Here is a 72,089-nt window from a genome sequence, read left to right on the forward strand (position 1 = left end):
AATATTGCTTTATTTGTTATTCTACTGCAAATTCTTTCCGTGTGATGAGAAGGAGGAAGTTGGTGAACAGCTAAGAATTAAAGATTAATTTACTTCTTGTTGTGAAGAGTCAGGCATTTGTTTTATTTTGTTCCTCACAACTAATCAAGGCCATAGATTACATATGCAACTGTTATCTTGCTATCGCTCACGCAGTATTTCAGTAGAAATTAATGATAAAGAAAGAGTTATGTTACGAGTTGCTTTAAAAACGTTTACTTTTAGAGATATACACTGAAGCTCTGGTTCTTTTAAAGATACTCTAACCTTTTACTACTTGATTATTCTTCAGAAATATTACAATCTGTCGAGTAAACGACGCTGAAAATATGTTCTAAGCAACGCATTATAATCAGAGTATTGTCTGGTTATAGGCTGTGCCCGAGCACAACTCAAATTGTTCGAGTATTTGATGACACATCTCGAGAAATCTCGGGCTTTGTTCGAGCTTTCGATTGCCGCACTACTTCTGTTGGTCCTACCTTCATGACGTGTCATAGCGTCAATACACTACCTAACACATGAACTGCAGCACCCAGAAGACAATGTCAATGTAACTTCGTAAACGTACACACCATCCGTCGATATGTAAATGATTACTACCGCAAAACGCTGCGACGGGTAGGATGACCAATAGACTACATTAGCGTTTTTCGTGTTTAGTGTTATTACCACGCCTTGTAGGATATATACAGGGCGTCGACGGCGTCAGATGTTAATTGATCACTGTGAAGGACACTCGTGTGAGAGAGGCGTCACTGTCAGATTTCTTTTGGCCAGCTAGTGAAATAGTGCACTATTCAGATTTGTGAAGCATTTGGTTGTCACCTTGGTTCGATATTGGACAGCATAGAAATATGAGGGCTGGCATGCTCCTCTTCAAGGTTCCAGTCGACAACATATGATCACCACAAGAGAGGCTCGCCGTATCGTGCATCAAGCACATCGTAACCGCCTAACATCTGCGCCGACTATCCGAGAACAAGTAATGGACGCAGCGGAACATTCTGTGTCATCCCAGCACCATTCATCGGAAACTGCGATCAATGCACAATGTATTCTCATACTAAATTTGCGACGATCTTTGGTCTATTACACAACATGGAGCTCCGAGACAGCAGACTGATAATGTGCGGCTGCGTTTCCACTAATGCAATACAAACGTAGTACTGTTAAACGGCCTTTATCTCACGATGATACATCGGTTTTAACATGCCTACTGTAGTCCAGCATTGGTCTCCCTCTGTAATTTTTACCTCCCCCCCCCCCCCAACCTACGCACATGGGCGCATATAATACACACACACACACACACACACACACACACACACACACACACACACACACACGAACTTCCGTGCATTATCAAACTGAGCATTCCTTTACGCTTCAGGATGTGTCTTATCAAGCGTGAGAGATTACACCATGAACGCCTGCGTTTGCGTTTCAACGGATGTATAATTACTCTGTGGAAAACGAGGTTGTGGGTGCGTTAGACAAATGTTTCAAGCCATGCAAACGGCCATTGTGGAACTCCTCATTGTGAGTTACAGTGTGTTACAAAATTCCGTCGAGGAACGGTAAACTTAGAGCAATTCGAGTAACGAATTTTAAGCTGTGAACTTGCAGCCCAGCTTAGAAAAGCGTTGATCGAAACAGGGTGGTAGCTGGCAAACTGGACCCTGGGTGTGGAATTCGTTGAAATTCAGTACTCAGAGCCATGGATACTTGTTTGGTGCCCTAGGGCGTCTTAAGAGAAAAAATGAACGGCCATAAACATCGATCGGCGTCCAAGATATCGCAATGCTACAGGTAAAGCAACGGCTATTCGAGACAACGCATCGTTGCAGTCATCACTTCGGCGGTACGAGGCCATGCTTCGCTGCAACTAGCACTCCAAGACTCTGTCCTTTCCAGTCTACACCGTCAGTTAGAGATGTGTCGCCTCGTCGGGACAGCGCCGTGACCACACCACCAAGCGAGTTCGGAGTTTCGCGCCGGCACACATCACAGACGACTTGGAGAACGTCTAGACAAATTAGCGCATTTCTGGGTGTTTTGAGTTATGTTGTCAGCCATGGCATAGCAGATGAAGCAGTTATCAAGTGACTGTGGTTCGGACGAGAAAGCTAGTGAGCCAGTAAGACTAGGTCAGGAGTGGATGTTCCGGCAGAGGCTAAACTGTGACACCTCAGTTTCGAAAAACTAAGCGATCCTAAATCATTATTTGAAAACAGATTGAAAAATTTACATTCACAGGTTGGGTATATGATTCAAAGTTTGACAATAAATTCGGGAATATGGGATTGAAGTTCGAAAATGAGTGTGGGTGGTTAAATGATAAATTCAATAGAACTGAAAGCAGCGAAAACTTATTGTTAAAGTCATCACTTTAACTGCCAATGAGAACGACAAACATTTGATACTGCCGACAGAGAAGGAGACTAAAGCAGCAAGCAGTTGTTGACAAGCAAAAGTTAGGTAAGTCAATGGTGTGCCAATTGCGGAACTCAGTACACGATGACGAGTCAAGAACGATTCGAGTATCTTCCCCAAAGCAGAATAAGTAAAATGTGCACAATAAATGTTTCAGTGACGATATAAATAACTCCGTTATTGGACAGCTTTTTTTGCAGTATTATTAACAATACAGGGTGATTCAAAAAGAATACCACAACTTTAAAAATGTGTATTTAATGAAAGAAACATAATATAACCTTCTGTTATACATCATTACAAAGAGTATTTAAAAAGGTTTTTTTTCACTCAAAAACAAGTTCAGAGATGTTCAATATGGCCCCCTCCAGACGCACGAGCAATATCAACCCGATACTCCAACTCGTTCCACACTCTTTGTAGCATATCAGGCGTAACAGTTTGGATAGCTCCTGTTATTTCTCGTTTCAAATCATCAATGGTGGCTGGGAGAGGTGGCCGAAACACCATATCCTTAACATACCCCCATAAGAAAAAATCGCAGGGGATAAGATCAGGGCTTCTTGGAGGCCAGTGATGAAGTGCTCTGTCACGGGCTGCCTGGCGGCCGATCCATCGCCTCGGGTAGTTGACGTTCAGGTTTCATAACTAACCTTTTTCGTAGGACTCTCCATACAGTTGATTGTGGAATTTGCAGCTCTCTGCTAGCTCTGCGAGTCGATTTTCCTGGGCTGCGAACAAATGCTTGCTGGATGCGTGCTACATTTTCATCACTCGTTCTCGGCCGTCCAGAACTTTTCCCTTTGCACAAACACCCGTTCTCTGTAAACTGTTTATACCAACGTTTAATACACCACCCATCAGGAGGTTTAACATCATACTTCGTTCGAAATGCACGCTGAACAACTGTCGTCGATTCACTTCTGCCGTACTCAATAACACAAAAAGCTTTCTGTTGAGCGGTCACCATCTTAGCATCAACTGACGCTGACGCCTAGTCAACAGCGCCTCAAGCGAACAAATGTACAACTAAATGAAACTTTATAGCTCCCTTAATTCGCCGACAGATAGTGCTTAGCTCTGCCTTTTGTCGTTGCAGAGTTTTAAATTCCTAAAGTTGTGGTATTCTTTTTGAATCACCCTGTACAAGGAAATACAATTTTTGCAAAAACTTTACAGCTTTTGTTGCGCAGAACTGGACTTAGGCTAACAAAGAAATTCCGAGGGAAAATGTTCCATGTATGGTATTTCATTTTAAAAGGTGCCGGAATGAACGAGACATTATGTGCAGACGGGAGAACATACATGTAAAAAGAGCTTACTACATTAGATTTTTTTTTAGAAAAGATGAAGCATCAGAATTAAAGCTACCAGTGTTTTACGGAAACGAACCGTGGGATTATACACACTACACTTTGAATACATATAACAAGTAGTATGGGAAGAATATTGTTAAACAACAGTCAGGCATTTCATTCTTGTGAATCGATAGTTTCGTTGCGTGTTCATTGTACCTCAATTATTATAATAAGAAAACGTCTAACTATCATGTAGAAATGGAAAGAAAAATTAAAAGTATACACGAATTTTTGCATTAATTAATGAGCACAAACTTTCTACTCTTCATTCCATTGACAGAAGTCTTTCAAGAAAATAGTGGCACTCCTACTGCCGGCATACCATCCAGACCTAAATCCCACAATACTGGTCTGAACTCTTGGAACGAACAACGTCTCTAGTCATAATGAATTAAACATCTCGCACTGTAACCAAAAAGAAACGGCTAGTGTTTTCGTTGCTAATAAATAAATGTGGTGTCTCACCTAGCCAGGTGAAAGGCTTTCAGTGTAACGCTGCATCGGCAACTGCTCGTCTGTTTAGCTGCTTTTATATTCAATTAGCTTTTCATTTGGTCTCACAAGGCTAGGTGAATCTGCTTCCAGATATTAACAACCAAATAAAAATTTGCATTGGTCACCGATAGTCGAATCCAGGATCTTGTCGTTCCACTCTGAATGCGCTGCTTAAAGCCCACGCGATCAGTTTCCTTGACTTTCTTGTGTTATTAGTTTCTGTTGTTGCGGCATTGTAATACTTGAAAGACCGAAAAAAATGATATGAGGGAAATGGAGGAAACATATTTTGAAGGGCGAAGAAACTGAAAATATGATAACATCAGAGGCCATTGATTCGAATAAAGAGTCGGCATTTATGATCCGCGACTGAAACAGCAGGCGACAAACCAACAGACACAGCTGTGGAAGACAGAGGTAGCACTGGAGGAGGTACGAGTAGTTTTACCATTACCACCGGTGAAGCGTCTCCAGTAGCCAAGTTGAGATAGGCTGTACGTCACGTTTCTGTTTCTGTTATTAACAGGCACTTCCTCAGTAGCGGGTACAGACCTGAGGCCTGTGGCGGCGTTCCACTTACAAGAACGCTGGAGTGTATGCCGTTACTGCCGCCGCTATCTGTTTCTCGAGTGTAAACACGACTAACATGCTGCTACCAAGGCCAAGTAACCAGTTCGTTTATTTGGGTAATATAAAGGTTCCACCCTCCATTCTCACTCGTGCAGCATAGTTCACACAAGAAAATGTACACACGTTGTTAATCTACAGTGAACCTCGCAGTAATGGAAGACAAGCTCAACAAGAACAGTACTTTCCAAATCGTGCAACCCCATCTCATCCCATGTTGCCAGAGTAGAACAACGGCTGTGGTAAAGTGAGAAATTAACAAGCGATAGTAAAAACCGGGGTGCTCCAAGAAGACGGCGCTCTGTCGCATAGGAAGAGGAGGTGCTTCATCAAGTTGAAGAGAACCAATCGACGGGTACTCGAACCACTGCATGTGACTTGCATGTGTCTCACTCGTCTGGCCTGGCGTGCTCTACATGAACAGCAACTCCACCCACATCACCCTCAAATGCTACACGTCATGCTCCCGGAGGATTCTGTGCCGCATATCAGTTTTTGTACTTGGATTTTACACTTTTGTTTGGATGTCCTTTAGTTATCGAGGCGAATTTTGTTCAAGACGAAACGCATTTCAACAGGTAAGGTGTTCTAAACATTCGAAACAGCCACATTCGGGATCAAGAAAATCCCAAACTCGCATGTACACGAAGATTCCAGCACACCTTTGGCATCAATGTCTGGGCAGGTATCTGCGTAAGTCGTGTGATTGGGCCGTACGTCCTTCCTCCCCACCTAACAGCTGCCAGGCACTTGACATTCCTGCAAAAAGTGCTGGGGGAGTTTTGGAAGATGTGCCGTCGGACATTCGGCACGAATTGTGGATCCAGATTGACGGCATTACATTTTGCATTTCGCGTCCGAAAACATCTGAACGTAACGCATAGGAACAGATGAATCGGTCGAGGTAGGCCTCATGCTTGGCCATCAAGATCTCCAGATTTAACCTCTTACGATTTTTTCTTGTGGGTCCAAATGAACAGTCTTGTTTACGAGACGCCGGTCCACACGGAGGAAGATCTGGTTGCACAGATTACGGCTGCGACGGAAGTGATTAACCACACACCATACATGTTGGACAGAGTTTATGCTAACGTACTGTACAGATACACTGCGTGCCCCGAACTTGGCGATTTTCATGTGGAACAGTGGTTGTAACATCACAGTAAACAGGAGTGAAATCTGTATATCTTGTTTTCTTTGTATCATGGAAACGAACTCTTTTCGGACATCAGTTCCTATGTAAAATTTGATCTACTAAGTCTCTTCTACAACCTCTAGAAGCGTGTAACGTGAATTGTGAAACACTCTGAATAAAATACCAGCTGAGAAACCTGGCGTTGTATGGCTATTTATTTACTTCAGTTTCCTGTCAACTCATTTCTCCTCCCTCCTCTCTCTGTCTATCTCCTCCTCCCCCTCCCTAGGTTCATCTCCCCTCTCTATCCACCTCCTCCTTTCCCTCGTTCTATCTGCCCCCCTTATCTCTTTTCTTCTTCTCCTCCTTTTCTCGTCTCTGTCAACCTGCTCCTTCCCCTCCTCTCTGCCCATCTCCTCCTCTCTCTCTCGCTCATGTCCTCCTCCTCCCTCTCTCTCTTTCCATCTCTTCCCTCTTCTCTGATTGCATATCTCCTCATCTTCCCCTCTCCCTGCCCACATCTTCCTACCGCCCCCTTCTATGACCATCGACCTCTATCACCCGCTCCCCACCCCAATGGCAAGTTGTTTGTTTTAACTCACACAGTATATCTTTCGAGTAATGTGTATAAAGTTTGGCTGAAATCGATCCAGAGCCTTAGAACAAGATGTGGACATATTCGTATGTGACGTACTTCCAACACAAAAAGACGCACCACGAAGGAAAATCATCCGGATGAGACAGAAATCAGTAGATGTGATATACATTTATAGACAATCAAATGATTAGAAGTTTAAAAAACTGAATGATTTGTTCAAGAGAAAGAGCCTCACAAATCGAGCAATTCTATAAAAGCTTGGTCCACCTCTGATCCTTACGCAAGCAGTTATTCGGTTTGGCATTGATTGATAGAGTTGTTGATGTCTTCCTGATGGATATAGTGCCAAATTCTGTGGAACTGGCGCATTAAATCGTAAAACTCTCGATCTGGTTGGATGGCTCTGCCCATAACGCTCCAAAAATTCTCAGTTGGGAACAGATCCAGCCACATTGATGGCGGAGATATAGTTTGACAAGCACGAAGAAAATAGTTCCACAAAAACACGGGAGAACTGCCGTAGGTCAGTAACATCTTGCCACGATATTTCGGCACAAAGTCTTTTGGCCATCTTCAGGTGAGTACAGCTGGAGAAGTACTGCCGAATACGCGCTGAGCTCTGCTATTTAAAGACAAAGGGGGCTGCATTGCGCATGCGCTGCGCATGTACTGTTTAGCGTGCGCGTTCACAACTCCGTGCGCTGCGCCTGGCGCCCTCCGCGGTGAAAACTTGGCATTTCGATATCAGATCGATCTTCATCTTTATACCGATAACTACGTTGACTACGAAGTTTCTCTACAATGGGATTCCAAGCGGAATTTAACTGGTAACCGCTATCTCGATTGATAAGAGTCTCGCTGTCTGACAATTTTATTTCTATGGATTCATTTATAATTGAACTCCAGAAATTTGATGTTTAAGCCACAATTTTTGTATCATTGTAATTCATAGAATGGCTAGTAGAAATGCAAAGTTCAGCTCTTAAATTACGGAGAGCACTCCTTTCCATATGTGAGATATTACTCTTCATAGGTGCACCTCTAGTCAGCACTCGACAAGACTCACGTCGGACTTCCTCCGCTTTATCTGTATCAAGACGGCGTGCAGCTTCTTCAATGGCACTGACGAAGTCTATAAATGGCGGTGAAACAGGTGTGGGGGCAAAATTCAGAAAATAACTAGAAACTCTCACCGTCTGCGAGCGGGCTTTATCTTGCTGAATGTAAGACCAGGATGGCTGGCCATGTACGGACAACAAAACTGGGCGTAGAATATCGTTTACGTACCGCTGTGCTGTAAGGATGCCACGGATGACACCCAAAGGGGTCCTGCTCTGAAAAGAAATGACACCCAGACCATCACTCATGGCTGTAGGGACGTATGACGGGCAATAGCCAGGTTGGTATCCCACCGCTGTTTTGGGCATCTCCAGACACGTCTTCGGCCTGAAATCTCATTGACTGGATTAGAGCTGTCTTCAGTGATGCGTCCCACTAGAGCCCCGATGACCAGCGGAGACGTGTCTGAGTCGCCCTCGACAGCAACCTGGCTGAAGCGCGCCATAAGCCTGACAACCAGGAGTCATGGTCTGGGATGCCATTTCTTTTCATAGCAGGACCTCTTTGGTTGTCATCCATGGCACCTGTGCAGCACAGCGGTACTTTGACGATATTATGTGTCCCGCTTTGCTGCTTTTCATGGCAAGCCATCCTGGGTTCACATTTTAGCAAGATAATACTCGTCCGCTCACGGCGACAGTTTCTACTTATTGTGTTCGTGCTTTCCAAATCATGCCTTGACCAGAAATGTCTGAAGATCGCTCCTAGATTCAGAAAGTTGGAGCATTATGGACAGAGCCCTCCAGCCAGCTCGGGATTTTGACAGTACAATCTGGCAGTTGGACAGGATTTGGCAGTATATCTTCAGAAGGTCCAATAACTTTGTTAATCAATGACAAGCCGATAAACACCTGTGTAAGTATCAGACGTGGACCCAAGCATTATTGACTTTTTCAGTTTGTTAAGCCCTTTCTCTTGAATAAATCATAGACTTTTTTGAAACTGTAATCATTTGTTTGTCTGCAGATGTACATCATATCTACCGATTTCCGTCACATTCTGATTATTCCTTGCTGGTGCCTCTTTTTCTCTCGTCTTAGAGTGTATATTGCACAGATATGTTTGATTCTTTGTTGCTTTACGCCATACGATTCCATCTACACTTATCTGTGATTTACAGTCGTGTGGCTTCATCTTCGGTCCCGGAACACGTTGACAAAATTATTGCCTCATAGCAGTGTTCATACTCGCGAACTGGTTGACACACTGAACAGCACTACAAGAGACAAACTGGTTTCACTTTGTACTTTTAAACGTATTCTAAGTCAAATAAATACATGAAATAAACACCAAAAAGTCGTTTTCTAACACTTCTACGTCGCTCCTTCTCATCAACACTCCGATCCCCACTGGTAGTAGGGAATCTTACTGACACAGTATTTTTATACAAATAATAAGTCGTACACTAACAAATTCAGTTGAAATTGCTCTATGTCCTCCTATGCGGCTTAGGTGATTCCTAACCCCCCGGTTCTTTAAAGCATCGACTCTCATGTATAAAACAGCATCAAACTTCTGATTACGTTCCAAATGAATTAACGTGTTAAATATTTGACGTCAAGCATGTAAGCGAGAAATACACACATCAAAAAAAGTTTTTGTCACCCGATTTCCCAGAACTCCTGAAGATAGACGTTGGCTGTAGATATTGTATCACAGACACATTCCCCTTGACTGTTCCGAGATGTTACTAAACCTGCCCAAAGATGTAAACAACCATGCATGAGCAGCGCCTATTAGACGGAGGAGGTCCGACACCCGATCAGTTCCACTCATTCCACCAGGAAAGATGTACACGGCTCGTGTTATCTGTAGTTCAACCACGTATAGAAGGTCAGTACTGCTATTTGATCGTGTCCGCATTGTTACTTTGTGCCAGGAAGGGCTCTCAACAAGAAAAGTGTCCAGGCGTCTAGGAATGAACCAAAGCGATGTTGTTCGGACATGGAGGAGATACAGAGAGACAGGAACTGTCGATGGGATGCCTCGCTCAGGCCGCACAAGGGCTACTACTGCTGTAGATGACCGCTACCTACAGATTATGGCTCGGTGAAACCCTGACAGCATCGCCACCATGTTGAATAATGTTTTAAGTGCAGCCACAGGACGTCGTGTTACGACTCAAACTGGGCGCAATAGGCTGCATGATGCCCAACTTCCCTCCCGACGACCATGGCGAAGTCCTTCTTTGCAACCACGACACAAAGTATCGCGGTACAGATGGGCTCAAAAACATACCGAATGGGCCGCTCAGGATTGATATCACGTTCTCTTCACCGATGAGTGTCGCATATAACTTCAACCAGACAATCGTCGGAGACGTGTTTGGAGACAACCCGGTCAGGCTGAACGCCTTAGCGAGTGCAGTAAGGTGGAGGTTCCCTGCTGTTTTGCGGTGGCATTATGTGGGGCCGACGTACGCCGCTGGTGGTCATGGTAGGCGCCGTAACGGCAGTACGATACGTGAATGCCATCCTCCGACCGATAGTGCAATCATATCGGCAGCATATTGGCGAGGCATTCGTCTTCATGGACGACAATGCGCACCCCCATCGTGGACATCTTGTGAATGACTTCCTCCAGGATAACGACATCGCTCGACTAGAGTTGCCAGAATGTTCTCCAGTCATGAACCCTATTGAACATGCCTGGGATAGATTGAAAAGGGCTGTTTATGGACGACGTGACCCACCAACCACTCTGAGGGATCTACGCCAAATCGCCGTTGAGGAGTGGGACAATCTGGACCAACAGTGCCTTGATGAACTTGTGGATAGTATGCCACGACGAAAACATGTATGCATCAATGCAAGAGGGCGTCCTACTGGGTATTAGAGGTACCGGTGTGTACAGCAGTCTATACTACCACCTGTGAAGGTCTCGCTGTATGGTGGTACAACATGCAATGTGTGGTTTTCATGAGCAATAAAAAGGAAGGAAATGATGTTTATTTTGGTCTCTGTTCCAGTTTTCTTTACAGTTTCCAAAACTCTAGGAACCAAGATGATGCAAAACTGATATGTATAGTTTAGAAAATGATTGAAAGTGTGCTTAAGTTTTGTTGGAAGTCGCAAAATGCTCTCATTACCAATCACTGGATGAGTCTAGGCTGGATAATTTGTCCTCCGTTTTAAGAAATTTTTTCTGTTATATCGAGTCTGCAAAATGTGTCACGAATATGTTTAGTAGTAAAGAAGTAATAAATTAAAACATCACGTCTGGCGCGGCAGTTTTACTGCATGGACAGCGAAAATGTACTAAGCGATAAACTCTCTCCCTTTCATCATTTACGGTGTGGCAGCGAAAAAAACTTTCATACAGGTTTGAAATAAAATGTGAAGATTGTTGCAAGTAGCTAAATGCTCTCATTCTCAGTTACTGGACGAATAGACAATGACGGGAAAAAATCGCAACACTGATACGGAGTTGTGCGACTTAAACGAAAGTTGCTAGATGTGTTCCTACATTTTAAAGATGATGTCTATGCAAATTGTGCCCTAGTCGCAGAAGAGTGGCGCCAGTAGCACCACTATGAGGATGCAAATCAGGTTTGCTTTAAATACACACTGTAACGGTCATGAGCGTTAGTTACCTTTCAGATTGGACGTGGTGAGTTTATATTAGTCAAGAATGCCTCTAAGATGACAAAGGTGCTATTATCAACAATTCACCAAGTTTCAACGAGGTCGTGAATAGAGATACAGGACGGAGGATGTTCCTTCTACGAAACTGCAGAAAGACTTGGCAGGAATGTAGCCACTGTACATGATTACTGGCAGCGGTGGTCACGAGAATGTACATCGCAAGGTAACCGGGCCCAGGACGGCCATACGTATTAGCGAAAGGAAAGACCATCGTGTACAACGTATTGCTCTGGTTCATCGTACTGCATTTATAACAGCGATCTGAGCAACAGTTGGCACCAAAGTGACACAACGAACTGTTACAAATCGGTTATTTCAAGGACAGCTCCGAGGCAGGCGCCCTGTAACGTGTATTCCATTGGTTCCAAACCGCCACCATTCGCGACTTCAGTGGTGTCAAGTGGGAGCTCATTGGAGGGCAGGATGGAGGTCTGTTGCGTTTCCGGATGAAGGCTGGTTCTGCCTCGGTGGCGGTGATGGCCGTATGTTGATTTGGACGCCAGCTGAGGTCCTGCAACCAACCTGTCTGCGCGCGAGACACACTGGACCTCCACCTGGAGTTATAGTCCGGGGTGCGATTTCATCTGACAGCAGATGGACTCTCGTGGTTATCCTGTGCATCATGACTGTAAATTTGTACACCAGTTTGGTGATTCGACCTGCTGTGCCGCCATTCATGAAGACCATTCTAGGGAATGTTTTCCAACAGGATAACGCTCGCCTACATACCGCTGTAGTAACCTAACATCCTCTACAGAATGTCGTCACGTTGCTTTGGTCTGCTCGATCACCAGATCTGTCACCGATAGGCCTACATCACATATGGCTGTTTCATCCAAAATCAGAATTAACCGTCATTCTACTGACCGACCAAGTGCAACAAGCATGCAACTCCATGTCACGAACTCACATACAGCACCTGTACAACACAATGCATTCACATTTGCATGCTTGCATTCAACATTCGGGGGATTACACAAGTTATTAGTGTACCAGGATTTCACATTTGCAATGGCTTATCTCACGCATACATTAACCTGTGATCTTGCAATGTTAACCACTTAAATATGTTATCTAGACAAATGTATTCCCGAAATTTCATTACTCTACATAAATTATTTGCTGATATTGCGATTTTTTTCCCGTCAGTATAATACACTACCGGCCATTAAAATTGCTACACCACGAAGATGACGTGCTACAGACTCGAAATTTAACCGACAGGGAGAAGATGCTGTGGTATGCAAATCATCAGCTTTTCGGAGCATTCACACAAGGTTGGCGCCGGTAGCGACACCTACAACGTGCTGACATGACGAAAGTTTCCAACCGATATTTCATACACAAACAGCGTTGACCGGCGTTGCCTGGTGATACGTTGTTGTCGTGCCTCGTGTAAGGAGGCGAAATGCGTACCATCACGTTTCCGACTTTGATGAAGGTCGGATTGTAGAGTATCGCGATTGCGCTTTATCGTATCGCGACATTGCTGCTCGAGGTCGTCGAGATCCAATGACTGTTAGCAGAATATGGAATCGGTGGTATCAGGAGGCTAATACGGAACGCCGTGCTGGATCCCATCGGCCTCGTATCACTAGCAGTCGAGATGACAGGCATCTTATCCGCTTGGCTGTAACGGATCGTGCAGCCACGTCTCGATCCCTGAGTCAACAGATGGGGACGTCTGCAAGACAACAACCATCTGCACGAACAGTTCGACGACGTTTGTAGCAGCATGGACTGTCAGCTGGGAGACCATGGCTGCCGTTACCCTTGACGCTGCATCACAGACAGGAGCGCCTGCTGTGGTGAACTCAACGACGAACCTGGGTGCACGCATGGCAAAACGCCATTTTTTCGGATGAATCCAGGTTCTGTTTACAGCACCATGATGGTCGCATCCGTGTTTGGCGACATCGCGGTGAACGCACAATGGAAGCGTGTATTCGTCATCGCCATACTGGCGTATCACTTGGCGTGATGGTATGGGGTGCCATTGGTTACACGTCTCGGTCACCTCTTGTTCGCATTGACGGCACTTCGAACAGTGGACGTTACGTTCCAGATGTGTTACGACCTGTGGCTCTACCCTTCATTCGATCCCTGCGGAACCCCACATTTCAGCAAGATAATGCACGACCGCATGTTGCAGGCCCTGTACGGGCCTTTCTGGTACAGATAATGTTCGACTGCTGCCCTGGCCAGCACATTCTCCAGATCTCTCACCAATTGAAAACGTCTGGTCAATGGTAGGCGAGCAATTGGCTCGTCACAATACGCCAGTCACTACACTTGATGGACTGTGGTATCGTGTTGAAGCTGCATGGGCAGCTGTACCTGTACACGCCATCCAAGCTCTGTTTGACTCAATGCCCAGGCGTATCAAGGCCGTTATTACGGCCAGAGGTGGTTGTTCTGGGTTCTGATTTCTCAGGATCTATGCACCCAAATTGCTTGAAAATGTAATCACATGTCAGTTCTAGTATAATATATTTGTCCAATGAATATCCGTTTACCATTTGCATTTCTTCTTGGCGTAGCAATTTTAATGGCCAGTAGTGTAGAAGTATTTGTGAGCAGTGCGTTATATTGCTTTTTCACACTCACACCCAATCCATTGAGAGGTAGTTGGTTCTTACCCTAGCAGTGCCTCTATCCAGATGGCAAGTGATATGTGTACCAAGTTTCGATGAAATCGATTTAGTAGTTTAGAAGGAGATGTATGACATACATACGTTAATAGAATACATACATACATACATTTTTATAAGATTAGCTAAGCAGCCTGGCGTTGCATGGGTATTTATTTATTCCAGTCTTCTATTAGTCCATCCCCTCCTCCTTCCTCTCTCTATCTGTCTCTTCCTTCCCCTCTCTCTGCCCATGCCCCTTTGCTCGCTATCTCAGTCCTTCCCCCTTTTTCTATCCGCATCCTCCTCCCACCTCTCTCTCCTCATTCCCTCTCTCTATATCCACCTCTCCTCCCTCCTCTCTGTATTCATTCCCACTATACCTCTCCATCACATCTACATCTACCTCTCCTTGCCCACCATCCCCTCTCTGTGTCGACCTCTTTCACCCCCATTCTCTGTCCATCTCCTCCTCTCCCTTTAATTCCATCTCATCCTCCCCCTCTCCCTGTTCATCTCCTTCTCCTTCCTTAGTGTGTCCAAGCCCTTTAATTCCATCTCATCCTCCCTCTCTTCCTGATTATCTCCTTCTCCTTCCTTAGTGTGTCCAAGTCCTCCTCTCCGCTCTCTGTCCATCTCCTCCTCTTCCATCTCTCTATTTCCTCCTCCCCCTCGGTCTGTTCATCTCCTCCTCACCCATCTCTCTGTTAGTGTCTTGCTACCCCTGTCTCTGTCCATGTGCTCCTCTTTCCTTTCCCTGTCTGTGTTCCCTTCCCACCACTCCATTTTCCCCTCCTCTATCTCTATCGATCTTCTCCTCCTCCTATCTGTGTCTATCCGCTCCTTCCACCTCGCTGTCTGTCCATCTCCACATTTTCCTTTCTCTCTCCACGTTATCTCACTCATCCCAATGGTAGTCTAGTGGTTCTTACCCATACAGTATTTCTTTCCGTATTTTAACTAATATTTGTACTAAATTTAATTATTTCATTGCAAGGCTTTAGAATGAGTTTTTTTACCTATGACTGTGCTGACATAATTTGCAAGTACAATATATTTCACGTATTTTACGCACATTTGCACACATCTTTCACCTCTATGTCTATAGAATTTCGACCTGCAGTTTCATTTTCACTAATAGAAATGTTCATGAAATCGTATCTCTTGAAGTATGTGCTGTACAATAACATAATTTTGCTCGTGCATCCACTGATGCCTACTTTCAACGTCGAGTGTTGCGAATAGAGATAGTAGGAACGAATATGACAGCGTGGTTTCTGTTCTTTCGGACATGTCCGAAAGAACAGGCACCACGCATTCACGTAATTGATTAGCATCGATTGGCAACGAATCCACTTCTTCAGTAGGGCTGCACAAGTACGTCCGATATCCTAATCTCCTGCGTAGCGAGCATGGAGGACGTGATCAGGGACTGTGAATACGTGGTGCTAGCAGGAACTGTGGGTCAGCCGGAAGGCGTGCTGAGATAATCCGCGTAAAGGCGATAGAAACAGTGTCCGGGTGGCGCAGTGGTAAACGTAACTGCCTCCTAAGCAGGAGATCCCGCGTTCGAAGTCCGGGCCGGCAACACACTTTCACTCGTCGCCGCATCCGCGTAATGTCTCGATGCAGCTGACATTTATTTATGTAAAACGAAGGTGGAGGAGGGAGAAAGAAAAGGTATTATTTATCCCTTTCCTTTCTCCCTCCTCCACCTTAGTTTTACACATAATTCTCAAATATTGGATAACTTAAGTATGTGTATTCTCACGTCATGGGCTATCCTGCTTTTTAACCCCCACCTCTTTGATAGGTGGCTGGTTGTTACCCCCAAAGTGATGATTTCCAGACAGTAAATGATTTGTCTGTCATGTTTGGTTGAAATCGTTCCAGAGGTTTAGGAGAAGGTGTAGAACATGGATACATACATACATATGTACATCCATTTTTATAATCTTCATCTGCATGTGTAATTTGTGTGGACATAGACGTTCTTTCTTTCTTTCTTCCTTTCGCTTACGCCATAGTCTCTCAGCGATCGCAGGGTCGGCGTGGTTACAACGGATTTGGCAGTGTTAGGGGTAGGGATGGACGGATGCCCTTCCTGCCGCCACCCCGTACCCCCCAGGATGGAATCAGTGTACCCCAACTGTCTGCATCTACTGTAAATCGTGAAGGAGTGCTGACAGGTTTCAAATGCCTGCGACGAGTTTAACTGAGGCGGAACGTGGGGACCAGCCCGGTATTCACCTAGCGGGATGTGGAAAACCGCCTAAAAACCACATCCAGGCTGGCCGGCACACCGGCTCTCGTCGTTAATCCGCCGGCCGGATTCGATCCGGGGCCGGCGCGCCTACCCGAGTCCAGGAAGCAGCGCGTTAGCGCACTCGGCTACCCTGGTGGGTTGTGTGGATATAGACATACATGTGCAAAATTTGCTCACATAGATTTACATATGCTAGGTAACATACATAAAACGGGCCAAAAATAAACGAAGACGGAACGAAAAATTCCGTGCCAGGACTCGGAGCGCCCTCCCCGCTCGTTACGCCTGGGAGTCTCGGGAGGTGCCCGTGGTCCGTCATCGAGCCGTAAGGGCGCGGGCCCACCAGCTTTCCGCTGTTCCAGACCCTCGTCAAGCGCCGCCTGCCGCCCGTAAACGCGGCGATAAAGTGCCCACTTTAAGTGTGCGATCAAATAAACAGCGACGTTTACTGGCGCGCCACCAGGATACTCGCTCTTTATAGCCGCCCGCCACATTTGGGTCGCACGTATTTCGCAAGAACGTGTCTGGCATTTAGCTATCTGGTCGTTTGCAAAAAAGAAATCACTCGACGGACTAGCTCGTTGGGAAGCATATATACACACTTTTTACGAAGCACAAAGGCAAATCATCTTCGCTTCTTTTCTGCTCCACTACACTCGGTCTGTTTAACGCTAGCAGCCTCTTTCCGGTGCCGCCCAAGTCGGAGGGAAACCAGACGTCATTCCCTCTCCTCCAGTTGCCGTTCTCTTTCTTATTTTTCCCTCTTAATCATTGTGCATTAGCGAGTGGTTCTGCCTACTGTGAATTGAAACACGTAAGTTATAGAGAATGTCAGTTAAACAGATGAATACAAAGTTGTATGATTACAAATGTTGTGAAGCAAGGTATGGAAAATTGACTCGTTTTCTGCCTGTCATTCGCTTTATGTGTCTTGACGGAACACCGTTAGTTTCACTGTCATACTACACATAAGACAGTAAAACTCAAAGTTTCCGTTAAGACTGATTACTCTGTAAATACGAAAATTTATCTGAAGATAAACGACACTGCCCGAAATCGGTCAGTGTAAGATAATTAAAAAAAACAGTGATGAACAAATGGAAAATAAATCTATTTTCCACAAGTACCGATCGTGAATAACTCCCTGCCGTCAAATATGGCCAACTTTGCAGGAACATTTATTTTGGAAGACATACCCAGACTGTTAACAAAAATGCCTATTGTTATTTTTAGAGTATTACTTGTAAAAAAATGAAATATGAGTACAAAATTAGGTAACTTCCTGCACAGCATAAAAATTAGTAGGCCCGATTGCGAAACATACAGGTGAGTCAAACCTTGATCAAAGCTGCGCATTAAAAAACAGTTTGTCTGTAAAACTGAATAGCCTGTTTGTTGATTTTAGGCGGTTTCCTACATCCATCTACACAAATAAGGAACTCGTTCAGCTAGTTCGACGAGATAATTAACTACAGTTACTATTTCAAAACGTACAGAACAAGATTTCTTCGAATCACAGGTAAATGGAGAGCACGGTTTTTTCCTCGCATTGAAGTGGACCACGAAAACAAGATTAATGCCAGGAAGCTGTCATACATCTGTCGAAGGCTGACAGAGCCTAAGCAAGGATAGAGTACCGTAGAATGGTTCAAATGGCTCTGAGCACTATGGGACTTAACATCTGTGGTCATCAGTCCCCTAGAACTTAGAACTACTTAAACCTAACTAACCTAAGGACATCACACGCATCCATGCCCGAGGCAGGATTCGAACCTGCGACCGTAGCAGTCGCGCGGCTCCGGACTGAGCGCCTAGAACCACGAGACCACCGCGGCCGGTAGACTACCGTAGAAGAAAGAAGTCCAAATTCGTAGAGATTGTGCCTGCTGCAGTCTTTCACTAATTACAAACCGTCAGGCCTCTTGAGACGTTACTTCCATGTGTTCAGTTAAGGTATTTCCATTTTACGCACAATACTAGCTGCTCCCGCGGTGTTACCTGCGGTTAAACAGTTATTCATAAGGAAATGTTAATGCCAATTATCTCTTGGAGGTATTGGGGCGCGAGGAATTTGCGGCCCAGCAAACACCAAAATTTTGGGATACTAGGACAAGCAGACAGAATACATGTCGCTCACAACTCACTCGTTTACTTAGGAAAACAATTTTACCTGACCAAGTACGAAATTACATAATGTGCCAGGAAAGGGAGTAAATATTTTGTACTGTACACTTTTAAGAAATGTCTATGTGTTAATTCAGGGTATAAGCTAATTTCATTCTAAATTTCTTCTAAATACAAGAGCCGTTTCTGCGTTAAGGAGTAGCAAACATACATACACTTTCGCATTTATAATAGGTCCTATATACGGAATTTCGACGATCGTCTTTTTCAGGTGCTGCGAGTTGTGCTGTTTAATGTACTTGCTACCTGGACTCCAATCACTGTGAACTATTGTTTGGTCTCGCGTCGGTATTTGTAATTTATAATGAGTTCAAGTTCGATGCTCTTTTGTATTTCAGAGTGCACACTGACATTTCGTAAAACGCGCGTGTTTCAACGTTTCTCTGCTCTGTTGTATGTAATGGCCGCCGAGATTTTAATAAATTGAGTGCCAGATACCAAGCCTTGTTTCAACTGAAACCTCCGTCCTTGTTTGTTAGGTTTTCTGACATCTTTATTTCGACAGACTGCTTTATTGTACTGCCCCAGAAACTTGGCGTTCGCACTACGAAACTGGTGTCATCATATTTCATCTCACGAAAATATTCAGGGAAGTGCTCGGCGACAGCTGCTTTGCTTGGTTGCGGACGACTCACCGGCGTCGCTGAAGTTCCTTCCACCTCTCGTCGACCGGTATAATATTATGTCCCACATAACACTTGCTACATTCGCAGTCGACCTCATAATCAGCTATGAATAGCGCTGGGAGACTAGCAACAGTTCACAGTCTGTTTGGAATCCAGGAGGCGAGCACACGTAACAGCACAACTCGCAGCATCTGAAGAAGAAGACTGGGTCGGTCGTCGAAATATCATGCATAAAATGGAAACAACAACTCAGTTGAACATTCTGAAATACATCATTAATCAATTACGCCGAGGAAACCTGAGATATCAATTCATCAGACGTTAACTCTCCAAGATGCGTCTCCAGACGGGTGTAAAAATGAATGTGCGCAATGGAAAATACTGAACGCGAAAATGAAGATTTGGCTCTGTCTGACTACCCCCTGAAGCAGATCTTAGGATCTCTTAATGGTGATATTATTTTCTCCTTCTTACTCTTTAAAATGTAAATTACAACATGAAACATAAGTGATTGATTAAGGGAACTAGTAACCACAAAATGATAGACGTTGTTACTGCTTATACATTTATTGTACATTAAACCCCTTTTATATATCAAAAATGTTTATATATCAATGTCCAATGGATATAAAGAAATACAAATGACTTTCCTAACTAATATTACTGATCAATTGCACAAATCTGGCCTTTTTATGGCTACGCGACCTAATATAAGTAATGCGAGATGACTGACATCATCTACGTACCAAATACTAGAACACACTATTTTCAAAGATGATCTACAGTAGTGTGCAACCCCAGTGGACATAGCGTTACGTGATCACAGCTATATAGCTTTATAGCCCTAATAGGCCGAAGCGATTAGCAATACCACCGTATGTACTGCGTCCGGTGTGTAGGAGTGATGATTCTCGTACCTGTCTGCCACGACAGAACAACTCCAGCCACAAATATAAAAAAAAATCATTCATACATTAGGACGGCAGAAGACGGTCCTCTAGTATAATCTAATACTGTCTTCTCCTCTGTGTGTTCTACAAACAAGAAACGCGAACTCCCAGCCACAAGGACGGAATTCAGATAACGTCTCAACGTGAATATAGAAAGAAGAAGTGCTCCCAGTCACTGAACGCTGCGTACTTAACGACTCCCTACCTGGAGACGAAGTCCATAATCGTATAAGTTCGCAACAGTACACTGCCTAACCGTTCACTAACTATAAAATCACCTGAGAGCAAAGACAAAGTCCGTCTGTACCAACAAAAGCTGGTACTGAGCCACCGTCAAACACGGAAGCTCAAAACGGAAGAGCTCTTTCTCTCCACTGCTGGCTTCCCAGCAATGCTCGCCTCCCCTCCCTCGTAACTGCACAAGGTGAATCATATTCTCGAAATCACGGAATATTCTCTCTCTCTATAGATTCTTCCGAACGCCGACCAACCATATTTCAGTCTATAGTGCTCCAGCGCGGAAAGTTAGCGAGGAAATATCTATTCCCGTTAATTAGGTTCAAATGGTTCAAATGGCTCTGAGCACTATGGGACTTAACATCTGTGGTCATCAGTCCCCTAGAACTTAGAACTACTTAAACCTAACTAACCTAAGGACATCACACACATCCATGCCCGAGGCAGGATTCGAACCTGCGACCGTAGCAGTCGCGCGGTTCCGGACTGAGCGCCTAGAACCGCGTTAATTAGGAATTCATGCAATGGTCCACTTCTCAGAGTAAAAATCCTCGGAAATAATCCAGCCTGCGTGATTTCCGAGGTAACCCTCCCTCGTTTTTCTCTGTTGCGCCCAATATTTTCAGAGTTTCCGAAGTATTATCTGGTTATCCTTCCGGCCTCACTACAAAACCGGCCGGCCGCCGCCCTATTGTGCTCCAGCGCTCAGGTGCTCCGACCGTCTGTCTTGGGCTACTACCAGTGTTAAAAGCAGGACCAACAAAAACTGTAGAGGCTTTTCTATCCAGGGCCTGAGTTACGCCTGCCATTTCGTTTCCACTGGCTTTCCAACCTGTGTTAGTATAAGCACTCATTCATTACGCCGTTTTGATAATAAAGACAAATCAAGACAAAAACTTCCATGCAATAAGCGTTAACAACTATTTGCAAGGTGTACGTAACAGTTTCACTCTTCTTTATATATTCATATATACGAAGTACAACCTATCAAATGATATCTAATTCCAATTGTAAATCATGCCAAAGTATGTAGATGTGTCCTTGTAAGGTATGAAATTATAGCCAACTTACAACTCTTTGCTTCTATTTAATCGAGAAAACTGAGATTATTGTTTCTTCTGTTTCCTATGTTACCCCGTGCCCTCATGTTTATTTTTAGATTTGGCAATGGTAGTGATAGAGGATGGCCCGATACCCTTCCCGTCACATATCCCATCTCCCACCCCGGGACGGAATATGTGTACCCAAACTGCGTGCGTCTAATGTTATCCCACTGGAAATAATGCGAACGTTTTCTAAATGTTTGCGAATCTTGTAACTTAGGAGGGACGTCCGTACCAGCCCAGTATTCACCTAGTGCAGTGCTTCCCAAAACTTTGTAGACCATTACTCCTGAGTGCAATCAGACATTAGATAGTACCCCTCTCCCCTTGCCATCAGTTGTTCCCCTCTACACATTATCACCAACTTTAGCATCTAACTAAACTGTAGAATGAAAGACTTTTCTTGGAACACTTTTATTTTTAAAATGATGAAAGACGAATGAACCTTTAGTTCGGGTGGGGGCGAGGGAGGGAGGGAGGGGGGGTTAGAATGAATGATAAAGGAATTCTTGATGCTTCACATGTGCTACCCACAACTCTTTCTCAGATAAGACAGCTAAATATCCACTGTGAGGGTAGACGCTGGTTACAAAACATAATTCCCCTGCATTACTCCTCTCCATTGCGGCACTTACTAGACCTGCACACTGCAACCCCAAATAAAATCAACAAATTTAAAATATGCGCATTGTACCTACTTGATTGTCGCACTCCTTACTTCTGAACTGGCAGAAATTGAAATTTTAAGGCTGTTAATGTTGTGCATCTGATCACAGCCACTACACCAGACTTAATTCGACTACATTCCATTATCCTCGTCTTGCTTTTGTTGATGTTCATCTTATATCCTCCTTTCAAGACAATGTCCATTCCGTTCAACTGCTCTTTCAAGCCCTTTGCTGTCTCTGACAGAATTACAATGCCATAGGTGAACCTCAAAAGTTTTTATTTCTTCTCCATGGATTTTAATACCTACTCCGAATTTTTCTTTTGTTTCCTTTACTGCTTGCTCAATATACAGATCGATTAACATCGGGGAGAGGCTACAACCCTGTCTCACTCCCTTCCCAACCACTGCTTCCCTTTCATGTCCTTCCACTCTTATAACTGCCATCTGGTTTCTATACAAATTGTAAATAGCCTTTCGCTCCCTGTATTTTATCCCTGCCACCTTTAGAATTTGAAAGAGAGTATTCCAGTCAACACTGTCAAAAGCTTTCTCTAAGTCTACAAATGCTAGAAACATAGGTTTGCCTTTCCTTAATCTTTCTTCTAAGATAAGTCGTAAGGTCAGTATTGCCTCACGTGTTACTATATTTCTACGGAATCCAAACTGATCTTCCCCAAGGTCGGATTCTACCAGTTTTTCCATTCGTCTGTAAAGAAATCGTGTTAGTATTTTGCAGCTGTGACTTATTAAACTGATAGTTCGGTAATTTTCACATCTGTCAACACCTGCTTTCTTTGGGATTGGAATTATTATACTCTTCTCGAAGTCTGAGGGTATTTCGCCTGTCGCATGCATCTTGCTCACCAGATGTTAGAGTTTTGTCAGGACTGGCTCTCCCAAGGCCGTCAGTAGTTCTAATGGAGTGTTGTCTACTCTCGAGGTCTTGTTTTGACTCAGGTCTTTCAGTGCTCTGTCAAACTCTTCACGCAGTATCGTATCTCCCATTTCATCTTCATCTACATCCTCTTCCATTTCCATAATATTGTCCTCAAGTACATCGCCCTTGTATAGACCCTCTATATACTCCTTCCATCTTTCTGCTTTCGAAAATAAACAATTTTTTCTGCCTTCAGTTGAAAGGTAATTTTTACTCGTTTACCTAGGTTTCGACTCCAGTAATGGAATCTTCTTCAGAACAAAAAATTATATTATTTTGAGAGCCAAACACTGGCCATGTCACAGATTAAAAATCAAAACAATAAAGACGCATAATCATAAGATTATGTCTGTCATGGTTTTAATCTTCCAGGTTGGGAACTACTGACCTAGTGGGCTGTGGGAAACCGGCTGAAAACAACATCCAGCTCGGCGGTACATCCGTCTTCGTCGTTAATCCGCCAGGCAGATTCGATACGCGGTCGACGCGCCTCCGCGAAACCTGCAGGTGGCGTGTCAATTCGCGTAGCTGCCCTGGAGGGTGAAAAAGCTGAGATTATTGGCTCTATTAAACAAGTTTTTCTGTCAGTATTATTGACTATTACTACATTGAAATTTATTCCGTGATCCTACGGCCCACCCTCAGATACGCGAACGAATGTACTGGCCCATCGCCCTCCGCAAAACCTAGTCAAGCTGTTACCGGTTCAGCCTCCGAAACCCTTCATCAAAACCCTTACAACACCCCCGGAAATCTTTGCTGTGGTGGCAAACTGATCTGTAACATAGGTCTGGAATATTTTAGAACGATAAATGCTGGAGCCTTCTCCAGTATGGAAACCACGAGCCGAACCTAGTAGTGATTATGAGTCTCGTGTTTTTGCGAACACTCCACGTAGGTGTCATACGCAGAGATCAGAATGTCTCTTTTTGAACGATCATGACGGTTGCTCTTCTCCTTTCAGCTGCATAAGGGTAGGGAGAAATTATTATCTCTTTTCAAATATTCTGCAGGTGTAGAGAGAGAGAGAGAGAGAGAGAGAGATCCGCAAGGGCGCTTTGTTCCTTTCCATACTGCCTCCACAATGTTTGTCCGTGATTGTCAAATTTTACGCCCAGACTAAGTTCATTGTGAGTTTCATTAAATCTTAAAGGTTTTATTCCACTCTTAATTTCTAGTAAGAATCATTAGATCAGAAGTAGCTGTTTTTTGAATTTGGAAATCGCTCGTGACCTCCGTATTTTTGTTTTTCCCGGCTATTCAAATTCAATGCTATAATTGTTTTGAATGTTAGTTCCTCATACCTCTGTCAAACTCGGTTCGAAAAGTATAACGTTAAAAACTTGTTTCTTGGTCCAGTGGCTTCCCACGTGGTATTGAATAGGATCTAAAGGTACGTTTCTACTAACGCAGCTTCTGGGCAACATGTGGCATGCGGCACTGACGCATGCGGCAAGGAGTATATGAAGCGCAGCAAGTAACAATGACGCATGCCACCTGTTGGGCCGTGTTCTGAGGCACGCGCCACTATGTGACGAAGATACAGCGTGTTGTGTGACGTTACCAATATTCAAGTGGTAGTGGGTGACTGCGGTATAAAACGGGCGACATGGAATGGCATATACCTTATTTATAGAAGACTACCATACGTCATTGGAGTTGTGGAAGAAGAAAACCCCTTCAGACAAGAATGTGAAAAGTGAAAAATTAAAACAACTTGCCAACATGTACGAATGTTCAGTAGATTAAATAGAAAATAAAATCAAGAATTTGAGGTCTGCTTCTCTTTTTGTTACTGTTATTGACATTCCAAGACAAGCCCTTTCCACAGCAGAAAAGTGTGAAGTCAAGTAACTGACATTCCCAGCTAATTCTTATTAACAGAATAATTTAACCAGTGACATATACAGAGACGGAACAGGGGCTATAGTCATTCCAGATTACAAATACATTCTTCTCATTTATACAAGGGGATAAAAGTTGACTTTCGGCGAATTGTTGTGACGAAGACTTTACAAAAGGATTTACCTGTAATTAATATAGACTTTATTCACAGCTTGCATACAAAAGTGCTTCCCAATTTAGATTCTAGCAAATAAAAATCAAGAAACTTTTCTTGAACAGACTTTTCACTTTTGATCGTTGTTTCTGATAGGAAGTTATTAAGTCATAACACAGTTAATCAGAGTTATTTTAATACGTAGAATTTGTGTTTTGTCTCTTAATATTTCCCTTGTCAAGCCGTCTTTTGCATCTTTACCTTATTTTCTGTGTTTGCGCCCTACGCTCACGCCACCCGTGTCAGCATCGATAATCGTCCTCTGTTAGCCTGAAATAACAAAAAATGGTTCAAATGGCTCTGAGCACTATGGGACTCAACTGCTGAGGTCATTAGTCCCCTAGAACTTAGACCTAGTTAAACCTAACTAACCTAAGGACATCACAAACATCCATGCCCGAGGCAGGATTCGAACCTGCGACCGGAGCGGTCTTGCGGTTCCAGACTGCAGCGCCTTTAACCGCACGGCCACTTCGGCCGGCCTGAAATAACAGTTCCATCTTGCGTATCAGTATCTAAGGTTCCATAAGGTGCAGAAAGAGTTCTTGAAACACTGCTTTTCTTTACGAAAAATTTGCAGATATACATACGCAGATGTGATACCCTCTGCGTTTTAAACGTTTTCCATTAAAGGTTTTCCAAACGCCCGTAACACTGATGCTAATATTGCAAAAGTATTTTCGACTATTCTTCATGCACGTGCTCATCTCTGACTGTCTATTCTGTTCTTAGAACCTTTGTCTTGACGTTCTGGATAAGGCTTCATCATGTATACCTGTAGGCGAAATAAGCCGTCAGCCATTGAAGCGGAAGAAGGTAACACTTCACTCCAAGTTAGCGCTTGTGGAGTTGTAGCGCCTGCTCCGTTCACAGCCACCGCTTCCATCATAATGTGAGGTCTGAAGAGGGTTTAAACAGACCGAAACCGGTAACCTTATAAAAAAGAAGAAGTTTCTTGTGGTTGTGCCTGCTCATTTTCATTTTTAAATAATAAAAAAACTGCTGTACTCCAAGAGAAATGTTCTCAAAAATTTCTCATCTTATTTTTCTGTCCCCGTTCATTTGTTATTTTTAAATTTTTTGTGTTATTCCTTCACACATTATTAACTTATGTTTACAAACTCCTTGAAACTGCAAATAATAAGTGCATACATTCAGAAACAACGTTTGATATCTCTTGCTTAGAGACGTTAAATAAAAGATTGAGGCTGGAGTAGAAATCGGCAGAAACCTAAGTGTCAACCGCTCAGTAAACAGTATAGCTTTCCGAAGTCAGCCTTTGCTCTCTTCAGTCCAACCAAATTTATCAAAAATGCAGTATAAGTTAATGGCAGTCACCGGAATTTGTTTTGACTGCGCTGCAGTATTTACGCAGAGAAAATTTATTCTTAATGTCTTTTAGCATTAAATGAACGTTTGGGGCATATTTTATTAATTATTCAAAAAGCAACATTTCAAGTCTTCATGTGTACTTGGACATCAGTGAGACCGAACGTTAATATGTTCTTTACGATCTTGGCACAAAAATTGTATGGTCCATTGTCCGTCCATTGAGCTAAGTGTTTCATCACTTATTTGCCTTGACGTTTGGACGTGGATTCCACAGATTATACGTTTTAGCAAAATGGAACACTTTCACACTAGGGTATGGAGATTCACACGTTTTTAAAACAATAGCTTCCAAACCGTTGGAGAGGTTGCACTGGACGACACTTTGCTATACTCCGCAAGTGGCATCCACGAATTTCTTACGGGGTTACATGAAAGATCCTGTGTATGTGTCGCCTTTGGATAAAACAATTCTATAACTCAAAATGCAAATTTCTAATTTGCTCGCGGCAGTGATTCCACATATGCCTCATAATGTATAGAGTGAAACAGATTATCGTTCAGATGATGTCCATGTGACCAAAAGGAACCGTATATAACATCTATAATGTATGTAAAAACTTTGAGACCTCAATCAGCCTCGCTCATTGCGACGAGAGAGAAAATTTAAAAATACTGTGAGATAGAAAGTGAGATTGTCTGAGGTACCATATTGTGAATTAATGGTACCAGAAGTGTGAGAAGAGGAAATTACGTTATCCACAAGTTGGAGGTAAATGACACATAAAGAAACGAAATTGTAAAGGACAGCAAGTGCAGATTTTCGCGCTGTAAGCCAAATTAACGTAACACTGCTGTTCCTTCCATTGATCGTACTGGAGCTAGGTGATGTTTCGTCATCGATCAAGGCTATGTGCATTCCCGGGAGCGCTGCAAAGAAGTCTTGTATCAAGTACTGGGCTAAGCCTTCGAAGACGACTGATTCTTCATATGTTACCGTAAGATAAAGATTAGAACTTTGTCCTTCTGGCAGTAGACACCTTCAATGAATCCTTCCAACTGATACAAGGGGGCCGATAAGTAATGCAACACTTTTATACTGAAAGCTGATCGCTTTTGTTCAGGATTCCGAAACACCATATTATTTGCCACTCTTTCGGCTACAAAACGCTATTTTTCAATATGATCTCTGTTCAATGCGACGGCCTTCGCCACCTTACTAAGAGGCCCTGTATGCTTGCATGGTACCACTCTAGTGGTCGACGTTCGAGCCAACGTCTTGCTACATCAATAACCTCCCAATCATCCAAGTACTGCTTCCCGCGGAGTTCATCCTTCATACGGCGAAACAGACTGTAGCCGAAAGGTGCGAGATCCGGGCTGGAGGGTGGATGAGGAAGAACAGCCCAGTGAAGTTTTGTGAGCTATTCTCGGGTGCACAGATTTGTGGGAGTTCTTGTGTTGTCAGGGGGAAGAAGTTCGGTAGCATTTTTTTGGCGAGGAACACATTGCAGAAGTCACTGCTGTGTGCGAAAGGTCGGCACGCGGAAAATGGGACAGGTTCGCGCGACGTTGTTGAGATGATGATGGACACCTCGGCCAAAAATATAACATGTTTTTTTGTTTACTGCCAGATCTCTGTAGACACTCTGCAAGCGCCTATGAATTTCTGCGATGTTCTGGTTTTCCGACATTTTCCGACAATGACAGCTCTCTGCATGGAACGCACCTCCGTTACAGACGCCATTTTGAAGACTACTCATAACGCCGCCACCTATCAGAACTTCATGATGCGGGTATATTTCACAAAATTCCACAAAAAATTCCGCATTTTTTTCAGCCGAAATTGGCCCCGAAAAAAATTTTGCATTACGTACTGAAAGCCCCTCGCAACACTTTACCTAAGCAAATGGATAAAATGGGAGAAGCAATACGCAGCCACGTCCTCTACACTTAATGTTACAATTTGTTGTCGTGTACGGTAACTTTTCTCTATTAGAGGAAGGCAACAGTAGTGCCAACAGATTTGATTACAGTTAATAGTGAAACAATCTGCTCTCACCTAACTACTTTTGTACATTATATTTTGTAATACACGGTTCGGCTGAGACGTATGCGATGGAAGTCCAATCACTTATATTAAACTGTGAAATTTTAATTTTAGGCTAAAAATAAATTTAGCATTTCCTAAATACTTTTATTTCCCACTTTAGATACGCTTGCTTTACAGCTCATCAAACTACTTCCAGCACGATAATCACCTGTCAGCACCAACCAAGTTGTCTATAGAATCGGTAGACCTATACGTTTTTCCACCCTGTTCATATATCCTGTTTTTGTAACGTAGCCATCTGTTGAATGAGTCTATATGACACTTATGGGCAGTGATTTTATTTTTCAAAGCTAACATTTTTAGTTTATGTAGCATGACTTACTTATCTATAGTTGATCACTTACCACATAATTTCACTTTGATTATGTTCTCCGTGTAGCGTAGCTCTCTTTGATAAAGGACACCGATTTATTTACAGGTTAGCATATCAAATGAAGTGCACATTTCGTTTCCTCCAAAGCACTTCAGAGAAGAGGAGGCACGGTTTTCATTTGCCTTTATCATCTTAATTGATAACGAAAACAGTTGTGTCCATCAGATCAGTACACAAAAAATCTGTAGCTGGATTATGTATCATGTGTGTTCTGCAAAGGAGTTGAAGTCTTTCCTGCTGCTTTTGTATGGCCTACGCGTCACCAGGAGAAAGGGCTGTCTTTAGGTACAGTAATTTCCACAGTTAATTAGGCAGAGGAAATTCCTATTTGTATAAAATTCAACTCCCTGTACACATTCGTGTGTATCACTCACGGACAGACAGCTACGACGTCCAGAAAATGTAAGAAAGCGGTCTGCATGTACAATTTATTACTGAAGTAAGTGACGTCAAACTTATCAACAATTTTTAGAAATTTCATTCATCCTCGTTCACCAATACCATAGGTGTGGAATTAAGGCTTCCACTAAGAAACATTTTTCCATGTGAATAAGCTTTCCGCTTTGCATAGCATATCGTTGTTTTTATGATAAATATATTATTTTCTAATGCAATGAAATTCCCATGCGAAAACTATTAGAAGTATATGGTAGTTCTTTACTGTTTTCCCTGTTTTCATACATGATTCTATTTTAGCTCCCATAGTTTTTCATGCTCGTCGCCCCACATCTTCCGTATCTGAGTCACACAAATCATTTTCCTTGTCATTTTCCTCGCTAAAACACACATGATACATAATTCAGCTACAGATTGATTATGTACATTGGATCAGATCTGATGGACACAACTGTTTCTGCTATCAATTAAGACGATAAAAGAAAATGAAAATCATTATTAATATACCGATACATCATGTTTTCAGTTCATGATTATATGTTGTGTGTCCACAAAACACGTATTATGTATCTTATATTGTATGCGCGGCGGTGTGTGTGTGTGTGCGTTTGTGTGTGTATGTGTGTGTGTGTGTGTGTGTGTGTGTGTGTGTGTACGTGTGCAGTTTATGGCGCTCACTGACGAAGTTATTACCACCCTTACTGAAATCAGTAAAAATAAATTTGGTTGAAACGTCTAAAATATTAAGACAATCTCACATATAACTGCACTCTCTCTCTATCTCTCCCTCTCTCTGAATCACAATCAGGTCCACTCGCGCAACCACCCTACCTTATATTCTATAAGTGAGATAGATCCGTCAGAGCCATCTTATATATTTTTACCATATTAAGTCATTCCTGTTTCGTGTTGACATTCGTTACCGGTAGGCGAAGGTAGTAAGCCTCGAGGAAGAAAGTGAGTCGTTTTATTCTCGTTTTTTTTTTATTTTTGTTTTTTTACGTTCACGTTGTGCGCCAGTGCCTTTCCTGTATCCTTTTCCTAATATTTAACCTTGGGTGTGTGGCTGTGTTGAGTGAATATGAATTGGACGCTATCTGTAGTCTGCTACCGCACATTTGCCAACTTACTGTAGATGGGCAGAAAGGCAGGGGGGCCTAACTGTACCGGCAGGACAGGTGCCTGGTACGGTTGACTCACTTATTTTTTCAGAAGATAACGTGGGCCTCTTAGGTGGCTACGTCTCCCATTTATGAAAAGCGAAACCGGTAGCGGTACACTTGGTGTGCGACAATGTCGCTGTGACTTGGTGGCCGAGTGGTTCTAGGCGCTACAGTAATTAGGTTAGTTAGGTTTAAGTAGTTCTAAGTTCTAGGGGACTGATGACCTCAGAAGTTAAGTCCCATAGTGCTCAGAGCCATTTGAACCATTATTTGTGACTTGATAAGTACATGTACATACATCAAAAAAGTTTTGCATCACATCGGTCCCAAGAGTTCCGGGACCTGTACAGAATTTGGAATAGAGATCAACATAAACATCACTTCTGCCCTTTTTATTGCTCATGAGAACCACACATCGCATGTTGTACCACCATACAGCGAGACCTTCAGGGGTAGTGGTACACATCGGTACCTCTAATACCCTCAGAGTGGTTGGTGGACCACGTCGTCCATAAGCAGCCCTTTTAAATATATTCCAGACAAGTTCGATAGGGTTCATTTCTGCAGAACATGCTGCCCACTCTAGTCGAGCGATGTCGTTATCCTGAACGAAGTCATTCACAAGATGTGCACGATGCGGGCGCGAATTGTCCATGAGGACGAATGCCTCACCAATATGCTGCCGATATGGTTGCACTATCGGTCGGGAAATGGCATTCACGTATCGCACAGCCTTTACGGCGCCTTCCATGACCACCAGCAGCGTACGTCGACCCCACGTGATGCCACTCCAAAACAGCAGGGAACCTCCACCTAGCTGCACTCGCTGGTCACTGTGTCCAAGGCGATCAGCCTGACCGGGTTGCGTCCAAACACGTCTCCGACGATTGTCTGGTTGAAGGCATATGCGACACTCATCGGTGAAGAGAACGTGATGCCAAAACTGAGCGGTGCACTCGGCAAGTTGGACGGCCTAACTGTACCGCGTTGCATGTTGTTTTGTTTGCAAAGATAGACCTCGCCATAGACGTCGGGAGTGAAGTTGCGCATCATGCAGCCTATTGCGCACAGTTTGAGTCTTAACACGACGTCCTGTGGCTACACGAAAAGCATTATTCAACCTGGTGGTGTTGCTGTCAGGGTTCCTCCGAGCCACAATCCGTAGGTAGCTGTCATCCACTGCAGTGGTAGCCCTTGGGCAGCCTGAGCGAGGCATGTCATCGACAGTTCCTGTCTCTCTGTATCTCCTCCATGTCCGAAAAACATCGCTTTGGTTCACTCCGAGGCTCCTGGACACTTCCCTTGTTGAGAGCCCTTCCTGGCACAAAGCAACAATAGGGACGGGAGCGAACCGCGGTATTGACCGTCTAGGCATAGCTGAACTACAGGCAACACGAGCCGTGTACCTCCTTCCTGGTGGAATGATAGAACTGATCGGCTGTCGGACCTCCTCCGTCTAACAGGCGCTGCTCAAGCATGGTTGTTTACATCGTTGGGCGGGTTTAGTGACATCTCTGAACAGTGAAAGGGACTGAGTCTGTGATATAATACCAACAGTTAACGTCTATCTTCAGGAGTTCTGGGAACTGTGGTGATACAAACCTTTTTTTTATGTGTGTATGCCGCATGGTCACTCTGTGAACCGAGATATTTGATGCACTTAGTCTGCGATATTGGAACTTAATAATCTTAATTTCAGCTTCTGGATATTAGGAGGCATTCATGCTTTTTATTCTGGGAGTAATCTACTTATTAGTAGTATCTTTTAGATAGGAAGTAAGCTCTGTGTGAGTTGCTTTGCTACCATGTGGAGGAAAATGCAAATAAAATTCGTTCTTGTGTACAACTAGTAAAGTGGAATTGATTTCAATGTGTAAAGTAAATTTACGAGGTATAATTGTGCAGAAATTGGAGTTGAATTTTCATATTTGCCATTATTTGTAGGAAGTTGAAGGTTGGTGGCTTTGTTCAGCCACGACTTCTCATAAATAATGGCAGGAATCAAATGCATTATTTCATTAATCCTGAGTGAATACGTGCGTCTTCAGCGCTTAAGTAGTATGTCTGTGGATTTTCACTTTTCTTGCAGAAAAATGCATATCTGGTACTTTTAGCCACACGTTTCTCAGACTACAAAATAAATTCGTTTATTTGTTAACCATTCAATAGATCTAAACGTGGAAGAGGTGAAACAAATACCTACAAGTGTGGATTATTTTTCTTTATTTTTGTGACGCGTAATTTAATGCAGTTTTTGTGGTTTAGAGTGTGCTCATGGTCGAGCTATGGGTTCTCTGTCGAGTATGTAGTAGGCTTTGTGACGGTTATCAGCAGTGTAGAATCACTTTCTGTGCAGTCCTAAAGCGTTGACTGCACACCGACCAGTGCAGCGCCGCGAAACATCAAAAAGCGCTGACCGGCGGGCAAATGGAAAGAGCGGGCAACACCACACCTCCAGGAAGAGAGAGTACACAGCCATCTGTTCAAAATGGTTCAAATGGCTCTGAGCACTATGGGACATAACGTCTGAGGTCATCAGTCCCCTAGAGCTTAGAACTACTTAAACCTAACTAACCTAAGGACCTCACACACATCCATGCCCGAGGCAGGATTCGAACCTGCGACCGTAGCGGTCGCGCGGTTCTAGACTGCAGCGCCTAGAACCGCTCGGCCACACCGGCCGGCTCACAGCCACCTGTCAACGCTGACTTAACCAGCCGCCCATCACTGGTCGGCCCCAGTTCGGTTGCAGACTTCAAGAGCTTCAGTACTGAGTAATAGGATGACGATACGTAGTTTGCGTGCTGCGAAATACTGTGTTAAAGTAATTGCATGTACGAGGCACAGGAAGGACATGAAAACATCGCTCTAAGAGAAGTTAAATTATGTTTATCTCCTTAAGAGACAAAGTTTTCTATTCATCTGAAAGTGTTATGTACAGATCATTTTGGAATCCTGCCACCGGTGTGACTCCCACAGTAACCGACACAAGACATCCAATGCAGTTCCATTGATGAATGAGCAAGCATGTGAATTGTTTTGTGAAGCGTCGACCTCGTCTGTGTCTATTCCTCACAGTTTTTAATCAACATAGAACCACGTCGCGTGTAAATAATTCAATCTTGCATTCCCATTTTAATAAGGACATGTTAGTTTTATCTTAATTCTATCTTTCTTTAACCTGTTTTCAGAAGTATATTTTCTTCTACCTAACATTTCTGGATGTGGGAACAGTGTCTGGAGTTACTTGTGGGTGCTTCTGAACTTGAGATTCTTACGGCTTATGACAGAGGCAGACGAGGTCCGGGCAAGACATCAAGATCTAGCGCTCACCGGACCATGACTAAGCCGCTTACAGCGGAAACAAAAGTGGACCTGTGGTCCCAGTTTCGGCGAAATACTGTCCGCGCAATAGTGTACCCGAGAAAGTGGGCAGGGTGAGGCGAGACATCCCAGTTGCCAGAGCGAGGAGAGTGAAATGGGTGACAGCTGATCTGAAGAGAAAACAAACATTCTGCACCAAGGCAGTGGGACTCGTTAGTCAAAATAATATCGTCTCGAGAATACTAGTGAATACAGACTCCGAGTCTTCTGCGGGAATGTAGACCTTTAAAATCTTACTAGCGGGATGAACGAGCGTCGCTCCTTGGGAATCGGGCCAGTCGCCCGCTGCTTTGTGCAGAAGTTGCTGATTAGTTAGCCCACAGTCTGGTGGGAGGGAAAAGTTCACTATACTTCGGTGTAATTTGAACAGCTTTGAGAGCCCGCCCTACAATTAGCCGCGAGATAGGGACGTGATCGCTGCGCCAAATTTAGATGGGAAGCCAGAGAGGCGAGTACTAATAGTCTTACACCTGGACAGCAAGTGACTTGGTCCTTCTTGTAGCGAGTCAAAAAGTTTTTCTTCCGAAACGGTATCTGCTACTATGGAGTGCGGAGTCTGCGAGCACCGCCGCTGTACGGGCAATCCTGCCCACGCCTAATGCGACGCCTCAGCCGAGCTCAGAACCGCAGCGTCGCCCGCCACGCAGGCAATTCGACGGTGCTAAGACGCCACTGCAGTGCGAGAGACTGGCGCAGTGAATAGTGGCAGAACAGGGGGGCGGCCATAACATATAATATATAATCGAAACATATTAATGATTGCTGCTTGAATAATTTAAACAATTGGAAAGAATAATTGAAAGGAATTGGAAGGTACAAATATTCTGAGTGAACTTTAACTAGCACTAATATCAACAGACCTTCAATATTCAGTACATTTAAGATCAACGTTCACCATTTAAATTTACGTACTTCTCGTTAGCGCCGTTGTGCATAGAGATGGTTATTACGGTGCTCTTACTGGATCACCCCTCCTCTGCACATGGAAAGTCCTCTAGTCTGCTTCGATCCTCTTGATGCAGGATTCTCGGTCCGGGCGAAATGATCAGCGGATGGGATTATACGAGGTGCGACAATAAAGTAATGAGACTGATGTGGAAAAAAAATGTTGCTTACTGTTTTAGTCCAGTTTAGTGCTGTCTCCTTCAAAGTAGTTCCCTTCTGGTTACACACACTTTTTCCAGCGCTTCTGCCATTGACGGTAACATTTCTGGAACTCATCTTCTGTAATATCCTCCAAGACCCACGCCACAGCTTTTTGGACATCTTGTGTTATTTGAAAATGGTGTCCCTTGACCGCCGTTTTGACTCTTGGAAATAGAAGAAAGCCGCACGGAGCAATATCTAGTGAATAAGGTGGCTGCGGTGGTACTGAAATTTGTTTTGAGGTTAAAAATTGCAGTACTGACAGAGCAGTATGGGATGGCACATTATCGTGTTGCAGAATCCAATTATCAGCAATGTTGGCACGGACACGAGGAACTCTTTTACTAAGTGTTTTTAAAATTTCTTTGTAGTAATAGTGGTTAACTATTTGTCCAGGAGGCACCCACTCTTTATGAACAATTCCCTTGGAATCAAAGAAGCACACAAGCATGCATTTCACTTTTGACTTTGACATGCGAGCTTTTTTTGGCCTGGGCGATCCCTTTGAGCACCATTTAACACTTCGGCGTTTTGTCTCTGGATCGCTCTCAAAGAACCAATTTTCATCAGCAGTGATAACACGGCTCAACAATTCTGGGTTGATTTCCGTTTGCTCTAACAGATCGGCTGCCACATTTTTCCATGTTTCTCGCTGTTGTGGTGTGAGATTTTTGGGGACCATTTTTGCACAAATCTTTCTCATACCAAAATCTTCAGTTATTATTAGATGAACCGTTTCTAGATTGATGTTCAGTTCTTCTGCAATCATTTTCACAGATAATATTCGATCAGATCGCACGAGTTCACGCACGCCGGCCAAGTTGACATCCGTCCTGGAGGTTGATGGTCATACACTGCGGTCTCATCTTCAACATTCGTTCTGCCTTCAAAAAATGGTTCAAATGGCTCTGAGTACTATGGGACTTACCTTCTGAGGTCATCAGTCCCCTAGAGCTTAGAACTATTTAAACCTAACTAACCTAAGGACATCACACACATCCATGCCGGAGGCAGGATTCGAACCTGCGACCGTAGCGGTCGCGCGGTTCCGGACTGTAGCGCCTAGAACCGCTCGGCCACCCCGGCCGGCGTTCTGCCTTCACTAAACATTTTATGCCAACAAAGAACTTGAGCTCTTGACATAACCTCCTCTCCAAAAGCCTTCTGAAGCTTACCATAAGTTGTCGTTGCGTTTTCACCCAATTTAACGCAAAAAGAAATGGCATACCGTTGCACAATATTATGCGGTTCCATTTCCATGACGAGAGACACAAACACATGTTAACTGATTACAGCACAACTCACGACTGAGCAGTAGATTGGACTAGAAGCAGCTTATAGACCCGGTTAAAAGCTATTGTGCCTAAGCAAGCCTGCTGGGCTGCCACATCTTGCAAAGAAAAACAGTCTCATCACTTTATTGTCGCACCTAGTATGTACACAAATATCCATACATAACTTCGTCTCCCTAATAACTGTTATAACATTTCTTTAATGTGAGGTTGGAATACACATTTTTGAACAATATTAAAACGGCGGAACTCGTCATACGTCCGCCCGCTGCCCCTTATAGAGACAAACAGGTGAAGATACAGAAATTAATCAATTGAAGAGCTATCTCTACTTGTTTTATTTGTATCCCAACATTATCGCGGGTACAAAATAACGTATTACATATATGACGCGGATAAAAAGAAAACAATGAGAGAAAATAATAATAATAATAATATGTTACATTACAGTTGCCCCCACTGTGCACTGACGTCATAGGGAAGTGCACAGTGTCTGGACTTTTTTCCCTTTTTGAGGGATGATAACCCTGGCCAGTATTGGCATAGCCTTTATTTTTCGGCCATTGGAGTTATCCTACATGGTTATCAATTTATATGAGCATGTCAGCTTTCCTTAACCATACATACATAAGTTTTCTTTTATACAAAATGCTTGCTGCAACCGCATAGCCCCATTATTGTCAGTCAGTATCCGCCCAGTGATTAGCTTGCGAAGCATGCACACGCAGCTCGATGTCCATTACCGTCCTAGCTCGCTCTCACATGTTTAATACAAAATCAGAGTGTCGTGTCGTGCGTTCACAATAGACTTCACTGCACAAATTCGTGAAGCCCACGTTCAGCGGCTTTAAAAAAAGTCTTCGATGCGGTGACAACTGGTTTCCATATCAGTGGCCGAGGAATTTATGTGACCTCGTTGCTCTCACTTATTCAGTGGGGACACCAGCCGTACATCCGGCATCCGTCGACAGGATAAGTTTCTTGCCGTTTTTACGACGTTGTAGAGCACAGAAAATTCATGTTTTTACGAAGTTGTCGAGCACGGAAAATTCTTATTACACGAAGTATTGTCACCTTTAGTTCACTACGCGCAGACCCACTCACCTCACACGCACACTTAACACTTTTCAGGCAGGTTTCGTATGTTTTTTCTCTTTGTTTTTGGTCGTTTTTCATACCGTTGCATTACACAAAGTTTTTGTGTTGTCAATTCCACATATTATACACATAACAAAGAAAGCAAATACAACTACAAAAATAAACTTATCCTATTCATTTGCTGACATGCCATTATCATTGCTTATATACATTATAATCTGATTGTCATTTTGTTTCAGTATATTTTGTTAAATTATAATTCCTTTACATTGTTCAATTCCAATTATATGAGTACACTTTTTACTCTTGTTTGGTTTTACAGTCTTTAATAACATTCATACAATAATAGATGCTGTTTTCATTTGTGGCATAAATTGACATACATTTCATTTCAATTCACAGCGAGTTTTTGTGGGAGCATATTTATCAGTTCCAAAGTATTAAAGAAGTAAACAATAGTCGCTACAATAGATTCTACGCGCTGCTCAAATACCTATGCGTGGCCTCGCCTTTCTAGCATTCTACAGGAAGGATCTACACACAAAAGGATTGAGGAAATTTCACAGAAAGGCATTTATGTGCTCAGTTACGTCTCGTTGCTGGGCTTAACTGTGTTCCCAAGAAAAAAATAGTTTGTTGCTTATGAACACAACTCAAACCTGACGATACCAATCGTATCAAATACTTTTTCAGTGTTTAAAGTGCAGCTCAATAATTACTTGCTATGTTCATTGTATAAAGGATAACCAAACCATTTCATATACTGAGGTATACAGAGATGTATCATCAATACTATATGTTACATGCAATGAGCATAAAACAGTGTTTGCGTAAGCAACACACGTGTATAAAAATTTTAATGTAATTCAGGTGTTAGACGCTTTCATGGATTGTCGACGCTCACAGTAGTTAGGTTTTGACCCTTTGATTATTTGATAGTCCTCAGCCTGAGTTCACTATCGTGATATTGGCGTACTGCAACTGTTTTCCTCTTCACATACTTTCACCCTATTGCATTCATACGTAACATAAACTTATATTTGTCTTGCGGTGTGGTCCTTCTTATTTTTATATAGTACCTAACACTCTACAAGCATTTATCTTTCTTCACTTTAGGACGTGTCTATGTATCGTTTCCTGGAAGATAAACTTAATACTGGCTTAAAACTAAATCTTCATATATTCAACCATGTATTCATTTACTTCAGTGTGCAGTCGTGCTATCACAAACTCTTCTAATGTCATGTGTGCATCTCTACTTACCTAATAAATCTGAAAGATAAAGTGTAATATAGGCGAGGAGCAACCTCTTTTTTCAGTTTTCCACTTATATTGTACACTCTTGTTTACCTGCAGCATGAGTTTTCTGGTCCCTCAAATGTAATTAGTGCGTGTACTTTCAATACTTTAATTTGTAAATATATAGATACAACGTATATAGCAGCGTAACTCCAGTAAATATCCCGTAGTTTAGGATCCCTTTCTACGTACATAATCCCAAATTTTTGTGTGTATTGTGTAGATAGTCGTAGTTGTAGTATAGACTCTCCCTGAATTTTCTTTGTCCCAGATTATGCAATAGGCTTTACAAATGCTACTGCAGGCTATAACTCATAGGGTCTGTTTGTTTTTGGTGCTCCAACACTTTCAGCTGTGTCTGTCTGGCGCGCATGCGAATGTGGATTGTTGACTAGCTTGCTCCCCAAAGCGCAAGCACTGCGTCGCTCTGATACGACCAACGTCGCGGCGAGTTGTGTATTGCATTGAGCGCTACTGTGCGTTTCACAAGTTCGTTTATTCGTTTACAACTGGACTAAGCGCAAGGCGAAGCGTTGTATTTAAAGTATTGTCGTCTTTTAAACACATAAAAGTAAAATTCTTCCTTGTTACATCCTCCCACCTTATCATTTACACATTTGAAATATAATAAAAAACACAAACAAAAATTTTTCTTATCAGCTAATAACATAAATTCTTAAATGACATTTTTCAGCATCCTAAATCTAATATCATTATACATATATACAACTTAGAGGGTATACAGCCCTTCTTCAATATATAAACGTTCTCAAGTTTTTGTGTGGGTAAAGGCCCTTGTCCTTACCTGTGTTTGTGTGTGCCAATCTGTATGCTCCCGAGTACGGGTATTAGTAATTATGTATGGCCCGGTGTTTCGCAGTTGCCGCTTACGGTTCAGTTTTCCAATTTTTGTGGATTTGGGGTGTGTTGGTTCAAATGGTTCAAATGGCTCTGAGTACTATGGGATTTAACATCTTAGGTTCAAATGGTTCAAATGGCTCTGAACACTATGCGACTTCTGAGGTCATCAGTCGCCTAGAACTTATTAAACCTAACTAACCTAAGGACACCACACACATCCATGCCCGAGGCAGGATTCGAACCTGCGACCGTAGCAGTCGCGCGGTTCCGGACTGAGCGCCTAGAACCGCATGACCACCGCGGCCGGCACATCTTAGGTCATCAGTCCCTTAGAACTAAGAACTACTTAAACCTAACTAACCTAGGGACATCACACACATCCATGCCCGAGGCAGGATTCGAACCTGCGACCGTAACGGTCGCTGCGGTTCCAGACTGAAGTGCCTAGAACTGCACGGCCACCACGGCCGGCTGGGGTGTGTTCTTAACACTTTTGTCCTATATAAAATTGTGTTGTAAGTTTCAGCTTTCTGTCGTAAATTCATTTCCTATATTTAGCCCAGATTTCCAGGTTGATTACTACTTGTCGTATTTTATCATCCAGTGATAATGCCTGTACCGGTACCTCGGGCAAAGGTTTTTCCCACTCGTCTACTTGTTTGCAATTGAACATCAATTCATTTTGTGTAAATCCAGTGGATATATGGGGAAAGTTCTTAACAGCTTGTAAGAAAGGAGTGACATATTCAATCCACTTGGTATGTTTACGAGGTATGTAGGTCCTCTCAAATCTGTTGAATTCCTTAAACACCCTTTCTATGGGGGATGCTTCAGGATGAAATTTGGATAGTAAAATGTGTTTGATTTGGTTGGAATCTACCAACTCTTTCCACTTATCAAAGAAATATGAGACATTACCTGTTAACATGACTTCTGATTTACCTACTCTTGCAAAATAAGCCTTTTTAATTCGTCTTAGAATTGAACTGGCTGCAACGTTCTGTACGGCATACAGTTCTACGTATTTTGTGAAAATATACAGGACTACTATATATTTTACTCCCCCCCCTTACCTCTGAGACAGGACCCAGCCACATCTACCGATATCTTTTCTAGAGGTTTCTTAGCCACAATGGGATGTAGTTCTATCTGTTTGGAGAGGTTAGAATGTTTCTGTCAAACAATACACTTTCTTACCACCTGTAGTACTTTTCGTCTAAGACTGGGGAAATAACACTTTTTACATAATTTATCAGTGCATTTTGCAGTGCCATAATGGCCCCAAGTATTGTGTGTTTCTAAGATAAAATCATCCGCACATTCATCTGACAAACACACGCGCCATTGTTCTAGTTCGGGAGGGTTCCTATGGAACAGAACACATTTATGAATAGTGAAAAACCTTTTTAACTTTTCATCACACCTTACTCCAGTGTGTGTCTTCCTGCTATAATTGCTCCATGTGTTTACACATGTAGACATAGTACGGTGGGAGTGTTTTGTCCTCCATCAACATTGCTCTTAATTCACCTTCCAGCTCCAACAGGCCGTTGAATTCCTCTAAGCCTTGTGGTGGTCGAGAAAGAGCATCAGCTATTGTGTTTTAATTTCCTTTTATGTATACTATTTCAAAATTGAATTCTTGGAGGTGCATACCACACCTGGCTATCCGTCGATGTAGCAGTTTACAAGTTAACAAAAACGATAGGAACTGATGGTCACAATATACTTTTGTGTGTTTATCCCAAAGTAAATATTCAAACTTTTTAAAAGACCAAACTACAGCCAAACCCTCCAACTCCGGGACTGAATATGAACGTTCAGCTTCGGACAAGGTGCGACTGGTGAAGCTAATGACTTTAAGGATGAGATTTCCTTCTTCTTCTTCTTTTTCTTCAACCATTTGAAAAAGACATGTCTCCAGGCCGTGTGAAGACGCGTCGGTGCATAAAGAAAAATCTTTCTTCGTGTCTAGTTAAGATAAAATATTAGCATTTAATAAGGCTTGTTTGATGTTCTAGAAATCGGTTTGACATTGCATCCCATGACCAAGGTCTGTTTTTCCGGAGATCATTGAGTAAAGCATCACTGTTCATAAGTTGGTTGGTTAGGGATGCATTTCCTGAAAAATGACACTAAGCCTAAGTATGCCTTTAACTGTCTCTTGTTTTGAGGACCACAGTAGTTCCTAATGGCATCAAGTTTTTTAGTATCTGGCAGTATGCCTTCCGAAGAGATTGTGGGTCCTAAAAATTTTACCTTTTCTTGTCTGAAATTAGATTTCTTGAGATTCGTATTCGGAAAAGCAGCTCAATACTTGTTCGATTAACCTTAAATGTTCTGCCCAAGTGGTTGTAGTGACTAAAAGATTGTCCACATATACCACTGTCTTACTCAAAAGTTCGGGCCCTATCACTGTCAAGTACAGAGATAAATACACCTGCACTTACATTAGATCCAAATGTTAATACTTGAAATTCGAAGCTCCTGCCCCCACATACGAAGGCGATGTACTTCAGACTTTCTTCATATACTTTTATTTGCCAATATGAAGACCGGGAGTCGATTATTGTAAGGAATTTACCATTATGGAATTTCATAAGCTATTCCTCTAAATTGTCTGGACGTGTTCGGACTGATCCAATAATCTTATTAATGTTACGTGCGTCAAGAACCACCTTGCCGTCTGGCTTACTCACGGCTAAAATAGGACTACAATAAGGGGAAAGTGATGGTTGTATTAAGCCCCAGTCAAGCATCCTGTTAATCTCTTTTCTTACTGCTTCCCTCTTTGTCCATGGTGTAGGGTATGCGGCAGAACAAAAAGCTTCGTGAAGATACACTTACATTTTGTACACAAAATCCTTAATAATACCTGGTCTTTCTTCAAATACATGTATATAAGCAATTATCAGTTCCCTAAGTTCCGCTTGATGTTCCTGAGACAAGCACTTTGAATCACTTACCTTTGTGCTTGTTGTGTCGAGGTTTACTTCTTCTGCTGCCGACTGTTCGTTATTGTATGTGTTGACAAACACAACTATGGGATTTACCAATTGACCTTCAAAGTCGTGAGTAACTTCAGTTTTACATCTATTAGTACTTCCCCTGATTAGGTCTATTACAAATAAGTAGTTATTTACAGTGAATGACATTGGCCTTTTCGTATATCAATTTGTACTTGGTATGCCCTAAACGTATCCATACCGATTAAACCATCAACTATTAATTTCTCTACTATCAAAATCGTGCATCATACAGAAAAAACTGTCCTAATTGTACGGAAATAAAGGCTTGTATCTTGACTCCTTTCGATTTTTCACCAGCGGCAGTTTGTACCCTGCAATTTTGCACTGGCAGTGTGCGTATAAGGCCACGTTTCTTCAATTATTGAAAGAATCCGTGTGACACCAAATCAGTCGTAGCACCTATGTCAAGCACAATGTGTACATCAAGGTCAAATATTTTAGCTTTAATAGTAGTTTGTACCTTGTCTTCCATCAAGTTTTTCTGCGCATCCACATTACCTTGATACTGATCATCTCTCACATCACTACCATGATCGTATCTGATAAAACAAGTGTCGATCAAGCTCGTACCCCCACTCTCCTCCGAGGTCACAGAATGGGGGCCTACCGTGATCGGTTCAAGTCTTCCGGCGTCGCCGGTCGGGTGGCCGAGCGGTTCTAGGCGCTACAGTCTGGAACCGCGCGACCGCTACGGTCCCAGGTTCGAATCCAGCCTCGGACATGTGTGTTTGTGGGTGATGTCCTTAGGTTAGTTAGGTTTAAGTAGTTCTACGTTCTAGGGGACTGATGACCTCAGAAGTTAAGTCCCATAGTGGTCAGAGCCATTTAAACCATTTTTCCGGCGTCACGGTGGCATCGATCTCTGAGTTAGGCGATACTTCCACTGTGTGGACTGTTGGTGTTTGATTGCGCTAATTAGTATCCTGCGAGGCTCTCGACTGAAATTCTTTTTGCCTCTGCACGTTATTCGGCATATGTACGTTGCTTTGCTGGCCGAATGCCGCTGTCTGTGTGTTATTCGGTTGTCTGGTATTGTTTTGCGTTTGTCAAGCGATCGGCTGATTATTGCCGGTAGCTTGTGTCCGTACATACTTTACAGGCTGGCCATACGCTCCTCGCCAGTTGTAGTTGTTTTTGCTAAATTTATGCCCATTTCTTTTATATCCGCCTTTGAATTTACGGCTTTCTCCATTGCCTTTGTGATTACCGTTACCACTACCATAGGCCTTTGTGGAGTGAGTTGCCATCCGCGTTGTATTACGAATCCGTTGTTTACTTGTTGGTCCTTAAACCTCTGTGGCGCTATCGGCGTATTAACAGGCTTGGGTTGTACTGGTGTCTCTTCGTACATCAAAAATATTGAGTCCAGTACAGATAGAAAGTATTCGGTGTCGTGTTCCGGAGTAGTAATGAATTTTTTCCCTAATGTGGGCAGGAAGACGGCTCTTTAAAATTTTCAGCACGTCGACTTGAGATACCGAGTTCGTCCAGTATCTGGTTTTATTCAAATATTTTTCAAAATAGTCCCTTAAGCTTCCATGTTTGCTATTGAATGGAGCTGGGTAGAATACTTCATGTCTAAGCCTCTCTTGTACGGCCTCAGACCAATACTTATTAATAAAGGCTCTCTCAGAATGTTCATAGTAGTAGCAACGTTCCACCACGTCCGTACCCCATAGCGGAACGTCATCTTATGTGTATCCAACACAAATCTAATTTTCTGGGCTTCGGGCCAGGTACGAGGTAAAACATTTCGTAACGCTCTGATAAAGACCACAGGGCGTGTTCATTTTCTTTCGGAGGTAAATATCGGAAACTTTCGATGTCTAAGTAATCCCCCATCTGCAAGTAATGTTGATAAACACACCGTGCTTTAGGGGACAGGCGTGTTTATGCTCGCTCGTCGTGTAGCGCATGGCAACTGCGCTTGCTCGACAGGTGCAACTGCCGGCAAGTGTTGTTGCATTGTGCAATCTTCGTTATTTTCCTTCGGCGGGCTAGCCCCGTATTATGGGTAACCAGTGAAGGTGTCTACTTCTCTAAAAGCATGGGTTTGTTTTCTGTCCTATGTTGTTTTGGAATGTCAGTAGTTGTAGCAACACTGTCTCGTAACCTTTCCTCTGCTTGCTTTAAACCTGAACCTGTTTTAGCTAGAAGTTGACTTTCTTTCTCTTTTAGAGCTCCTTCTACAGTATCTACATAAATTTTGGAATCTGACACTACCTTTGCAGCAAGGGTGCTGCCCTTATCCAGCGTCCCAGCTTCAGCTTTTTCAGTTATTTCCTTTACATCTGCACATAACTTACCTCTGTTTTTTGGCAAATTCTGAGTCTAAACTTAACTGGTCTACTCTTAAACTCAACTTTTGTATTTCTGTAGGTAGGTTTTTGCATGCGTCTTGCAGTTCGCTGGCTGCGTTCGTCACAATTTTTACCGACGCATCCACTTGGCATTGCGTGTCCTGATTTTGAGAATATGCTATACTAAATTTTTGTACCTCACCTGCAAGTTGTTCCTGTTCATAATATACGGATGTTACTTTTTCCGGTAACGTATTTATACTGTGGGACATGTCAGTAATTATTTCTTGTTTTAGTTGTTTACCGAGGTCTGTCAACTTCCCAGATAATACCTCAAATAATGCGGTGAATATAGTTTTGCTCACCTCACTGAACTGTTAACTAATACTATTCTTGAAATCGTTAAATGCCTGATTTTTCTGTGCAAGTTGTCCTATATTTTCTGATGTTTTATGAACTGCTGTGTAAACTGTTGTTCTATATTTTCCTGATGTCTTGTAAACTGTTATTAGTTGCATGAGTTGTGTTAAATTGTGTATTCATATCGCTAACTAGGGTAATGTGTCGCTCACCAGATGGTATTATTTATATGATATCTGAGCGCACAAAGTTTTCCTTGTAAAGAATATTGTTAATATCCTTTTTGTAAATAAAAGCCACATTTTCTTGTTAATATTTCATCTCTGCATTTCTTTTGTAGAAAATTGCACTGGTTAGCATTTTGTGCGCTTCACGGAAATTTAAAATAACCATTTGGCGGAATTACCACTGATATTATTATTAATATAATTACATGCATGAATCTATGGGTATTTACTTTCTTGTCTGTTAGCTAAACAATAAAATGTAAATAGTTATCTTTCTAATGATTTGTGTCCATAGTGTCGTTTAAGAGTTAACCTGGTAACAATAACCGCCTTATTTTCCAGTTTGTTTTATATGAGCACTAACTTCTTTGTTGAGTAATTAAGAAGGCAATCAACCGCCACTAACGCAAACTGCTTTGTTTCATCACGTAATAAATACTTCCTGATGTCTTGATAGTATGCTCATGTGAAAGAACAAGTAAAATCAAAGATTCAAGCAAAAGTGGCTATCTGAAGAGTAAGAAGTTTTCCTTTCTTTCTTTTAACTATAATGATATTCATAATGAAGTGAAAGTTAATTGTCTTTTTCTGTTTATTTCACGACGAATGCCGACAGCCTAATGAACAGTTCACCGAAACGTCTTTCAAAATTATTTAAGCCTCGAACAGAATCTCACAGAAGAGAATTCGTCACGCGAAGTAATCACTATTATTACCATTGTTCTGAACCTTGATGAGGTGCTTTCATATGGCAGCTGACGTAATGCCGAAAAGTATTCGTAGCTGTAATCTCACTCCACCATAACCGTTCGCAACAAAAAAGCAGTTGACGCTTTTTTTTCTTTTCAAATAGAAAACAAAGAGTGAAGTATGGAAGTAATAGCTTCACGTTATTGCTCACGTCAGTACAACAGTGAGGAGTTTTACGTCTTGCAATTTTTTGCTACCATCATTGCCTGTAAGTTTCACAAGGTTAGTTAGTATCTGAATCCAAGATTAAAGACCTGGTTTCATGCAGTTTCTGTTGCGAAATCAATAGATCACTGACTATGTCTTATGTAAAATTGGAAATAATTTTTCCCAGCGTTAATCAGTTCCGCAGTACCACATCAGAATAGCTACCAAGTTTCGCTGCCATACGATAACAACAGCCCACACTGGTCCTCTTTGAGTAACTGCCCTTTAATTATAACCACCCGGTAGTTAAATTTTGAACTGAGATACGTTTTCACTAGAGGCCGTAGCTGCCGATTCATTCAAGATAAAAGTACAAAATTGACCTTCAAACGCACCCGCACTCGCAAACTCAGCTCCCACCAGTCGCGTTTCTAGTACGTTGTTCATGACTCTCCCTCCTCCCACTGTACAAAACTTCGCGATTTCACGAAGTATTTTCCACATTAGACCTTTCCTGGTCTTCATTGACTGATCTTATTACGCCACTGGCTTAGTCGAGCAGTTAACAATTTTAACAGTTTTGTGAAATTGAATGTCGAAAGCATACATCACAGAAGCGATAGCACGACGTATTGCATTTATATCCAAAAATCTGAAAATATTAATTATCTCGTCGAGTATTGTGTCAGTTCCTGTAATAAAAATGAAATCGCTATCGCTTACTAACGGCGAGTATATCAGGCCGTGGATGCCGATGAACGTGAGTTTTGTCGATAAGTAGACTGAGCAATGTACGTTACCCTTCCTGACACACTGCCTCTAAAACATAACAGCCTAATATACTAGGGATCTACAAGTGTCTACATTAACGGTAGATACTTTTGATAAATATGTCAAGTTGTTATTCAGAACAATATAAAGTACAAGGTTTGGAAGTTGCTCATACGTATGTGTGCTTTTCAAGACCAAACAAACGGAGTAACTAACGGAAAGGAGCTTCTTCCCTCAAAAAATTTCTAACATGTAACGACTGACATATATTTTTTCGTATATGATACCTTTGTCTAAATTTTATTCCTTTACATAAACAATCTGTGCTTTTTTACTCTTGTTCTCTATCTATATTCCGTTGGAACGGGGATACATTTTATTATGACAGTACGGATAAATGAAACAAGAATTTCACATTATTATATTTTTTACACTTTAAAATGCATTTTATATTTTGTAAGGAAATAAAATACACAAGAGACTAACAATGAATATTGTGCAGTCCTAATTATGGGCAAAACAAACAAACAAATGACGAAGAGAAGTCGTCGGCTCCCAGTTTCTCTCATACACATTCATTTATGTTTCTTTCCTTCCTAATGCTACCAGTACTAGCGGTAATCCTACAATTTACTAGGTCATTTATGCACTGTACCAAAACTACCAAACAGTAGTTTTCATAGAGCACAACTCTATGTAATACTATTGCGGGGTTTCGCGCAGTAACCCGAATAAAGAGGAACGCGTTAAACTTGCATGACAAGCGTTTGTCGCGCAGTGAAACTATCGAGTGCGCGCGCGCCAGGCTGTTATTTGAGCCACGGCGCGGACGGGCTGGAGGCTGTGTGGCGTGTGTGAGCCGAACTGGCCCGCCCTGTGTGTTAGCAGCGACTTTAATTTCGCGGATTTGTGTGCCGGTGACATGGTGCGCAGAATTCCGGGAACGGCTGGCCAGGCATGCGGGCTGGCGCGATGCCAGCATAGGCCCTACCTGTCCGGGGCGCCGTTTTATTTCCACCGCTTCCTCACTCGTCCACAGCCTGTGTGCCTGCAAATCTCATTTGCTCTGCCACATGTCCTGCTCTCTAGAAAAATACAGCTTTCGGCTATTTGTTTCAGTTAACGCTGCAGACGTTCGTAGGAACGTTCTGGAGGTCTCTAGGGAGAGCGAATGTGTAATCAGAACACAGCATACGAGCGGCAATGTTAGCAATTTTGTAAAGTAACTGGAGGACACTACTATATCCAGTGTGATTCATCTTCCCCTACAGATGGTGTTTTATGCAACCCGCAATGCTATATTTGGTCTTCAAAAACCGTGAGCGACATTTTCATATTCTCTCGCTCGCTACGTCCTACAAAAAAAAAAAATGAACAAGACCTCTTTGAAGGAAATTTAATGTACCACGTGGATATAATTAACGTTATAAAGGCATTCGAACTCGACAGTAAAACAACAAAAATAATTAAAGGAACTTTAAGAAACACAACATCGAAAGTAAAATTTATGGGGGAACTATCAAAACCTTTCTAAATAAAATCTGTAGTAAGACAGATCTTCAACTAGGAAGAAACCCAAATAAATCATTATAAATTGTCTCGCTTTTTCACATGACATCGAATTAGTTACTGACTCAATGGATAGTGACAAAGAACAAATCACAGAATTGTAGAAACAAGCAGACAAAATATGACCAAAAATATCTTTTGAAAAAAGACATTTCATGACAAATATCAATGTCGCCCCTCCAAATCTTCAAATTTATAGCAACACAATATCTAAAATTATGTAGGAGAATGGATAACAAAAGAAAAATAGCCATAGAAAATAGAGTACATAAAATGGAAAGGGCATTCAGCGTGACAAAAACACATATAAAAGAAAGCTTTGTGCTGGAACACAAGATACTATCAAACAGTGGTAAGGCCTGAAACACTGTATGCAACAGAAACACTTAAACAGGATTTGGGGATCTTGAAAAATTGGAAAAAGTTGAAAGAAGGCTTCTAAGGAAAATACTGGGACCTGTAAGTACCAGTGATGTTGAGTACAGATTAAGATCAAACAGATAGGTTTGTTTTCGAAAATGAAAAGCTAACTGATGTAATGAGGAAAAGAACACTTTTATGGACACATATATTATACGAATTGATAATAGCAGACTAACCAAGCAGCTATTTAACTAAACAGCTACAATTCCAAATTCACATGGTCCATCGAAATTGTCAAAGATATGAAAAACGCAGGAATCAAAATGGACATAATAAACAACAGAATATTTTTAGAGAGGCAACAAAAAGGGTAGGAGGTCAGAAGAGAAAGAGCTCTGCGAAAGGAAGAAAGTGGACCCAAGATGAGGAGGATTGACGTTCTTGAAGGATGAGAGAAAATTTGATTTATCGTACACTCCAGAAGGGTTATTCCAATGAATAAATAAATAAACAAAGTGCAGCTATTCACGGAGGTCCTGAGTGGTCTATAATTGTCGTATGGAAACGAAACTCTGTAGATATGCTAACGCATTAATGCGTAATCTATTTACACAGGAAGAAAGTGGTTCAAATTTGGCCACCAGGTGCAGATCTGGTGCTGTACAGTATCTTCGACGTCTCCGATGCTCATATTGAACGAATTATGTAAGTGGTGGTTAATAAAACAATCAACATTATGCCTTTTTCACTTCTTTACCTTTTGCTGCCCACGTCCAGTTCCTACTCCATTACACATGGAAACATTTCTTTACGTCTTTCAAGCATTCATAACGCCAGATTTGCACCTGGTGGCCAAAACTGGAACTAATCTTTTTCAGCGTTCATCTGTTACGAATATCTACCACGTTTCGCTGCCCTACGATAATTACATGCTACACTCGACCTCTGTGAGTAGCTCCAATTTAATTATAACCATACAGTAGCTAAATTTTGCACCGGGATACTTTCCACTAGAGGTCGTAATTTTAGAATTATTCGAGAAAAAACTACAAAAGTGACCTTAAAACTCATCACTGCTCCGAAACTCAGCACACATGAGTCAGAATTTCTAGTATGTTGTTCACGGCATTCCCTTCTACCACTCCACAAAAATTTGCAACCGCACGAAATATTTCCCACATTCGACCTTTTCTGGTCTTCATTGACACCTTATTAGGCCACTGGCTTAGTCGAGCATTTACAAACTGTATAAAATTAACGTTTCTGTAAATTTTACCTAAAAATTTCGTGAAATTTAACAGCAAAAAATAAACAATTACCTCGTTGTGCTCGTTATAACTCCTAACTACGGAACTACTGTGAGTGTAAGGATTAAGTTTGGATCGAATCGTCAACGTAATTAGTTTTAGGGTAACGTTTACAAAAGTCACTTTTCTTCCATTATTCACTCGATCACGTTTAAACTGATAATGTTATCGAAATAGCTGACTGGTATAATATTTCACTCAATACAGATCAAAAAAGGTAGATACGGGGAATAGTCCGTATAGTCAGAATTTTTTGTACAGTGGTAGGAGAAAGTGCCACCAACAACGCACTAGCAATCCTGACTGATGAGAGATGAGTGTGGTGCTGGAGTAGGGTTGATAGTAACTTTGTTTTTCTTGAATAATTCGAAAACCGTGGCATCCTACGGAAACGTATCCCAGTGCAAAATTTAACTACATTAAATTTGCTACAAATGGTTCTGTTCATTTTTTTCTTGAAGACTAATAGCTTGCACGTAGCGAGCTAGAGAATATGAAAATTTAGCTCGTTGTTTTTTTAAGACCGTATATAAAATTCTGGGTTGCATAAAACGATATCGGTAGGGGAGCGGAATCATCCTGTATTCTATTTTTCTTGAATTTAGGAAGTAAGATTACTTGGTGATATCCAAAGTTTCTCCAGATATGTTAATCATATACTGTGATTTTCTTATCTTAAGACAGTCTGATGATCGTACTTGGTACCAAAACCGATTGCCGGTAGACAAAAGTGCGTCTATATACTAAAGCAAATAATTTCTTCCCAAAACATATTAATTAAAATTACTGCCTCTTACTTAGTTCTTATTCTGGACCATCAACTCCGCAGCGGACCACTTGAGACCGATTACACCGATACCAATGTTTCTGCCACTTTTAAAATGCATTCTGAGATTTTTTGTTACGTATTAGCAGAGTAAAGATCCGTATAGGGATGGCAGAGTGTTTTGAAGTCAGAATTGGTCTCACCAGGGAACACCACCAACTAGCCAACTTGAGGTCTATTTAATGGAGGAAAAAGCACACTTGCAAGATGTCAGCTCCGGCACTCGACCCCGTGGGAGATTTGGGTCATAATTCTAACAGTACGCAGTTATGATCTGAAAGTACAGTTTTTACCTGTCGCTCACAGGTTGTTTGTCATTTGCTCCGTCCCACTATAGCCGCCTTAGGCCCGAGCGCAAAGTACTGGACAGTGGAGTCCCTGTTAAATGCTCTACGTTCTGAGGGTCATAACTGGTTACTGTTACAATTATGGCCCAAGCCACGAATAGAAATGATTGGTGTAGGAATGTCTCCCAGGCCAAGCAACAATTAAGGAGAAGAAGAAGAGAGAAGAGGAAGGCATTTGATACCCTTTACAATTCCGCTTCAATTTCCTCCACTGTGTATCTTCACCTTGATTTTCATTTTGGGGAAGATGAAGTGGTTACACAGAGCTAAGCCTGGTGATTACGGCGGATGGGGACCAATTGTAATCTGATTTCCAGTCAAAGCTCATCAATAATTTAGGCCGTATTCAGTCGTGCTTTGTCATGGTAGAGAATCAAGTGGTGCATACGCCGCTCTGTGGACGTTTTACTCTCGTATACCGCACCGCCTAAGGCCCGAGCGAAACAAGCGACCATTTGTGACTCGTAGCTAAGAGGGCGCCTCTAACACAAAATTTGTACGCGGTGGGTATCGAAATTAACATCAAAAAAACAATTTCCACGGGTGTTAGAGTAAATTTATTTTTTAAAGGCCTTAACCGGCCTCTCAGGAACATATACTAGTGCATGAGGGAGGGAAGAGAAGAGAGGGAATAGCGGGGGCAGACAAATGATATGACGCTTGTGTGAAATAATGCTTTCGAAGCAGCCTGCCTTATATCCTCCCTCAAACTTATTAGATCATCGTGATATAACTCCTATTCATCATCTGCCCAGGAGGGACAATTCCGTCAACGTACAAAAAAAAAGACAGATCAACAACAACATAATGTAACTCCTGACTTGTTGGACGTTTTTAGTTGAGATGAAGAATGTCTCTTCCATTGGAACGATTGCAGCTTAGTTTCAGCCATAAACTCAACTTTCCTCACCAGTGACAACTTTGGAGAGGAAGTTTTCATCGTCTTGTAGCAGTTGGTTAAGTTACCTGCAGACTTCCGCACAATGTTGCTCCTGATTGTCTTGAAGCAGTCGTAGCACAAACTTCATCGCAGTCACTCTCCTTTTCCCTGCTTATGATATGAAATGTTCACGCTTATCATAACGAACTCACAAGGCGGTATATGAGTTTTGTGTTTTCTGTTGCGATCTTGTAGAACCAGACAGCTCACTTTCTGAACATTTTCTGGTTTGACGTCAAATTGTAGTCGATATTCCACTGTTTTTGAAACGCTTATATTAGTCGTAAGCAAATTCCTGACCTAAAGAGTTCTCTACAAAAGCTTGCTTCAACATTTGGTACGCTTCTGCATTGGTTTTCCCAACTTTGAAACAAAACTTTGTAGACTTGGTGCTGAGTTTCATGTCAGCCATCGTAAAACAACAAACTCACGGTAATACGACAATGGAAATATGACCACCAACTACTATCCAGACCACTCGCGCACAAAAGCCAAATTTCGAGGACTTCTTGATGACACCTCTATCAAAACCGACCATTATCTGACTTAGGAAAACAACGGCTGCCTAAGAAAATCAATGAGAGAGTTACACAATGTGAAGTGTAGTCATGGTCTCAGAGTCCCGGGTGTTTACTATAACCTGTGTGAATGTCTCAGTGGCTATTTGGGACCATCCACTTGAATCGTTTCCCGATTCTGTACTGAACGTCACCGACATATAAAGTACAAAAATATAGAAAAGTCTGTGGAGGTAAGACACGGCTTGCGAGTAATCATAAAATCTTGTTTGATCAAACACAGGTTCTTAACCACGCTTCAAAGTATTCGGGCTCATCCATCAAACAAGTTGAGGGAATAACAAAGCTTGTTAGCACCTTTAACAGATATACGTGCTACCTGCTAAACCCTTTGTGGAAGATGGCACTTGATATTGAGCGACTGCATACTATTATCAAACTCGATACGACCACGAAACTCGATAATAGTCGCCCGACAAGTACACATCATTTCGACGTGCACCAAATGGAGAGAATTTTGATTTCCTTCGAATCTTTTGGAAGGTTCCACTTCTGCGAGTATGCTTCTTCGTCAAATACAAAACAGGTCAACAATTTAAATATATTTAAGGACAGCACTATATTTTAAAAATACGCTTTCAGTGAAATGTACACATTCACAAAAATAAACAGCTTAATTTTTTAAAAACTTTTCTTCTAATATTACCCTTGTGATTAGCACAATACGATCTTCTTTCTGTCTTCTGTGTAAAAATGTGCTGGTGTACTTCTCCTTTCTCTGGCAACTCACCTGAAATATTTTATCAACAGAATGTGTAATGTACTGTAACGTGAATTTCATTTGCTATTAAAATATATATATCATTTTTACTGAATGGAAAATATGATAACTAAAACAATCATTGTTACAGTCGGATGAGGTAGCACTGGATACATATACATTCAGCACCATGAAAAAAACCGCTGCAGCTTGCCTTTCACAAACCGTGCTCTCGCGGTCAATGGTTGAAGAGTAGAGAAGTAAAACGAGAACATTACCAACATTTATTGAAACAAATGAAACAAAAACATCAGTTCTTTTGTTGATCTAACTGCAACATATAACATTGTCTGCAGAGGTGGATTGTTATAAAAGTTAGTACAACCTGTCCCATGTAAACAGACGATAAAACTAATTGATAACATGTTAGCTGGAAAGTCATTTACTGTATCTACAAGAAAAGACGCTAGCTGTCCAAAGGTATAAAATAACAGTTTACTGCAGGGATTTGTCCATCCTCCTGTCTTGTTTAATTTATGTATATCTGATATTCCTCCAACGCAAGCCTGAAAGTTTCCCAATGTGACAACTGGGCAATATTTACCCAATACAAAACCTTTGAAACAACTGAAGGAACTTTAGCTTCTGATATGACGTCGTAAGCCTATATTGCCGTAAATGGAGATTTCATCCAAACTCAAATAAAATAGAAGTTGCATGTTTTCATCTGGCCAACAGATTGGCTCGCAAAGCCTTTGGTGGCTATTTTGAGGGAGACATACTTCATCATAACATGCATCCAAAATACTTTATGGTCACTTCTGATAGTACACTTTCTTTCAAGGAGCACTTGACACAAACGTCTACTAAGTTCAAAAGGAGAAACGACATTCTCCATAAACTCTGTAGCACTAGTTAGATATCGTCAGCAGACGCTCTTCGACCACTAACTCTCGGATTGGTATACTCAACAGCACAGAACTGTGCGCCTATCTGGCTTAATAGACTATTCCTAAAAAAGATAAACGTACACGTTAATTAAACCATGTGCATTGTTGGTAGGTCATTACGATCTACTCCCACATACTCGATATATATTTTGAGCTCCATTCAACCTCCTGATATAAGACGGGAGAGCGTGCTACTACGTCAATATCAAATGACTGGTGATAACCCCAATCTTCCAGTACTGAACAATGTCTCATCTGTGAAGCGAAAAATATTAAGATCAAGACATCCCAGTCTTGTCACAGCCAGGGTTCTTACGGAAATTGAATTTAGTGCCATCAATCAATGAAAACGGTACTAGAAACAGAATTGTCCTCCTCAATGCCTGAAATTGCCCTGCATAAAAAAAACCGTTGGATTTGACCAGTGTCGGGCAATTTAGACTACCCTTAACCACATCTGATCGGTCCAAGGAAGATGTGCAGACACTCTCTGCAAATGGGGTAAATCTTCGTCACCATCGTGTGACTGTGGTGCGGAAAGACAAACAGTTGCTCATGTTGTACCAACATGTCCTGCACATGCCTATAAGGATCCGTTCGAAAATTTCCTGAAAGTGATAAGTGGTGTGATAAAATACATAAAAGACCTTCCTGTCCGTTTAGCTGTTATTTGTGTTACTTTAGGATTAAGAGCTGTGTTTAAATGTTAACGTGTAACAGTAATGGTAGTCACCCTGTCAGCTGACGATGACTGCCTCCCCTCAGAAGTATCCAGGGGAATGGCAGCCATCAAATGTCAACTGAACATCATTCTCCCATCTAATATGAACTTGAGGGGGGGGGGGGGGGGCTGTGGCAGTCACTGACCTTAATTATCTCACAATGGTAATTGGGGATAACGGCAATCACCCTCTCACCTGACCATCATAAACCCATAGTAGTACCTGATCATCATTGCCCCACACTACTATCTGGAACAAGAACAGTCACCATGTATTAACTGAACATCATTGTATAACAACAGTAGCGGTATCTGGGGTGTTCATTGCAATCACCTAAAAATGTCTCTATTGATGTCGTATTTGAGTGTGACTGTGAAGTTATGTGGTTGCATATATCAGGTATAACGGAAATTGTTGGATGTTTTTACCGACCACTCAGTTCTGATGTGACAGTTTTAATCATTCAAGAACAGTCTACACTCAGTGGTACAAAAAGATCCAGATCACGCAATATTAGTTGGCGTGAGTTTAACGTGCTGAGTAAAGACTATGGATTCACTGCAAGGGGTGTCGACAGACAGACTTCTGAAATACTTTTGAACTCATTTTCTGAAAATTGTCTTGAGCAGCTAGTTCAAAAGCCCATATGCGATGAAAGTATTTTAGACCTTGTAGCTGCAAACAGGCCTGACGTTCTCAGTGGTGTCAGCATAGACACAGGGTTTGGTGATCTTGATGTCATCATAGTGTCAATGGTAAATATAATTAATAAATCAATCAAGAAAGCTATGAGAGTATTTTTGCTAGAAAGAGCAGATGAGCAATTGTTAGCATCCCATTTAAACAGTGAATGGACGTCATTTAGTTCCAATATGATAGACACGGAAGAATTACAGGAATAGTTTAAATGGAATCTAAATTACGTTCTGGAGAAGTATGTGCTGAGTAAGTAGATTAAGGATGTGGTTTAATAACAAAATTCGGAATACGCTGAGGAAGCAAAGACTGCCACATTTTCTCTCTGCACAAAAGAGAGTGAGATAATGACGACAGGAATAACGTAACAGAGATTCGTGTATCTGTAAAAACGATCAGTGCGCGAACATACAAGTCACTATCACACCTTAGCAAAAGATCTTTCCAAGAACCTAAGAAAATTATTGTCCTACATAAAATCGATAAGTGGTTCAAAGGGTTCTATCCAGTCACTCGTTGATCATCCAAGTGCGGCAATAGAATATAGCAAAGGGAAAATTTCTGTTCACAAATCACCACGGTTTTAGACAGCATCACTCATGTGAAACTCAGTTTACCCTTTTCTCACTTGATATTCTGTAAACCATGGATAAAGGGCAACAGAACGATTCCACATTCCTATATTTCTGATACGCGTTTGACATGATGCCCTAATTTAGACTGTTAACGTAGTGCAAGCGTATGCAATAGGTTCCCAGAAGTATGAGTGACTCGAAGACTTCTCAAGTAATGGAACCATGCACAGAGTCCTTGACGTTAAGTGTTCAACAGAGGCTAGAGTGTCATCAGGAATGCCACAGGGATGTGTGACAGGTCTGCTATTATGCTCTGCTTACGTAAACTACCTGACAGACAGGTTGAGCAACAAGCTGCAGCTGTTTGCTGATGATGTTGTGGTGTACATGTGGGTGTCGTCATAGAAGATGACATAGACAAAATTTCTAGTTGGTGTGATAAATTTTAGCTACCTACAAATGTATAAATGTAATAGTTAATGTAGAAGAGTAGGAAAAATAATCCCATAACATTTGAATACAGGATTAGCAATGTGCTGCTTGACGCAGTCACATTGATGAAATATGTAGGTGTAACGTTGCAAAGTGGTATGAAACGGGAGAACAGAAGAATCTTAGAAAAATGTGATTCATCTGTAATGGGGAATACATATAAAACACTAGCGTGACCCATTCTTGAATACCGCCCAATTGTCTGAGATCCCTACCAGGTCTGATTAAAGGAAGGCCTCAAAGCAATTTAAAGATAGCTGCTAGATTTGTATTGGTAGGTTCAATCATCACACACATATTACATAAGTGCTTCGGGAACTCATTGGGAATCCCTGAAGGAAAGGCGACGTTCTTTTCGTGGAACACTATTGAGAAAATTCAGAGAAGCTAACCAGAGAATAATTCATCAAGCCAAGCAAAGGTTTTACGGGCACAAAAACGTGCAGTAAGAGTTATATGTGGTGTGAACTCAAGAACATCCTGCAGGAGCCTGTTTAGGGAACTAGGGATACTAACTACTGCTTCCCAATATATTTATTCGTTAATGAAATTTGTCATTAAAAATATATCACTTTTTCAAACCAACAGCTCTATTCATGGAATCAATACTAGAAATAAGAATAATCTTCACAAGGATTTAAAGTCACTTAGTCTTGTACAAAAAGGTGTGCATTATTCAGGAACACACATTTTCAACAACTTGCCAGCAGCCATAAAAAGCTTAACAACCAATCAAATTCAGTTTAAGAGAAGCCTAAAGGATTTATTGGTGGCCAACTCCTTCTACTCCACTGATGTATTTCTCAGTAAAACCAACTGATTTTTGTAATATAACTTCTGCACAACTACAGTGCAGTAATGTGTTCATTGTAAATATGTGTGTGTGTGTGTGTGTGTGTGTGTGTGTGTGTGTGTGTGTGTGTGTGTGTGTGTAAGTACAATCTAACTTCAGCACCATTTCAGTGCAGTAATGTGTTCATTGTAAATAAGTATTGTATTAGTTGTATTACACGTTTATTACCTTATAAATAAATAAAAAACTTTTTTGTTTTAAATTCAGTGCACTAGTATTTGTAAAATGACTCTTTTATATAATGTTCATTAAAAAATGACGATCATTCCACTTGGGACCTGTGGAATGGTACATTAGCTTATTTGTTTTGGTTGTAAATATTTGTCATGTAGTATTGTTTTTCTGACATGTTCTACATCCTGGAGGACCTCCTCACTATGCATCATATGGAATGAAAGTAAATCTAATCTAATCTAATCTAACTGCTGCCTAAGGATCACGAAGATAGTGGAAATTAGGGTTCATACAGAGGCATATAGATGGTCGTTTTCCCTTGTTCTTTCCGAGTAGAACATAAAAACAAATGATTAGTAGTGTTACAAGGCACCCTTTGCCCCACACCATACTGTAGCTTGCAGAGCATATTTGTAGACATAGACGTAGAATAGTAGTCACCAATGATCAAGTGATAACGGCAGTTGCTGCCTGTCCCTAACATGGAGATGTATGAGGCAATTTATTACAGTTTTGCTGCAAGTAGACGATGTATGTTGGGCAACTTGTTACAATTTACCTGTAAAATGACGATGTATGGAGAGTGAATCGTCAAGTATTTTCCACTGTGTGATATCATAATTTAGCATTATCAGCAGAAGACTGACAAGTTAATACCGTAGTATGGAGTCGCTATAATGTCTGCGTGACTGAAACGTAGTTGAAAGTGGGTAGTTGAAAGCATAGCCACGGTCGTTTCGTATTAGGAGAGAGTGTTGCACCTGGAGGACAGCATACATAAGAACACATAGTTTCCTTGTCAGTGTTTTAATGTAGTGACTTGCTTTGGAATTACATTAAGGAGTGCAAACTATAAATCGCCATAAACTGTTTCCCACATTTTCTACTGTTGTTGTTGTTGTGAGACATGATGTTGTGTTCTCTGCAACGTTTGTAAATATTACTTCTTCTACATATTTAAGTCCTGTATAAAATATTCAATCTATTTGGAGGATATTGTTAATTCTACACTCACAGAGTTCTATGCTGAGTAGAATTCAGTACATTTTTACAATAAGTTGTGTATTGTGTGGGCGGTTAAACCATACTCTGTCACTCATGTACCATCCTGCACCTTGAAATGGAACATTTCATCTTTGGAAACAAAATGAGTTTCTTTAATGTCTAAATAATTTACCCTTTCTTGACAATGGACATTTGTGTTAGTTGAAAATGGCTTCTATTAATTCAAAATATTCTCAACTTGTAACCAGTTTTGATAATGTATCATCTTAATCTGATTTCACTTACTGGTTATAAGTGTACAGCAGATTAATAACGTAACACACAAATTAATAAGTACACTATTGTCAAGATATTTTCAATGATAACAATATTTGTTCCCAGGTACACAACCATGATGTATCTTGTTACTGTTTTTCACATTTGAAAAATTTTACTTTCTCAGAGTAGTGTCTGTAATTTCATTATCAGAGACAAGTTTTGAGTAATATGTAAGTTCTCTTGTTGCATTATTAAAATCCATTTCTTTTGCTAAAACACAGCAGAGTTTACAAATATGCATCTCACTAAACTTATAATAAAGAATCCTGAAACAGCGTGTTATTAAACTAACACCTGAATACAAGATAGGTCATCAGCTTATGAAAAAGCCTATTCTCAGTACAAAAATAAATCTGCAATTTCTGCAGTTATATTGTCGCAAAACCTACAGCACTTCTCATTTCATCAGCTAGCCCTTAAAAATTACATTATTTTATTAAAAAAACCTGTAGTTGGTTTAACATCATGGTAAATATGGAAGTTTCGAATACTAATCATATGGAAAAGTACTCCTCTTTTTGTGTGTTATCATTTGTCTAACCATTGTTTCGATATCTCAATCTGTTTATGAGATAAAAAGGAAGTTATGAATATTTCATTCTGGACTCGCCTCTTGCACACATGATTGGAAGAACGAAGTGTTTTACGTAGATTCCATTTTCTTGAGCATGTAGGCGGATTTAATGCATAATTAGATATGCTAGCCACATTTCATATGCAGCAATATATGATCTAACATGCACCAGCACAAATTCATACTGACCACTATTTATAATGTAAAATTATCGAATTTCTTACAGCAGTCTACTTAATATCAAAATATCACAGTTACTACGACTATTAACGAAATGATACGCTGTTCATCATAAAAGTGATGATTGGAGCTATAAGATGTGCGAAAATCAAATTCTTTATTGAATAGTGTCTTTACAATCGTTTGAGAAAGACTGCAGAATGGTTGGCAGGCATGTGACACTGTTTCGTCTCGAGGATAAACCAGCGATGTCTGAGAGTTACTACCCTATATGCTGAGACGTCAGATGTCAAAGACGTCACCTGACTGCACAATGCAATGGGGAATAATATCAGAACTATCACAGAAAAGATGCCCAACTCCCTGCATTGCAGGCGGCTAGTAGACGACAAAGGCTGCTAGGGAGCCACCGTCTGAGCCAGAAAGTACGATTATAAGGAATTTTAAAGTGAATTTATATCTGACATTTTTCTCTGGAAATATATATCGACTGTTGGACAGAAAATCCCTTTGATTGTTTACGTACTAATGCACTACTGGCCATTAAAATTGCTCCACCAAGAAGAGATGCAGATGATAAACGGGTATTCACTGGACAAATATATTATACTAGAACCGACATGTGATTACATTTTCATCCAATTTGGGTGCATAGATCCCGAGTAATCAGTACCCAGAACAACCAGCTCTGGCCTTAATAACGGCCTTGATACGCCTGGGCATTGAGTCAAACAGAACTTCAATGGCGTGTACAGGTGCAGCTGCCCATGCAGTTACAACACGATACCACAGTTCATCAAGAGTAGTGACTGGCGTATTGTGACGAGCCAATTGCTCGGCCACCAATGACCAGACGTTTTCAATTGGTGAGAGATCTGGAGAATGTGCTGGCCAGGGCAGCAGTCGATCATTTTATGTATCCACAAAGGCCCGTATAGGACCTGCAACTTGCGGTCGTGCATTATCCTGCCGAAATGTAGGGCGTCGCAGGGATCGGATGAAGGGTCGTAACACATCTGAAATGTAACGTCCACTGTTTAAAGTGCCGTCAATGCGAACAAGAGGTGACCGAGACGCGTAACCAATGGCACCCCATACCATCACGCCGGGTGATACGCCAGTATGGCGATGACGAATACACGCTTCCAATGTGCGTTCATCGCGATGTCGCCAAACACGGATGCGACCATCGTGGTGCTGTAAACAGAACCTGGATTCATCCGAAAAAATAGCGTTTTCCCATTCGTGCACCCAGGTTCGTCGTTGAGTACACCATCGCAGGCGCTCGTGTCTGTGATGCAGCGTCAAGGGTAACCGCAGTCATGGTCTCCGAGATGATAGTCCATGCTGCTGCAAACGCCGTCGAACTGTTAGTGCAGATGGTTGTTGTGCAAACGTCCCTATCTGTTGACTCAGGGATCGAGACGCGGCTGCACGATTCGTTACAGCCATGCGGATAAGATGCCTGTCATGTCGATTGCTAGTGACACAAGGCCGTTGGGATCCAGCACGGCGTTCAGTATTACCCTCCTGATCCCACCGATTCCGTATTCTGCTGTCATTGGATCTCGACCAACGCGAGTAGCAATGTCGCGATACGATAAACCGCAATCGCCATAGGCTACAATCCGACCTTTAACAAAGTCGGAAACGTGATGGTACGCATTTCTCCTCCTTACACGAGGCATCACAACAACGTTTCACCAGGCAATGCCGGTCAACTGCTGTTTGTGTATGAGAAATCGGTTGGAAACTTTCCTCATGTCAGCACGTTGTTGGTGTCGCCACCGGCGCCAACCTTGTGTGAATGCTCTGAAAAGCTAATCATTTGCATATCACAGCATCTTGCTCCTGTCGGTTAAATTTCACGTCTGTAGCACGTCATCTTCGTGGTGTTGCAATTTTAAAGGCCAGTAGTGTAGAAATCACTAGAAATTCATGTCATGAATATGTGTCTGACAGTTTCTGAATTTGTAATAAAGCTACAGCCTGCTTAGGTACGTTTATATCTGACACTTATTTCATGGTACATACGAATGAGTCGTGTGTCGTACATCTGTTTCATCCTGCTTCCATGTTGAAAGCAGCCCATGAAAGTATTCTAAAATGCCAGAAAAGAAGACAAAGTTCTGCGTGGGTTTGACATCGGATTTTGAGATGTGTAAATGTTGGTTCATATAGCCAATAATCGGAGCTTCGCATTGTTGATCCTGCACAATTCGCGAAATTTGTAAGAATAAAACCAGCTGATTTAGAAAACTTGCTTGTAATATTGGTCCACTTATATTAAAGCAATACACCAAATTCAGAAAATCCATTAGTGTAACACAAGAACTTGCTGTGACATTGCTATTTTTAGCATCAGGTAAGCAGGTACTAAGATTGCTTAATGAAATAATATTTTACTTCATGAAATATTTATCAAAAGTACATTGTTTGAAATTTAGCATTGTATGTTTATGGGTAATTCTTATGCAGGCAAATTTCCTACTGAAGGTTTTCACACTGTGTAAGCCTCCATGCAGAAATAATAGCAAATTGTAGTATAGCCATTTTGATACATGCAGTTCTTCAATACACTGGCCAGATTTTGTCTTGGTGCTTCTTGTAAATTCATTGTTAAAGGCATTTCCAATCTACGACTTTTTCTTTGAATCCATTATATGGTCATACAAAATTCAACCATTTTCATTAAGGCATTATGTCTCATCACTCTGTGTTTATCAGATTTGCATGCAACATCCCATATTTCAGGTTTATTGTGCTACATATTAATTAACTCTTCAACTTCAGCTTTCAGTCACTTTTTTGGTCATCCATGTACACTTGGCACTTATTGCCCAGTGCAAGAAAAGTAGACGAGCAGCTGTCTTCAGCGATATCTGTCAAACCAATCTGAACTTGAAAATAAACATTCTTTATTTCTGTTGGTATAAGTGTGTCGACACATCGCTGGTGGTAAAACTATGTATCTCTACCGTCTATTCTTCACTGTTTCTATTACACACGATTTACCTACGACATTAATACCAAGTAATAACTGTCAGATGCAAACATAACTTTGCTCTGTATGAGATGGCCTTTTTATTAGATCGCTTCCTTGTCTGTCTGTCTATTCAGTACAAATTTTGCAATTTTTAAAGTAATTTTTGAACTAAAAACTTGAGATTTTACATTCAGCTCAGAACTGGATGACATGAAGTATTAACTCGCTTTCTTGTTTAATTAATCTACATAGCTCCCATGGGGTTGGGAGTGGGGTTGAAAAGGGTTGATATAGCCTGACATCTCAGCTACCCTGCAGGATTGGTATGTTGTGTCGGTAGTATCAGAACGCATTCCTAGTGGTATGCGAATGGATGAGCATGACTGAGCAAAGAGAGGGGGAAGAGGTACTGGATATCACTTTCTTGTCTGTTTGTTTGCTCAGCACAAATTTTGCAATTGAGCAAAAGCCAAAGACATGAAAATGTAAACATAGCTCATAACATGATGACAGTGCAATATTAACTCACTTTACTGTCTGGTTTGTGGCGGAGCATATTTTGTGTACCACTGTCATTTTCCCCTTTTCCTGTTCCAGTTGCAAATGGTTACCAGTAAGCCTCCATATGAGCTCGAATCTCTCTAATTTTTATCTTCATGGAATGACTGCTGGTAAGTCTCCATGTGAACTCAATCTCTCTAATTTTTATCTTCGAAGTGTTTTCACAAGATATGAATAGGAGCAAACAATGTAGTTTCAGTCATGAGTAAATAAACCAGAAATTTGTCGCATGTCTCTGTTGTAATCTCATCAAAATACTTGGAATCAATATAAAAATTTCACACAGAAAAGTATAAAAAGCAGAAAATTATTTAAATAGAAATGAATTATTAATATATTACATTTTTAATTACATTAAAAATTATAAAATAGTTTCTTCTAGCTCCATACAAATAGTGCTGAAAATTTGTGATGGTGAACTTTTAAAAGCTATGAAAATACATGTCAGATTTAAAATGAAAAATGTGGGATGCATGTATTACGTAATTTATGTATGAACGGTTCACCTCCTTACTGTTATCTACTGCATGTGCCACACATTTTTAGTTTTAAACCTTAACATTTTCATAATTATTAAAAATTCACAATAACCAATTTTCAGGATTATATGCATGGGGTTAGGAATCTGTATGGGCTAGGAGAAATTATCTTATACTTTTTAGTCCTATTTAAAAATACAGTATATTAAAAATTCATTTTTATTTAAATAATTATTTTTCACTGAGAATAATTCAAAATATATTGTCTGAACATCTTGCTACACTGATAACAGAAGTGTAGCTCTGCACTTACTGCTTAATCACTGATTAGACAATATAATAGGTTATGGCAGGGGTGGACTACTGCCTGGTGGCAAGGTCAGCTGTGGCGTTAGCAGTGCAGCTTGCTATTGCCTACACTTCGTGCTCCCTACAGTTCCTTTCAGTTCCAGTGATTTCAGTTGTTAGGCTGACCCTCTCCTACCACATGGTGACAACAAGCAACTAAGCATTCACTACTAACACTTTCCTTTTCCCTACCACGCTGCCTATGCAGGTACTGGCCAAGTTATTTTGCACACCCTCTATACTAACTGCCCAATGATGAAATTATGTCAGTTAAGTGCGACAGTTACTAACAAAGTTCTAATTCCCACCTAGAAGTACGAGGATTGCCCAGAAAGTAATGCACCGCATTTTTTTTTCTCGGCCGAAAACAATGTTACGAATGCGAACGTTACGTATGTATTATTTAAAGTCTCCTGAGTGAGCTCGCCAAATTTCCGTCACTTCCGACAGATAGCGTAGCTGCAGGACAGTTTCAAAATGACGTTTGCAGGTGATATACGTTACAAGAAATGTGCCGTCATTGAATTTCTCACAGCAGAGGAAGAAACTGTGGGGAATATTCACAAACACCTGTGCAAGGTCTATGGAGCATCTGCTGTCGACAGAAGTGCAGTTACTTACTGGGCAGGGAGGCTGAGGTTATCAGAAGGCGGTCCCGCGGAGCTCCACGATTTGCAGCGGTCGGGGAGACCACACCTAACACACCTGATTCAGCCCCCTCGGACTTCTGCTTGTTTGGACCATTAAAGGATGCCATCCGTGGAGGACATTTTGAGGATGATGAAGATGTGATTCACACAGTGAAGCTCTGACTCCACCACCAGGACAAGGATTGGTACCAACAGGGCACACAGGGCTTTGTTTCGCCCTGGAGGAAGGCCATAGAACGGAATGTAGATTACGTGGAAAAATAGGGTGTGTAGATAAAACACCATTCTTTCGTGTGTGTAATTCTCATTATGTTCAATAAAGAATTGTTGAAGAAAAAAATGAAGTGCATTACTTTTCGGGCAACCTTCGTAATAAATTTAAGAATTTTTTTCATATACACACTTTCAGTCCTGGTACACACTGAAATCCTCATGTCACAGTACCAAAATAAACCACAAGAGGTGACAAAACAAAATGGTGCAGCCCATTGACAAATTGGAGTACAGTGGTGTAATTCCTCTGTGAAGAACCAGGAATCGAAAGAGAAGACAAGGTATTACAACTGAAACGACAGCGAAAAGGTGATAATCACAGACCAGTTTTCGACATCTTCAGCAACATATCAAACATGACAAAGGTGGCTGCGCACTGCGTTTCGTGACTTCTACAACCAATTCAAAGCGTTCGCCGAATCGAGGTAAGATATTAGTCAGGCCAGTCCAAATTTCTTCAGCTACGTAATCAACATGGACGAGTGGTTTGTGTACCACTATGACCCGAGACAAAGGAACAAAGCAAGCAGTGGAAATATGTGGATTCACCACCACTGTAAATGGTGAAAGCCGTGTGTTTTTAGAGATTGCCTTTGTGTGATGCTAAGAAGAGTAAAGGTGTAAGGGGCAAACCGTCACAGGAGTGAATTACCAAAATCTCCTGAGGTGGTTATGGAAGGCTACAATCAACGTCTCCACCACGTCATCTATCGTTGGAGGAAATGTCGCAATGGAGGGTGAATATGAAGAGAAGGAGGAGTCTCATCATCAGCTTTCATGGTCACACTTTGATTTTTTCCAATGTGATGACTACGCAGCAGACTTCAAACCTGACCTGCCGGAAATTTCAGTATGCCGAAGACCTTACAGTTTCATACGGGGTGAAGATCTTTCTGAATATAAAGAACAAACAACAAACAGCCTCACTAAACTTTATATTTAAAGACATAGCGAGTTAGACCTAATGTTTCTAAAACAGAAGTATGTCTTCTCCACCTTTATATTCATTTACCATCAGCAAAGGTGAGCCCTCGTTTTAACACTCTTGGTATAATCAAATACAACAGTAAGCCGAAATACCTCAGTACCACATTAGTCAGAACGCTGCCATACGATAAACACCTTTCCAACACGGCTAATAAGGTAGAAACCGACTGATCCTGATGAGGAAGCTGATAAATAGCACGTGTGGAGCAAATACATCAGTTCACCGATGAGCATACCTTACGTTGGTATGTTCTGCAGCAGTATATTGCGCAGCGGTATGGCTCCACAGAGATCTTGTGAAGAAAGATGACATTTATCTGAATGCGGCTATGAGAACCATTGGTGGCACGGTCAACTCTGCGCCTATATGCTCATCCCCGTCGAAAGGTGGCTCTCTGCATCCTTTGCCAGCAAGTTTCCAACAATGAATCAGTGCCTATTCACGAAGGTTTACCCCCGCTACCTAGAAAACGCCTCAGCCCCAGAAGACCAGCATATGAACAAAGATTCGAAATGCTCTCCACTGAATTCAAATGGGACGTTGAATACAATGTGACCGGCAAGTCTTGAAAACGCGGAACCACAAACTTATTGACAACTCAACTATTAAAATTCCTTGGTTCTTCATCCTTGGGGGATGTGGGTACAACTTAATAGATTCCAGACTGAAGAAGTTATGTACATATACAACATGCATAAGTGTAATTGTGGTGATATTCAGACAATGTGCAACATTGTAACTGACTGTCCTAATAGATGATTCCTTAGTGGTATCAAGAGACTGCATGAAGCATCTGAAGAGGCACTCCACTGGACTGTCTTCCGAGATTGGTGTGTAGTTTGGGACTTAGAATGCTTATATAGTGTAAGTAGTTGCACATATGTATTTTTTGATTAGGTACACTGCGCAAAACAAATTAACGGTCACTTGTTTGGAACTCCTTCATTTTCCCCACTTTGTGATGCAGTTTGGCTCAAAGGTGCCCAGAACCTTCCTCTGTAAGGTTGCGACGTCACTCTCAGGCTCGGCGGCACTGGGAACAGCAAGGTGCCAACACAGAGCTCAGAAGCTCGAGTGATGTATAATGTGGGTTAATGATGATAGATTGGTACCAAATTTCACCACGTTAGTACATCTGCCCAGTGACACCGTGGACGTGTCAGACGATAGGAAAGTTTTTCACATCCTCTCTTAGCCATATTACACCACCTTCTCTTGATCCCTCTGCTATGGATGTCAAAACCGCGACAACCAGCGTTGAAATCTCACGGTTTTCTTGTAGGTTGCCGCGGAAAATAGTTCAGACACACGGCCCCTCAGGATCGTCAGAAAAAGTCTCAGGAGGTGGCATAAAGATCAACGGTGAAACTATTCCTTCCCCTGGGGCGTCCAGTTACACGCATTTCGCTGTCGAAAACAACAATTTGCAGTGCGATGTGAAACAATTCAACTACATGATCGCATTCGACATTGCCTCACCTTCCACATTGTAAAGCTCCTCCCCCCCCCCCTCCCCCCACAGATTCATTCCTTCTCTAAGGATATCATGGGGCTACAACCATTACTGAACACGATCTGACTTCTTGACAAACTAATTTTATATTCTGCCCAGAATGTTGAAGGCATGATGTTAGGAAGAATTCACTAACAGCTGGTAAAATTGTTTTCTATTGTTTCATTAATTCTTCCTAACATCATGATTCCTTTGGATTTCTGTGTGAGCGCAATTTTTGCTTTGTTATACAGGATGGAACCACAGGGACAGTTCAAAACCACTCAGTGACATCTGAATCTGATCCAAAGCAGCAATGTGTGTTTATGCTTTTCCAGCCCTTCTCTTTTGCTCCCTCCTGTTGCATGGTCACAGGGTGCTGCAACATTAACATGTGGATAAATAAGACAGTAAAGGGTTTTTTAACATCCCCAGTGTGGCAACACGCACAGTGTCATCTATGCACCTTTGTGGAACACTTTAAAAATGTATATGTACAGAGACAGCCCTTGATCGATTCCTTGGCGCCTGCTGGCAGATAACCTTTTCGACATCCTTCATATTCCACATGCCTGTAAGCAGGCTACAGCAACAATGTAGCGCCAGTTAGCTGTAGGACGTTGAAGGAGCTGCCTGCTCACAGTCAAGGGTCGTCTTCGTATAGGCACATTTTTAAAGTGCTCTACAAAGGTGCGTGGGCGGTGCCGAGATTGTTGTCAAACTGGGGGCCTTAGTGGAACCCTTTACCGTTTTATTCATGCGTGTGTCATTATCACAGCCACCCATGACCTCTCCACAGGAGGGTGTGAAACAATCTGAGAAAACAAACACCATTTGCTGCTTTGGATGAAGTTCAGACTTCGTCGAATGGTTTTGAATGGTCTCTAGCAGTTTCACCCCGTATACCAGAGCAAAAATTGCCGTCGTGCTACATTCCAAAGGGGTCAGAACACATTCAACGGGGTCGCAGTCCCACAATGTCCTTAGAGAAGGGATGAATCATCTGGGGATGGGGAGGGGGGGGGGGGGGTGCCAGCAGTATCAAAGATTGTCAAGAACATTTTCTGTTGCACATCGCACTGAAAATTGACGTTTTCGACCGCGAAAGGCGTGTCAATGAACGATCCAAGGCGAGGGGTTGTTTCATTGACGTCCTTAATGCCACCTACAGAGGTCATTTCATGTAGATTCTGAGCAGCGGTGTGTATCTAACGTTTTCCTCGGTCACCCATAAGAAAATCGCATGATTTCAGCATGCGCGTCGTTGTTCTGGCAACCATCCCAGAAGTGTCAAGAGAAAGGGTGAAATGTGGTAAAGCAATGTGACGACCTTCCCATCGAATAAAACGTACACGGTGTCGTTGGGAAGTGTTACGATGAAATTTGGTGACAGTGTTTCGTCATTATTCCATCGTACACCTCACATAAACTTCTGAGATCTGGCCTTTTTTTTGCATCTGCTGTTTGAAACTTCGCCAACTCCAAGAGTGACGTTACAGGGCGCCATGCTTTTCCATCATTGCAGAACAAGGCCGTAGCCACCTTTGAGCCAAATTTCCACTTCTGTATCGCAGTGGGGGAAAACGACTGTGTTTCAAACAAATGCGCAATGTATGCCGAGGTGGAAAAAGTCATGGGATAGTGATATTCATATTTGCAGATGGGGGTAGTGTGGCAAACAGAAAGTGTCAAATGGCAGTGGAATGGTGGAGCTGTCATTTCTACTGAGGTGATTCATGTGACCGCACGACGTGAATTAACAGATTTTGGCTGCAGAAGTGGGAGCTAGACGCATGAGACATTTCATTACGGAATGGTTAGCGAATTCAATATTCCGAGATCCACACAGTCCAGAGTGTGCCGGAAATACCACATTTCTGGTATTACCTATCACAACGGAAACGCAGCGGCCGACAGCCTTCACTTGACAGTGGCGTTTGCATAGAGTTGTCATTGCTAACAGACAAAGAACTCTGCGTGAAACAACGGCAGAAATTAATGTGGAACGTATGCGTTAGGACAGTGCGGCGAAATTTGGCGTTAATGTGCTATGGCAGCAGACGACCGACGTGCGTGCCTTTACCAACAGCACGGCATCGCCTGCAGCGCCTCTCCTTGGCTCGTAACCATATCAGTTGGACCAGAGACGACTGGGAAACCGTGACATCGTCAGATGAGCCCCAATTTCGGTTGGCAAGAGCTAATGGCAGGGTACGCGTGCAGTGCAGACCCCACAAAGTCATGGACCCAAGTTGTCAACACGACACTGTGCAAGCTGGTGGCTGGCCTACAATAGAGTGGACTGTGTTTGCAACGAATGGACAGAGTCCTCTTTTCCGACTGAACCGATCATTGACTGGAAATAGTTATGTTCAGCTACTTGGAGACCATTTGCAGCCATTCATGGGATTCATGTTCCCAAACAACGACGGATTTTTTATGTATGACAGCGTGTTACTAGATTATTGTTGTTTGCGACTGGTTTGAAGAACATTCTGTACTAGCGAATGATTAGGCCCCTCATCGAACATTAATAGTACATAATCAAGAGGTCAGCTCGTACACAATATCTTGCACTGGCAATACTTTCCCAATTATGGACGGCTATAGAGGCAGCATGCAGGGGTCTTCCAACGACTTGCGGAGCCCACGCCACGTCGAATTGCTACACTATACTGGGCGAAAGGAGGGCCGACACGATATTAGGAGGTGTACACGATTTTTGTCATCTCAGTGGATGTCTAACAATTTTGTCGTTGTAGTTGGTGCATACAAGATAGTAATAATGAAGCTAGCATTTGTTGTAGGGTGCGACTTACCAGGGGAAGCAGTGGCAGTAGGGCTTGCGCGGCTGGCGGCAGGCCTCGTGCGCGGGGCGCAGCGAGCTGGGAAAGCAGTGCGGCTCGGGCAGCAGGCAGTAGGCGTTGCCGTGGCAGCCCGTGCGCCGGCAGTCGTCTTGCAGCCCGTTACTGTGCAGGCAGTCGCAGCCGTTCACCAGCCACCCCATCAGGATCTCGCGGCTGCGGCTCGGCCGAGGCGGGCACACGCACTGCCAACATCGAGTCGCCTTAGACCTATCTTTTTTTATGTACACCGGGGCTTCAAAATGTAAGTTACACATTATTATGGCTCGCCAAGTAGCTGTTATTGAACGGTCAATTACACTACAAAGAGACACTCCATGGTACTATTTTTCGTCGTAGCCACCAAGTCTATGTAAACAACAGTCTAAAAGTTCTACCCAACTTTCATTTTTTTTTCCTTTATTGATTTTCGATTACCCCCTAAGGGGGCGGGCTGGCAGCAGTTTAGTACGCTACTCTGCAGCCTACAGACTTTTTAAAACGTAAGAAGAGGAAAAGAAACAATAAAAGCAGGCGATAAAACGGTGACTTAAATTCTAAAACGGCGCTAAATTGTGGTAAGTTAAAATATAAAACAAAGGGTTGGCAATGCTAATAAAATACACAGGAAGCAGACAGGTAAAATAGTAGACAGACAATTAAAAAACATGGCGACAGTCTGGTTTCTGTTCGCAAGAGAGATAAAAATCACACCCAGCGACAGTATGATTTCCATTCGCAACACTTCGGAAAAGACACACAACACTGAACACTCACTGTAAACACTGCACTAAAATGTCGGCACAAAGATGACACACCATAGCCAATAGCCAAGGCAGATACGGGGGGGGGGGGGGGGGAGGACAGATGAGGGGGAAAACAAGGAGGGAGGAGAGGAAAAACGAAAGGGGGGGGGGAACCAAAGGAGGTAGAGGACTCATAAGGGGGGGGAGGGGCAGGGCAGACGCGAGAGGGAATGGGAAAAGGCAGAGGAGGGAAGTGCAAAAGGACTCAGGGGAGAGAAGGGGGGGCAGAGAGAGGGCAGGCAGGGAAAAAAGAGGATGGAAGGGGGGGAGAGGGAGCTCAGGAAAAGGACAGAGGAAAGGAGGGGGAGTGAGGATCAGAGTTGATAGGAGGGATAAATGGAGG

The sequence above is a fragment of the Schistocerca americana genome, chromosome 4, assembly GCF_021461395.2.
Source record: "Schistocerca americana isolate TAMUIC-IGC-003095 chromosome 4, iqSchAmer2.1, whole genome shotgun sequence".
Classification (NCBI taxonomy): Eukaryota; Metazoa; Arthropoda; class Insecta; order Orthoptera; family Acrididae; genus Schistocerca; species Schistocerca americana.